The sequence below is a fragment of the Neoarius graeffei genome, chromosome 22, assembly GCF_027579695.1.
Source record: "Neoarius graeffei isolate fNeoGra1 chromosome 22, fNeoGra1.pri, whole genome shotgun sequence".
NCBI classification, from domain to species: Eukaryota; Metazoa; Chordata; class Actinopteri; order Siluriformes; family Ariidae; genus Neoarius; species Neoarius graeffei.
The window spans coordinates 53,123,999-53,196,087 of NC_083590.1; the positions used below are offsets into that span (position 1 = coordinate 53,123,999).

Below are 72,089 nucleotides of genomic sequence, written 5' to 3' on the forward strand. Positions count from 1 at the left end.
CACCTATTTGCTCATTCATCACTTTCATAATCCAAAATGAACTTGAGCTGAGCTGAAAGTTCTAACATGAGAGATGTTTGTCCTGGTTGGAACTGAAGGTGAGTAGTAAAGAGTATTTCTGTGTCTCTTCTTTAAACTGCTGTCCTAAGACAGCAAATGTGTTTGATATCTCAGTTCACCAATTTATTTAAATAGCAGGTTTACAGCAATTTAACTGAATTTAATGGATGCAAAACGGCTTGCAGGTAGAACCTGTTGCACTTGCATTTGTGTGCTTCGGGAACAACCATGTAAGTTCAATATGTTAGAGATACTTAAAAGCACAAAACCTCTTGGGAAACAGAACAATTTCAGATGGAGTCTGATGGATTTATGGACCAAAATAACATGTTTCATAATGACAAATATACATCACATCATGCTCCCTCCAGTCCTCTAACACCTAAATAAGCATTTTCAATTAAAAAGAAAAACTTGAGAGAGACTTTGGCGCACTTCTCTACATCACTCTGGATAAGAGCATCTTCCAGGTGCTGTAAATGCAATTGTAGGTTCTCTGATACTTTTGTGTGTGCATGTGAGCTATATAAATAACGTGTGTGTACGTGTACACACACACACCGATCAGCCATAACATTATGACCACTGACAGGTGAAGTGAATAACACTGTTGTTACAATGGGCAGCACAGTGGTGTAGTGGTTAGCACTGTCGCCTCACAGCAAGAAGGTTCTGGGTTCAAGCCCAGTGGCCGACGGGGGCCTTTCTGTATGGACTTTGTATGTTCTCCCCGTGTCCGCGTGGGTTTCCTCCGGGTGCTCCGGTTTCCCCCACAGTCCAAAGACATGCAGGTTAGGTTAACTGGTGACTCTAAATTGACCGTAGGTGTGAATGTGAGTGTGAATGGTTGTCTGTGTCTATGTGTCAGCCCTGTGATGACCTGGCGACTTGTCCAGGGTGTACCCCGCCTTTCGCCCGTGGTCAGCTGGGATAGGCTCCAGCTTGCCTGCGACCCTGTAGAAGGATAAAGCGGCTAGAGATAATGAGATGAGATGAGATGAGATGAGGTACGTCTCGTCAAAAGTTAATTAGCAGACAAGTTTCTTGCCTTCTTAATGCATTTGAGATCAAATAGTAAATAATAAAAATACAGTAAATAGCCCAATTCCACAACTGTAGCAATCCATATTATGTCAAGAATCACTCAACTAAGTAAAGAGAAACGACATCCATCATTACATATCCAACCCTACACTGACTGATCCACCCATACACTCTAGCCAGATCCCTATGCTCCATTATTAGTAGTTGCCTGGCCCCTCCTCCTCATCTCTGCTCCTGCCCAGCCTGCTCAAGGCTGCTGTCTGTCCTGGTTCCCCATTGGTGGAATGACCTCCCCACTGATGTTAGACTGCTGACTCACTGACCACCTTCAAGTGCAGACTGAAGACCCACCTCTTCAGGCTACACCTCTTCCCTGATTCCTTGCCCACTGTGTAATCATGCAACGGTCTTAGCGGTCCTGACCAACCCAGACTGTGTGCAGTCAAGCCTGGTCATGAAGACTTTGTGTTAGCCGATTGGGGTTTGAGTTTTCTCTGTTTAGTTGTACTTTGTCAGCTCATTTGTATGGTTGGCTTATTTTCCTTGGCTGTTTGCTGATTGTTGTTACTTCAACAGAATATTACACTGTGTTATTCTGTCACTTGTTCAGTTGGCACTCGAACTTTCTTGCCTAGGAGTTCAGCACTTTGTGTACCTGACTTTTGCACTTGTATGTCACTCTGGATAAGGCTGTCTGCTAAATACCTGTAATGTAATGTGTTTATATAAAACTCACACACAAAATAACATTTGAAACTTGTGTTTTGTTAATGCAGTCATTCTGCCTTTAGCAACTGTCTCAGCAATGACACTCCTAATCTTGTTTCCATCCAAGATGGCGCCGCAGATGGCTGCCACGGGACTTTGCTCTTTCGTACTTTCTATGTTTTTGTGTAATTGTTGTGTTAATTCTTCTCCGTGCTTCACGAAATGCTGCGCTGAGGTTTTTTTTTAATGCCTACACATTCCGGTCCTGATAGGAGCGAAATGTGTGGGTGTTTTTTCCTCTCATCTCTCATTTCTCAGCCTCTCCCTTCCTGACAAGCCTCTCTCCTGCTTTGCTTCTGCGGACTCGTCTTGTCTGAGAGACCCTTCCTGCACTGTTCTCCGAATCGAAGTTATGGATTTGATCAACTGGTCACTTCACGCAATTGACACAATCTTCTCGACTAGAAGTTTGGGTTCGGGGGAACCTGCCTGTCCTGCCGGAACGTTTGCAGCCAGATACACCATGGATGCCTGGGAGAAGTGGCATGTGGTGTGCTTGGTGACTCTTTCTGTGGAGGACATTGAGGATATTTACCTATTCGGAACCATGATCACAGGATTTTTGCTGATTGGACTTTGCATTGCCCTGGTGTATCGGGGAAATCAGTTAACGGTGGCAGCTGTTCAAAGCCCCAAAAAGCTGCCTGACATGATTGAGGCGGTGGGCAGAGCTGTTAGCACTCAGACTGTAGCTATTCAGAACTTGAGTCGCAACATTGATAACATCATGGAGAAGTTGATGGCTTTGCAAAGAGAAATGGATCATTTTGGTGGCCAGAATGGACAAGCGGCTTAAGCAAAAAAGGACACGTCTACCCATCTTAAGTCTAAACAAATTCCAATCTTATCTTGGCTCTCCTAGCCAGCACTGCCTTCAAGGCCATCACTGTAGAAACGCGATTCTCCCCCTGGAGTTCACTGCAGTGAGACTCTATGTGTGTGTGGGTTTTTTTCCCCCTATATTTTCTTTCTGTCTGTACTATGAAAGCTAAGTCGAACCGGAGTCAAATTCCTCGTGTGTGTAACATACCTGGCAATAAAGTGCTTCTGATTCTGATTCTAATCATGTTTCCAATTCTAATTCTGATTCTACACGGAGTGCAGAATTATTAGGCAAGTTGCATTTTTGAGGATTAGTTTTATTATTGAACAACAACTATGTTCTCAATCAAACAAAAAGACTCATAAATATCAAAGCTGAATATGTATGGAAGTTAGAGTGGGGTGTTTTTAGTTTTGGCCATTTTAGGAGAATATGTATGTGTTCAGGTAACTTTCACTGTGCAGAATTATTAGGCAACTTAATAAAAACCAAATATGTAGCCATTTCACTTATTTATTTTCACCAGGTACACAGATATGACAACTCCAGATTTGCAAATAAACATATCTGACATTCAAACACAAAACAAAAACAAATCAGTGACCAATATAGCCACCCTTCTTCATGAGGACACTCAAAAGCCTTCCATCCATAGATTCTGTCAATTTCTTTATCTGTTCACGACCAACATTGTGTGCAGCAGCAACCACGGCCTCCCAGACGCTGTTCAGAGAGGTGTACTGTTTTCCCTCTTTGTAGACCTCACGTTTTATAATGGACCACAGGTTCTCTATGGGGTTTAGGTCAGGTGAACAAGGGGGCCATGCCATTATTTTTTTCACCTTTCAGACCTTTACTGGCTAGCCACGCAGTGGAGTATTTGGACGCATGAGATGGAGCGTTATCCTGCATGAAAATCATGTTCTTCTTGAAAGATGCTGACTTTTTCCTATACCACTGCTTGAAGGTTTCTTCCAGGAACTGGCAGTAGGTCTGGGAGTTGAGTTTGAGTCCATCCTCAACTCGAAAAGGTCCAACAAGCTCGTCTTTGATGATACCAGCCCATAGCAGTACTCCACCTCCACCTTGCTGGCGTCTGAGTCGGAGTGGAGCTCTGTGCCCATTACTGATCCAGCCACAGGCCCATCCATCTGGCCCATCAAGAGTCACTCTCATCTCATCAGACCACAGCACCTTAGAAAAATCAGTCTTAAGATATTTCTTGGCCCAGTCTTGACGTTTTATCTTGTGTGCCTTACTCAGTGGTGGTCGTTTTTCAGCCTTCCTTACCTTGGCCATGTCCCTCAGTATTGCACACCTTGTACTCTTTGACAGTCCAGGAATGTTGCAACTCTAGAATATGGCAGAACTGGATGCTAATGGCTGCTTGTTAGCTTCACGCTTGATTTTCCGCAGATCATGTGCAGTTATTTTGCGCCTTTTTTTCCCCCACACGCTTCTTTCGACCCTGTTGACTATTTGCAATGAAACGCTTGATTGTTCGGTGATCACGTTTCAACATCTTCGCAATTTCAAGACTGCTGCATCCGTCTGCAAGACATCTCACAATTTTATACTTTTCAAAGTCTGTCAGATCTCTCTTCTGACCCATTTTGCCAGAGGAAAAGAGGTTGCCTAATAATTATGCACACCTGATATAGGGTGTTGATGTCATTAGACCACACCCCCTCTCATTACACAGATGCACAGCACCTGATATACTTAATTGGTAGTAGACTTTCAAGCCTAAACAGCTTGGAGTGGGACAACATGCATTAAAAGGATGTTGTGGTCAAAATACTCACTTGCCTAATAATTCTGCACTCAGTGTAATCATGCCATCCCTGGCATGTTCATTGTCTACAGCTCCATATTATTATGCAGTCTATAAACCTCCAATCTGAATGATCTTATCTCTTCACAATCATGACACACAAAATGATCTTCTCTTTATACATTTACTACTGAAGTGCACTGCAGTTTCTCCACTTCCTGTTTCATGAGTGTACTTAATGTCGGTTCATCCTGTGTACAACTGTGTACTAGGATTTATGCTTTCAATTATGAGATATTTTAGGCTATCTTGATGAATTATTATTCAATTATTAAATGATACTTAAGGCATATTTACAACAAATTCACATGGGAATTAGGACTTATTTTTGCATTTCTATAGCCAAAAAAAGGTTTGTTATTGTGCAGTTTAAACTCCAAGCTTGTATTTTGATGTCTGATATGTACATTATTTTACAAAACATCCCATGAACACTTTAGAAATGTTAAATGAATAGTTAAAAATAAAAATCACTTATCTAATCAAAGTGCGTTGCTTTATTACTTTATGACTTCATAGAAAGTTTAACACACACCTATAATGCAGATTATGTTCATGTTTAAATTATTTGTTTTTTGTACATCGTGTATTATTTCTTTTTTTTTATCTCTGTTATCCGAGCTTTATCTGCAGTGTTCTTTAGACAGAATATATAGAATATAAGAATATAAGAATAACAGAATATAAGAATAGACAGAATATAAGAACATTTTATGGCATGAAATTGTTCTAGCATGCAGTTTGGTTTGCAGTGCACACACACACGGTTCTTGAGAAAGGGCTTTTCTCTGTAATAAGTTAGTAAGTGCTGATCCAGCTTGTTTCATTTGAGCTGTGTGTCACTGTGAAGAAACTGCATTCCTACACAGAGTGAATTCTTGAAAACTGAAACATGGACCGAGTATTTAAGAGATGCCAGATCAGCAGTTGCCTGGTTAGAGAATGTTTTGCTGAGTTTCTTGGAGTGTACATTTTAATAGTAAGTCTGTTAATTCATTTATATATTATTTAAGTACTTTGGTTTTCCTTGTATTAATTTGTAGTCATTACTTTTTGAGTCTACTCATTTAAAATGATTTATTTTATTGTCTAACAAAGTAAAGGACACTTTCATTCTAGATGTTTCCGAGGTTCTCTGGTTCTCTTCAAAAGAAAATGAATTCCTACCTCTGATAAAGTCTGTTCTGGGATTTATTTGTAAATTGAACATATCTTCATCAAGAGACACTGGTTACGTGAGGACTTTGAGCTTTCTGGCATGGTGAGGGCAAAGAGGGAAACAGAAAAGGTTATCGACCTGTAAATCTTTAAATTATACTTCTAGTTCAATGATTTACCATCACAATGCAGCACTGTAGTCTAAAATAAATGTTAATATACTTAATATAAGCAAGCTTGATAGAACTGCTGACCAAATAATATAATTTATTAGTTACACAGTCATTCCAAATAATTTCAGTATTATAATGAAGACCCTAATTCTAAAATAAAACCTGTAATTAAAGGTAGCTGTCTTTCAGATGGTTTCTTTGGCTACTGATGAATCTTTTTTTGGGCAATTGTATGTTTTAGTGATAAGGAATTGGCAATACACTTCAAGGTTCAGTCTGGAAATACATCACCTCTCCAACTGAAAGTGGAAAGAACTTTCTTCATAACAGTTAAAACACTTGCAATAAAAAAATAATGTTTTGTTTTTTAAAGACTTTGATGAATACAGGAACAGCTTTGATGATTAAGATGAGTGTAAGTTCTGGAGCCACAAAACTGTAACATATTGTTGGGTTTAGAGCCAAACACTGCCTCTGAAAGCTGTCTTTGGAAACATGCAGACAGATGACAAATGAAAGAAAAAACCAGCACAAGGTGTGTACTAAGGTGCTGGACCAACACAAATGCCAGAAGATTCACGCCGTTTTCAGACTCGGCAAACCAATCAGCGAGCTCCAGTGTCTTGTGGAGGGGGTGGAGTCATCCTGGAAGAGACCACTCCCATCAGAACAGTTTCATCATACAATAAAGATAATCAGCCAGAAGAACTTCGTATTGAATTGCAGGACCTGAACAGTGTTGCCAGATTGGGCGGTTTCAAGTGCATTTTGGTGGGTTATGAACATAATTGGGCTGGAAAACGTCAGCAGTATCTGGCAACACTGGACCCGAACCATGCCAACAAAATTCTCTGAACAGAGCCTCTATTATTTTATTTTAATCTGTCATATTTCTCTATCTTATCATTTCCCCCAGTTTTGGGGATTATACACATTATACACATAACATGCCTCTACATGACTAGATTAGAAATAGAAGTCTAGGTTAGTGGACAGACTAAAATCAGATTTAGACGTTTATTTCATTTTGTTACTTTCTACTCTATACTTTTTAATTATTAAATTATCTCTAATAAAGCAATTTTATATTTTACTACTTCATATTTTTATACAAACCTAATTCCAAAAAAGTTGGATCGCTGTGTAAAATATGTTATGATTTGCAAATCGTAGAAACCCTATATTTAATTGAAAACAGTACAAAGACAACATATCAAAAGTTGAAACTGAGATATTTTATTGTTATTTTGTTGTTCTTTTAATATATGCTCATTTTGAATTTGATGCCAGCAACATGTTTCAAAAAAGTTAGAAGAGGGACAAGAAAAGACTGGAAAAGTTGTGTAATGTTAAAAAAAACAAAACAAAAAACATACTAATTAGGTTAAATGCTGACAGGTCAGTAACATGATTGGGTCTGAAAAGATCATCCCAGAAGTGAAGAAGGGGAGGGGTTCACCACTCGGACACCCCTTTTCCACCAACAGGCAACAGGTTCTCTTCTGATTTGTCCACCAAATTTTGAATCATTTAGAGCACTTTGACCAATATTAAATTGGTTCAGAACCTGAAAAGTTGGTTCCCAGCTGGAACCAAAATATAGCTGACTTTTCCAGCCTGAACTGTGATGACATCAGTGGGTGTGTCATTAATTTGGAGAAGAAGCAGAGCGCTGCAATGGAGAATGCAATGGAAAATGATACCTTTCTTCAGAAAAAATGGAATGAAAAGAATAAAGTAAATCTGTAGTAAAGGAGTCCGGGTGCTAAACTGGCCTGCTGCAGTCCAGACCTGTCTCCCATTTAAAACATTTTGTGCATTATGAAATGCAAAATACGACAAAGGAGACCCCGAACTGTTGAGCAACTGAAATTGTACGGTGGTGCTTGAAAGTTTGTGAACCCTTTAGAATTTTCTATGTTTCTGCATAAACATCATCAGATTTTCACACAAGTCCTAAAAGTAGATAAAGAGAACCCAGTTAAACAAATGAGACAAAAATATTATACTTGGTCATTTATTTATTGAGGAAAATGATCCAATATTACATATCTGTGAGTGGCAAAAGTATGTGAACCTTTGCTTTCAGAATCTGGTGTGACCCCCTTGTGCAGCAATAACTGCACATAAACATTTCCAGTAACTGTTGATCAGTCCTGCACACCGGCTTGGAAGAATTTTAGCCCATTCCTCCGTACAGAACAGCTTCAACTCTGGGATGTTGGTGGGTTTCCTCACATGAACTGCTCGCTTCAGGTCCTTCCACAACATTTTGATTGGATTAAGGTCAGGACTTTGACTTGGCCATTCCAAAACATTCACTTTATTCTTCTTTAACCATTCTTTGGTAGAACGACTTGTGTGCTTCGGGTCGTTGTCTTGCTGCATGACCCACCTTCTCTTGAGATTTAGTTCATGGGCAGATGTCCTGACATTTTCCTTTAGAATTTGCTGGTATAATTCAGAATTCATTGTTCCATCAATGATGGCAAGCCGTCCTGGCCCAGATGCAGCAAAACAGGCCCAAATCATGATACTACCACCACCATGTTTCACAGATGGGATAACGTTCTTATGCTGGAATGCAGTGTTTTCCTTTCTCCAAACTTAACGCTTCTCATTTAAACCAAAAAGTTCTATTTTGGTCTCATCCATCCACAAAACATTTTTCCAATAGCCTTCTGGTTTGTCCACGTGATCTTTAGCAAACTGCCGACGAGCAGCAATGTTCTTTTTGGAGAGCAGTGACTTTGTCCTTGCAACCCTGCCATGCACACCATTGTTGTTCAGTGTTCTCCTGATGGTGGACTCATGAACATTAACATTAGCCAATGTGAGAGAGGCCTTCAGTTGCTTAGAAGTTACCCTGGGGTCCTTTGTGACCTCGCCGACTATTACATGCCTTGCTCTTGGAGTGATCTTTGTTGGTCGACCACTCCTGGGGAGGGTAACAATGGTCTTGAATTTCCTCCATTTGTACACAATCTGTCTGATTGTGGATTGGTGGAGTCCAAACTCTTTAGAGATGGTTTTGTAACCTTTTCCAGCCTGATGAGCATAAACAACGCTTTTTCTGAGGTCCTCAGAAATCTCCTTTGTTCGTGCCATGCTACACTTCCACAAACATGCGTTGTGAAGATCAGACTTTGATAGATCCCTGTTCTTTAAATAAAACAGGGTGCCCACTCACACCTGATTGTCATCCCATTGATTGAAAACACCTGACTCTAATTTCATCTTCAAATTAACTGCTAATCCTAGAGGTTCACATACTTTTGTCACTCACAGATATTTAATATTGGATCATTTTCCTCAATAAATAAATGACCAAGTATAATATTTTTGTCTCATTTGTTTAACTGGGTTCTCTTTATCTACTTTTAGGACTTGTGTGAAAATCTGATGATGTTTTAGGTCATATTTATGCAGAAATATAGAAAATTCTAAAGTGTTCACAAACTTTCAAGCACTACTGTATATCAGGCAAGAATGTGACAACATTTCTCTTTCAAAACTACAGCAATTGATCTCCTCAGTTCCCAAATGTTTACAGAGTGTTAAAAGTAGAGGTGCTGCAGCACAGTGGTAAACATGTCCCTATCCCAACTTTTTTGAAACATGTTGCTGATATCAAATTTAAAATGAGCATATATTTTTCAAAAAACAATAAAATTTCTCAGTTTCACCATTTGATATGGGTGGTGTAGTGGTTAGCGCTGTCGCCTCACAGCAAGAAGGTCCTGGGTTCGAGCCCCGGGGCCGGCGAGGGCCTTTCTGTGTGGAGTTTGCATGTTCTCCCCGTGTCCGCGTGGGTTTCCTCCGGGTGCTCCGGTTTACCCCACAGTCCAAAGACATGCAGGTTAGGTTAACTGGTGACTCTAAATTGACCGTAGGTGTGAGTGTGAATGGTTGTCTGTGTCTATGTGTCAGCCCTGTGATGACCTGGTGACTTGTCCAGGGTGTACCCCGCCTTTTGCCCGTAGTCAGCTGGGATAGGCTCCAGCTTGCCTGCGACCCTGTAGAAGGATAAAGCGGCGAGAGATAATGAGATGAGACCATTTGATATGTTGTGTTTGTACTATTTTCAATGAAATATAGGCTTTCCGTGATTTGCAAATTATTTTGTTTTTAAATTTTTTTTATTACGTTTTACACAATATCCCAACTTTTTTGGAATTGGGGTTGTAATTTATAAGAAACATTGATGCAAGAACAAAGATTCATGTTCGCACTGAAAATTATTTCTGGTTTGTTCTACTTTCTCCCTAAATCACCCTGTGTCTTCTCACTGTAGCTGTTTGGCTGTGGCTCAGTCGCTCAGGTCACAACTTCGGAAAACAGCAAAGGAGAATACTTGTCAATCAATCTTGGATTTGCTTTGGGCACTACATTTGGAATCTATGTTTCCAAAGGAGTATCAGGTGAGCCACATTTTATGTAGAAGAGTAGTTGCATATGTGTTAGTACTTCATGCCCTGTAGTGCTAAGTTATGTTTGTCTAGGTGGTCTTCTCCCTATAGCCAGCAGAGGCTGTAGGGCACCACTGATGACATTTTAATAGTCCATTATTGGTGTGTCTCGGGCATTTTAAACATGGCAGAGCCCATCCCTCTTGATCAATGGACAATTTAGAGTAGCCAGTTAGCCTAACTGGATGTCTTTGGGGAAACTGGAGCACCCAGAGGAAGCCCACACAGACATGGGGACAACATGCAAAGCCCCCACAGAAAGGCCCCCATCAGCTGTGAGGCTCGAACTCAGAACCTTCTTGCTGTTAGGTGACAGTAATAACCACCACACCACTGTGCTGCCTGCCCTTTGTTAAGGTGCTTAGCAATAAATAAATAAACACCTCCCACTCATTTATACTAATCTCTCTTGAACAGTTAATCAAGCACGGATTTAAAGCTATCTTTCCTCCTTCCTTCCAAACATAAAAAAAAAAAAAAATCATAAGCAGGAAAATCAGTAGTCACCTAACCAGATTGCAGGCAGAAAGGCTGTGGAAAGTTTGGGTTTCCTCTTCATTAAAATGTGATAGCAGATGGCTGATGCTTCCTTCCTGATGAAATTGTTTTTCCCTCTTAGCTTCCTCACTGGCTCTTGGAGATTATGTAGCTCGGAAAATACATAACATTAATGCATGTGAAACTGATCACCATGTTTTAAAATACACATATTTGGCAGTAGCTGCAAATGTTTGCTAAAAAGACAACCCTAAGTAAATAAGCAGATGGACTGCCCTACTGCCCAAATGGATGTGCCATTTGGCTTGGGAGAAGAAAAAACAAATGTTCCATCACTGTTCATTTTATCCTCCATTTTGTAGTGAATATTATATTACACACATCTGTTCTGTTTATAATCATACCGACTATCCAAGTAAGACTGTCCATTAAATTAGTTTCATTCATATAAGAAGCTGTGGTGTAATTAATATATTAAAATGCTATTTTTTAAATATAAATCTCATCTCATTATCTCTAGCCACTTTATCCTTCTACAGGGTCGCAGGCAAGCTGGAGCCTATCCCAGCTGACTATGGGCGAAAGGCGGGGTACACCCTGGACAAGTCACCAGGTCATCACAGGGCTGACACATAGACACAGACAACCATTCACACTCACATTCACACCTACGGTCAATTTAGAGTCACCAGTTAACCTAACCTGCAGGTCTTTGGACTGTGGGGGAAACCGGAGCACCCGGAGGAAACCCACGCGGACACGGGTAGAACATGCAACCTCCGCACAGAAAGGCCCTCGCCGGCCCCGGGGCTCGAACCCAGGACCTTCTTGCTGTGAGGCGACAGCGCTAACCACTACACCACCGTGCCGCCCTTAAATATAAATATAGCTGTAATATTTGGCATTTGACTCGTACTTGTACATCGCATAAGCCAGAGGTTCCAAAAATGTTTACAGCCAGGACTTTATCTTAAAATACGTTTCCACAGACCCTCTCAGTACATACTATTTTATAAACTACAAATATTAGATGCTACAATAATATTGTATTTATTAGAGCATTTAATTTATAAACTTTCCACTGACAGAAAACATGAGGTCAGAGCTGACATCAAAAAGCAACCTGTTTTTCAGTTAGTGAAAGTTCGGATTAAATCAGTTTAATTCACTATGTAAGTGACTAGTCAAAAAGATGAAAAAACTATGAGAATTCAGTAATAAATATCATATCTTTAATAATGGAGTCTCCCGTCAGGCTGACAGATGAGTAGGCAATCAGGTTATTTGTTCATGTGAGTCTGCATGTGGGAGTAGAGAGTCCAATTCTTGACACACAGGATTTCCCACAGGTGTTGCAGAGGAAGATGTCTGTGGGAGGTGTGCCTTGCTTGTGCCGCTCTCATTTCTCCTTTATGGCCAGTGTTCTTTTTTGTTCAAAAGCTCTGATGCCCGTAGAGCACAACTGTCTCCAGTGCAGGCAGTCAAGAGCATGGTATTCCCAAGAGTCAACATCTATATCACAGGCTTTGAGGCTTGTCTTCAAGGTATCCTTGTCATGTTTGTATGGTCTTCCAGGATTTTGGTGTCCCTGTTTCAGCTGACCATACAACAACATCTTGGGTATCCTGGAGTCTTCCATGTGGATGATGTGTCCTGTCCAATGCAGCTGGCTCTGAACTAACAGGCTTTCTATGCAGGGCAGTCCACATCTCTCCAGTACCTCCAGGTTGGAGACCTTGTCTTGCCATCTTATGTTCATGATTTTTCGCAGGCATCTCTGATTGAGCAGCTGGATATGGCGACGATAGGTTGTCCAGGACTCTGAGCAGTACAGTAAGGTGCTCAAAATGACAGCTCTGTAGGTGGCTACTTTTGTGCTGAGCTTGATGCTTTTGTCATTCCAGAGTCTATTGTTAAGTCTACCAAAGGCCTGGCTTACTTTAGCGATGCGCAGTGCCACTTCTGCATTGAAGGATCCATTGCTGCAGATCGTACTTCCCAGGTAACAGAATCTGTCAACAGAGTTGATTTCTGTGTTGTCAATCTTAAATCACAGGAGGAGATATGACACGCATGTGTTGCACAGGTGCTGCTTGGTACATGGACTCTGTTTTGCAGGCTGATTGTGAGTCCAAATCGTTTGCAGGCAACTGCAAATCCGTCTGTTGTGCACCGTATGTCCTCATGTGTATGAGCAGCAAGGGCGCAGTCATCGGCGAAGAGAAACTCTCGTAGAAGTGCCTTGAACACTTTTGACTTGACCTGCAGCTGTCTTAAGTTAAAAGCTTTCCATCTGTGTGAAACTGGATGTAGATGCCCCTGTCACAGGCCTTGAAGGTGTCAATCAACATTGTCACAAAGTAGATTGAGAACAGGGTGCAGGCCAAGCCACAGCCCTGTTTTACACTATTTTCCACTGGGAACGGGTCCGAGATGTCGGCATTTTCCTGTACTCTGGCTTGTATGCCATCATGAAATGATGCAATGAGTTAGATGAGGCTCTCTGGGCATCCAAATTTATGGAGAGCCTTCCACAAACCCTTCCTGTTTATTGAATCAAATTCCTTAGTCAGATCAAGAAACACCATGTGAAGCTCTTTGTTTTGCTCTCAACACTTTCCCTGCATCTGGCAGACAGCAAAAACCATGTCATATGTTCCTCTGCCTGAGTGGAAACCACATGGAACTTCTGGGATAATGGTGCCCGAGATGTGGCCAATAAGTCTGTTCAGTATGATGCGGGCAAGAATCTTTCCCACTCCGCAGAAGAGCGAGATTCCTCGATGGTTGTCGCAGGATGATTTGTCACCCTTTCTCTTGTAGATGTGAACAACTGATGCTTCTTTGAAGTCTTGAGGGACTTGACCTGTCTTCCAGATCAACTGAAACAGAGTGGTCAGTCTACTTTCCAGCACCTCTCCTCCAGCTTTGTGGATGTCAGCCTGAATACCATCTGTTCCTGGTGCTTTTCCAGACACAGTCTGTTTCAGGGCCTTCTGGGTCTCGGCTTGACTAGGAAGGGTAGCTAATGAGTCGTTTACTGATAACTGTGGGAGAGCTGTGATGGCCTCATCAGAAATGGTGGACTCCCTATTGAGGAGGGCATTGAAATGTTCTGCCCAATGGGCAAGGATATCCTTTTTTGTCAGTCCAGAGGGTTGATTTGTCCACAGTTCATACTGGGATGGTGCCTGTGTTTTTGAGCCCATATACAGCTCTGAGACCATCATGGAAGGTCTTCATGTTGTGGGCATCCGCTGCGGCTTGTAGCTCTTCAGACTTCCTCTTCCACCAGGCATTCTTCATCTCACATAACCTTTTCTGCATGAGTTGCTTGGTTTGCTGGTACCAATCCTTTTTCCTTCTACAGTCTCTGTTCAAGATGTCTCTTGTGCAGTGTGTCTAGGAGCTTACTGATCTCTGTGTCATTTTCATCAAACCAGTCCTTGGGACTACGCTGTGCAAGGCCAAGGACATCAGTTGCAGCTGCATAAACAGCATCTCAGAGAGTACTCCATTCCTCTTCCACATCATTTGGTGCAGGACATTCAGGAAGGAACCCTTGGATTAATAAATATCTTTAATAATGCTGGATTAAACACTAACAAACAGTTTCTCTTTGTTTGAGTTTTATTCTGACCTGCCTCCAGCTGATTTTTAGCAGAAACATAGCCAAAGTATTTGTAGAAATACAAGTATTTTATAACCCAGTAACAGAATATATTATGATCTTGTATTTTTGGAAAAAAAATCAATCATAAAATAAAAATACAGTATATCATTAGGTGTAGAACTATGTGGAAAGTTTTGGTTAATCCATGTGAATGAATAAATTACTATTAACACCTTTTACATTGATGAAGTGGGCGGCACGGTGGTGTAGTGGTTAGCGCTGTCGCCTCACAGCAAGAAGGTCCTGGGTTCGAGCCCCGGGGCCGGCGAGGGCCTTTCTGTGTGGAGTTTGCATGTTCTCCCCGTGTCCGCGTGGGTTTCCTCCGGGTGCTCCGGTTTCCCCCACAGTCCAAAGACATGCAGGTTAGGTTAACTGGTGACTCTAAATTGAGCGTAGGTGTGAATGTGAGTGTGAATGGTTGTCTGTGTCTATGTGTCAGCCCTGTGATGACCTGGCGACTTGTCCAGGGTGTACCCCGCCTTTCGCCTGTAGTCAGCTGGGATAGGCTCCAGCTTGCCTGCGACCCTGTAGAAGGATAAAGCGGCTAGAGATAATGAGATGAGATGAGACATTGATGAAGTAGGTCACTATATAAGCCTTCATACACTCACCATCCACTTTACTAGTTACACCTCTTAACAGGTAAAATGACCAGGTAAGGTAATGTTTGTGCAATCCATAGCTTCCCAGTTTTGGTGAGCCTGTGTCCACTGTAGCCTCAAATTCTTCTTGATGGATGACAGAAGAGAAATCTGATGTGGTTTATTAATCCAAGGGAATGAGTGTTTTCTGGAATACTGAACCCAGCTTGTCTGGCACCAACAGTTATGCTGGAATTCTGCATGGAAGCAAAACTTGGCTGAACCATTTCAAATAGGAAGCTGTTTTATGCTACCAAAAATTGGTGTTAAATTCACACAGTTCATATTCCTGTATTGGAGATCAAGGATAAGGATGTTTTATTTTGTGCAAAATATTAAAGCAAGTTTCCAATTTAGTAAAAGTTGAATGATATTGATGAGAAGTGTCAAATTCCCTGTCAGTGCCCTCATCAATGTTCAGACATGAACAGATGGAATCCAAAAGATCCAGTTATGACACCCAAAACATGGTGGGCGGCACGGTGGTGTAGTGGTTAGCACTGTCGCCTCACAGCAAGAAGGTTCTGGGTTTTAAGCCCAGTGGCCGATGGGGGCCTTTCTGTGTGGAATTTGCATGTTCTCGCCATGTCTGCGTGGGTTTCCTCCGGGTGCTCCGGTTTCCTCCACAGTTCAAAGACATGGTTAAGTTAACATGGAGCAGCCTTGGGCTGAAGTGCCCTTGAGCAAGGCACCTAACCCTTAACTACTCCCTGGGCGCTGTAACATAGCTGTCCACTGCTCTGGGTATGTGTGTGTATGTGTGTGTGTGCGTGCGCGTGCGTGCATGTTCGCATGTGTGTGTTCACTGCTTCAGATGGGTTAAATGCAGAGGATGAGTGTGCATGTGACAAATAAAGGCTTCTTCTTTTTCTTCTAACGTGTACTGTCATTGGGACAGGCCTGTTATACATCACAAAAATGAAAAGAGCTGAAAGGCAACCAAAGAGGATTAATGGAGACTACAAACTCAGATGTGCAACAGCCTGGGAAAACAGCCAAAAATTACAAAAGATTGTTGAAGAAATTTGGGTTTCTCTGCCTATAATATGACTGCTTTTAAAATTTGAGGAAATTTCACCAAAACAACCTGGAAATATTTCTCTTTACATTACATTCTCTTTACATGCGTACACAGATCATGCTGGTTAAGGAGCCAATATAATCAACACAGTCTGCCTAAAACCTTGCTAGTTTAACCTGCTTGCTAGTTCGCTTTCCTTATGTAGTGACTAATTGTAAAAATAAATCAGTAAAAACCAACCAACAAACAAACCAACAAACACTGCAAGTCTTTGTCTAAGTCTAATCAATTAAATTTGTAGTCAGATACCAGCTGTTGAATTGTCTAATGTGGGTGATGCTGATAAAGAGATAATCAGTAGTTCCTGATGTAAACTTATAAACCGATAATGCATCACTAATGTCAGGTTTACAGAAATATTACAAATGTACCATTATGAATGCAGAGGTAGGGGGGCATTTGCTTTTTATACCCTGTCAGCAAAGGATGATGCTAAAATAGGTTAAAATAATTCCATCCAAGATAATATGGAGAAGACTATTTTGACCATTTTGATGATATATTTTTTAAAATACCATTTTAGCCATTTTAAAGAAAAATAAACAATATTGTTATTAAGTATGAAATGGCTGGAGGAGGGGCGGGACTCCTTACCAGATCATGTGATCAGAGAGTTCTCCAGAGCAATCTCCAGGGAGCTGTCTAGAAAGTTTTCCAGAGTTCTCCAGAGAGATTTCCAGGGAGTTCTCTAGAGAGGTTTCCAGGGAGTTCTCCAGAGCGATCTTAAGGGAGTTCTCTAGCCATCAAGCCTGAGCATTTTAAAGCTTCTCAAATATGTAGCGGATATTCTCAACACATTAACAGAAATTAATGTAGGTGTCTGGATTAAGTAATTACTGACAGACTTAATTGTAAAGATAAAAGAATACTATGGTGTGTGTATACTTCACAAATACTGTAGGTGATAATATTACTATAGATATTAGCATAAAATACTACAAACCTATGAATAACAATAATGAAACGATACAAATAGATCAGTACATCAGGCCTTGAGTGTAAGCAGCATGTATTTGGCGATAAGGTATTTTATTTATATATAATATATATGACCAGAGTTTACAGTGTCAATTTCCCACTTTATAACATTGGTATAAAAACAGCCTCAATGAGGCTGTAGCCACTGTTGTTATGTGTGAGTTTGAAATCCAATCAATCCAGTGGGAGGAGTAGTGATTTTTGTGAAATTGCATGTGTGGCCCTGTGTAGCTGCATCCATGGCAGCTGGTGCCACCTGGTGAACAATTCTTGTTGGAATATGTCTTTAGAGTCTTCTGAGTGAGTTTCAGTGAAAACATCCTAGCAGTTTACAAACAGTAGTGTTTGGTGTGACGAGTCACCCAAAATTTTCAAATGCCCATAAAATTGTAAATATGACAGGTGGTGCCACTGTCTTGACAACTTTTATGCACTCCCACCTAGGGAATATTGTATTTGAGTTTGATCGAAATCCGATCAATCCTGTAGCGATTTTTGTAAATTGTAGACAGACAACAACGACTGACTGACAACATGTGATTGCATAAGCTCATCCAGCCTGGCCTATGGCCAGATGAGCTAGAAGTTAACCTGGTTCAACTGAAAAGGAATAACAGCTATTACAGGAATAGATGGAATATTCATCCTCTCTGGTCTTCTTTTCTCTGCCTTAGGAGCTCACCTGAACCCTGCTGTGTCTCTCAGCCTATGTTTCCTGGGCAGGTTCCCCTGGACTCGGCTGCCATTCTACATCATTTCACAGGTGTTTGGTGCTTTTCTGGCTGCAGCCACTGTTGCTTTGCAGTATTTTGGTGAGAGAAAAGGGCTTACACTTGCTTTAGGGACCATCTGTTAACTCAGGTTATAAGGTGTGGTGATGGTGGTAATATGCATTGTTGTATGTGTCTGCATCTCTGCTTCTGTGTCCAGATGCCATAATCCATTACAGTGGTGGGGATCTTACAGTGAGTGGTTCCAAAGCCACAGCAGGAATTTTCTCCACTTACCCTGCAGAATACCTGAGTGTATGGGGAGGAGTAGTAGACCAGGTGACCTGAACTGAAAAATTTCTTTCAAATCACATTCCTGATTCAGTAGATCCATGTAACATAATTGTCAGTATTATCATTTATATTATTCATTCTAGCCATGTTTTTGAATTATGTCACTGCATCATAGGGTTATTTACATTGTAGTCAATATAATGAACACAACTATTAACAATTAACTAATTCCTTAAATATGCCATTGAACAATTTCATTAATAGTGTAAATTATCCATGAGCCAGTCTTTCCAGTCTCTACTTCCTATGGACCCTTTTCACGTGACGTCACGACAAACGCGGCCGCCATTTTGGACATGTCCTACCAGTAGTTTACCACAGCCAGCATTGAGGAACGGCAGCAAAGAAAGTGTTTATTTTCAGCAAGACTTCCATCATGCCACTATGTTGTTGTGCACCTGGATGTAGTAACCATCAACAAACAAGGCAAGGGTTATCATTTTATCGGATCCCGGTAGATGCTGACCGACGGAGAAGATGGATAGCGGCATAACAGCGCTTGTGTAGTGACCACTTTGTTGGAGGTAAGATGAATAAAATTAGCCAGAAAAGGCATTACATTGCTGTTAACATTCCATTCTAGTTTACTGTAATTATGATCTGGCAGCTATTTACACCGGATCCAGTGTAAATAGCCGCCGGAGCCAACGTCCGAGGTTCCGGAGCGCGCTTGCTCGCGGCCCGGCCGGAGCCGGCGGCCGCGGAGCCGGCGCGCGCTCGCTCGCGGCCCGGCCGGAGCCGGCGGCCGCGGAGCCGGCGCGCGCTCGCTCGCGGCCCGGCCGGAGCCGGCGGCCGCGGAGCCGGCGCGCGCTCGCTCGCGGCCCGGCCGGACGTTGGCTCCGGCAGCTATTTACACTGGATCCGGTGTAAATAGCTGCCAGATCATAATTACAGTAAACTAGTAAATACAGTTTTCTGCATCTCGCTCCTTTTTCTTTTATGTTTGTCGCCTTCCTCGGATTCAAACCGATTTGAGCCGAAGTCCACTACATGTCCAAAATGGCGGTCGCGTTTACGAAGGTCACGTGACTGAAAAGGGTCCATAAAACCTGAATGAAGAATTTCATATAAAATCAGAGTGATTAACACTAAGCCTGCTTCTCAGGTGATCGGCACAGCAGCCCTGATGGTGTGTGTTCTGGCTCTGGGTGACAGCCATAACTTTCCTGCCCCTCCTGGTCTAGAACCTGTGCTGGTGGGAGGAGTGGTTATGGTAATTGGTGTGTCCATGGGTTCAAATAGCGGTTATGCCATCAACCCAGCACGAGACCTTGGCCCTCGGGTCTTCACCTGTATTGCCGGCTGGGGCGATGAGGTGTTCAGGTCAGCCTGACATGCACATACATTACACCACAAGGGTTCAAGTCTTCATGTCTCCTCAGCCAACAACAATTTTGTTCTGGTCCAGATCACAAGATGCAAAAACAAACAGGGTCTTTGTTTTACTACACTTGACTATTTAAATGTACCAAACCAGTTCTGAAACCAAAGAGAACTTTGCCTGAAGGGGGCCATCTGAGCACTTTAGGAACTTTCAGCACACAGACTGGATCATGTTCAAAGAAGCTACTATTAGATGACTCTATGGGATTGGCTGTAGTTTCCTTCAAGACCATCATCACACATGTTAACCTGTTGTGGCAGACCAGCAGCTACTGGCAATGGTTAGACCTCCCTGAGGTTTTATCAAAAAACTCAGAATAACCCTACTTCAAACAGTACTATGAATTGTCACCCTAATTCAGGCCATTCAATCAAATGAACGAGGCAGAGATGCAGGCTTCCTCAAATGCATATAATTTATTGATTTCATTGTAGTCATAAAAGGTAAAAACAAGTTAAGAGAGTACAAGGACTCCAAGACGAGGGCATTAACAAATAGATCTTGGGAAGAGATAGTGCAACAATGGCTTCTACACAGTTTCCATCCCACCAGTAGAGAAAATCAACAAAACAAATTTCCCCAATCATAAACAAACTGTCTTCAAATCTTTGTGGTACCACACAAACAATCAAATTGCAACTCAAATCAAACCCAAACAGAAACACAACCAAAAGAAAACTGTAAGAACACAGAGTAAACCCCATGTATTTGCCCCATACCCCAAGCCAAAACAGAGAGTTGACAGTGCTATTAGAAGGTTAATTAAAAAATAAACTAAAATTAATAGAACATTAAACAACAAAACATGAAAAACAATCGGTAGCATGCCATTCATACACAGCCACTAGACTGACACATAGCCACATTCAACCCACACAAACATGCGACATACACCCACCAACACACGCACAACAGCAGACACCAATCACACCACAAGCACATCAGACGACGCAGAGGGAGAGTGTCCCACACAGTGGTGCAGATGTGGCATGGTGAGTGTTAGCCAAGCAATAAGGGGAGCTAGAAGCTAGAATCAAGCCGGCGGTGAAGCAACCACGGTTCCTGGTGGCGCTGGTCATTGATGAAAAGAAAATTACTAGCAGTCATCACAGTGACTAATATATTTGTCATCTTTATCGTCATCATAAGTAATCTTTTATAGAAATTATTTTCTAGAAAAGCCAGCGTGTAAACTATGAGCACATGCTTGTCACCAATAAAAATCAACAGCACAATGACCAAATCTGGCGCCAAGCTTTTGACCAATTGTTATGCATTTTAATTGGCCTGGTGTGGTGTTGTAATTATTTCTGTGTGAACTGAACAATGCTGCAGTCTAAGCTTCCGAAGTTTTTTGGGCAGGCTTCTTCAAGCACTGAAAATGATTTAAGGGCCAAAACAGCCACAGGGGAGGCTCATTCAGAGCCCTGATCGTCCCCAAGCACATCAGACAGTGTCAGTAATACAGTGGTCGGTTTAAAAAATAAAAAATAAAAATAAATAATAAAAGTGCCGTCAGCCGGCAAGCGACTGAAGGGAGCTGCGTTTCAGGGGCATGGCGTGTTGAGGTCCTTTGGCGAACGTATCATGAAAATCATGGTGTCATTCTGTGTTCTGTTTGTAAATTGATGGGAAATTCAAATTCCTTCACTGTTAGTTGGTCCAAGACTCTTCTCGACTCTGTTCAATTTTAAATAAAGTTTTGTGTTGAAGTTAGAGGCAAGGGGAGCCCCAATACCTCTTTTGAATAATTCTATGCTAAAATAACCTTAAGTAAGCTCAAACTACAGCAGGTTATTTTAGCTTGATGGTGCACAGGACGCCCAAAATCAAATCTTTCTTATTAGAGACTGGAGTGGAGTCCAAATTTTATATGGAATGGAGACACCTAGCCGTATCTGTGCCAGTTTGGTTGGTATAAACCTGTATTAAGTCCACTTTGATAAGTTGTAACCAAGAAAAAATACAGACTAAGTGAAGAAAAAAATAAGAAAAAGTGAAAAATACTTCTTCGGCTTGGTTTTTCAAGGGAAAAAAGTGGAGAATATTTTTCAGAACCCAGGGGGAGCCCTGAGCAACCCAGCAAGGTGGCCGCAACAGCCAAAAAGGCACAGCAGCAAAGCAGCAGCCAAGAAGTTTCTGAGACAATGCGTTTTTGAGCTTACAGTCAGGAAGTACTACAGCCATCCACAGCATCCACCTACACTACATCAAAGAATGGCTTAACATTAGCACATCCATTACACCCGATTCCCCCTAAATTATCTCTGAATGCACTCACCTGCCTCGCATACAAGCATGTTACAGACTGCACAAATCACCGGCCCACTTTCCATGTCTGAAGCTCTTGAGAAACTCCTTAGACAAATAAACCATATGAATTAACTCTGAGTGCACGATAAACAAGCAATGATCCATACCGGCACAATCTCAACACCTGACATGCAGAGAAAAAAAACCAGCTTGCACATCTCCTGACTCCATGAGCTGCGGACAACCAAAACAACCTCCAACAACTGTGCTCTTAAAGGAGACCGTGCTGATAAATGAACCTGTGCCACACACCCCTGTTCACCAAAATTAAGCATTATCCTACCACACAGTGAAGCTGTGAATGACTGCAGAGGTGCTGAAAACCCAGTATGCTGCCTTTAGGCAACTTTCGGCACAGCAAAAGCCAATCCATTGTGCTATCAGGGAGAAAAAGTGCAAAAATGCCTCTAATGGCAATGCCTTGCTCCCAAAAGCACTGAACAATTTCTGTGCATGGTTTGAAGCAGAGACCAGTGATCCAGTGAAAGGGACCACCCCATACAACAAGGCTGCTGGGCCTGACAAAATACCAGACTATATGCCAGGTTTTCAGGTGCTCAGGGGATGTGCTGATCAGCTGGCAGACATCTTAACATGTTCAACATCTCACTGAGCCAGACATTTGGTACTGTGTACTAAAAGATGACTACTATAAATGCTGTGCCAAAAGAATTGCCTGTGTCCTGCCTCAATGACTAGTGGCCCGTACCATCCCATTAATCATCATGAAGTTCTTGGGGTGGGTATTTCTAACCCCTGTGGACCTATTTCAGTTTGTCTATTGCCTTAGTAGGTCTACAGATAAGGCCTTTGCCTTTTACCTGTCACTGACTCATCTAGACAAAGAGGACAATTATGTGAGGATGCTGTTTATAGACATATAGAAAGGATAAGCTGGTCTCTTCAACTGGATCTGACTTTCTCACTGGAAGAACTCAGTCTCCAGCACCACCACACTAAACACTGGCACTCCCCAGGGCTGTGTGCTCAGTCCACTGCTGTACACATTACTGACTCATAACTGTGTTGCAAAGCACAGCTCAAATCACATTGCCAAGCTTGCTGATTTGGTGTGCTGCATCAGCAATAGTGAGGAGTCAGTGTATGCGGAAGAGGTGGGGCAGGTCACAGACTAGCACAGAGACAATAATCTCTTAATATTGGTAAAATGAAAGAGATAATTATTGACTTCAGGAGGACCTGAGTGATCATTTGCCAAACCTTGGGTTCTGGTGTTCATGTGGAAGTTACTTTGACACATACCACCTACCTGGACATTGTTTTGGACTAAGTTCACCCCTTCATGACAATGGTATTCCCTAATTGCAGTGGCCTCTTTCAGCGGGATAATATGCCCTGACACACTGCAAACACTGTTCACGGATGGTTTGAGGAACATGACAAACAGTTCAAGGTATTGACTTGGCCTCAATCGGACTGAGATTTGGGATATTTGTCGGCCCAGTCAACACCTTTAATTTTTTGTCATGATCCTCAAATCACTGTGTGGCAGAGTGCATCAGCACCTGTCAGTGGCTTTAATGTTATGGGTGATCAGTGTGTATACAGTATATGATATTTAAAGATAGTATTTGTTGATTGAAATGCTGCAGAGAAATTATTTTAAATAAATATTTTGGTATTTAAAATATTTTTAAAATAATCCAACAAATCAATTAAATGAAAATATAATCAGTAGATTAAATGATTATGAAAAAAAAATTGGGGGCCATGTTAACACATTTTGCACTATCATCTGAACAAAATAACTAATCATAGTAAAATAACAAATTCATAAAAATTAATAAAAATAATTAGTTAAAAATATATATATTTTTCATGTTCACTGGAAAAATGGAGCTTATACAGCTGAATTCTTACATTCAACTTAATCTTGTAAGTAAAACAGTCATCGACAGGTTAACAGGTTGCATGTGCTTGTTTAATACAACACCAACTCAGGAAAAGTTGGGACGGTGTGGAAAATGCAAATAAAAAAGAAAGCAGCGATTTCTAAATTTACTTTGACTTGTATTTCATTACAGACAGAATGAACCCAAGATATTTCCTGTTTTGTTGGTCAACTTCATTTCATTTGTGAATATACAGTTGTGGTCAGAAGTTTACATACAGTGACATGAATGTCATCTTGGATATGAATGTCATGGCATTATTTGGGCTTTCAGTAATTTCTTTGAACTGTTCTTTTTCTGTGGCAGAATGATTGTACAGCATATATCTTTAATTAAAAAAACACTAGAATTTGGTGCACATTTTAATTTTCTTTGGGTTTTCTGAAATCAACTCAGGGTCAAAATTACACATACAAGATCAAACATTTACATACACTCACTTAGATTCAGAGGTGCTGAAACTTCCAAAATGTTTCTTATCTTGCCAAGGCCAAAGTCTCTTAACTTCCTGTTAGTGATCATGATTGACTACAGCTGGCAGCTTCTCTGTGCCTTCATAAAAAGGGTTTGTTTACAGCACTCACTGAATTGACCAACACACAGTAAAATGGGAAAAGCCAAGTTGTTTAATTTCCATAATTCCATTCAAAAAGTTAAACTTTCATAGATTATAGATTCAGGGCCCACAATTTAAACGAGTTCAAGTATTTATTTGTTTATTTTTACATAATTTGGGCTTCCAGCTCATAAAACCCACAAAAACAGGAATTAAAAAAATTAGAATACTGTGAACAAATCACCATTTACTTCTCAGTTTTTGCAGAAAAAAAAGAAAGAAATTAGGATCACATCATCTCATCTCATTATCTCTAGCCGCTTTATCCTTCTACAGGGTCGCAGGCAAGCTGGAGCCTATCCCAGCTGACTACGGGCGAAAGGCGGGGTACACCCTGGACAAGTCGCCAGGTCATCACAGGGCTGACACATAGACACAGACAACCATTCACACTCACATTCACACCTACGGTCAATTTAGAGTCACCAGTTAACCTAACCTGCATGTCTTTGGACTGTGGGGGAAACCGGAGCACCCGGAGGAAACCCACGCGGACACGGGGAGAACATGCAAACTCCACACAGAAAGGCCCTCGCCAGCCCCGGGGCTCGAACCCAGGACCTTCTTGCTGTGAGGCGACAGCGCTAACCACTACACCACCGTGCCGCCCAGGATCACATCAAATAAATCAAAATATGATACTTTCAAAATGATATGTCAATCTTCAATACTTGGTTGGGAATCCCTTTGCCTTAATCACTGCCTCAATGCGACGTGGCATCGAGGCAATCAGCCTGTGGCATTGCCTGGGAGTTATGGAAGCCCAGATTTCCTTGATGCTTGCTGTCAGCCCTTCTTTGTTGTTGGGTTTAGTGCCCCTCATTTTCCTCTTGAGAATACCCCATAGATTCTCAATGGGGTTTAGGTCCGGCGAGTTGGCTGGCCAGTCAAGCACTGTGATGGCATGGGCATCAAACCAGGTTTTGGTGCTTCTGGCGGTATGGGCAGGGGCCAGGTCCTGCTGGAAGATGAAATCTGCATCTCCATACAGATCCTCAGCAGAAGGAATCATGAAGTCCTCTAAAACATTCTGTTAGACTGTTGCGGTGACCTTGGATTTAAGAAAGCAGAGTTTACCAACACCTGCACCGGACATTGCACCCCAAATCATGACTGACTGTGGATATTTCACACTGGACCTCAAGGAGCTTGGGTTCTGTTCCTCACCCGTCTTCCTCCAAACCCTTGGACCTTGATTCCCGAATGAAAGGCACACTTTACTTTCATTGGAAAAGAGGACCTTGGACCACTGGCCAACAGTCCAGTCCTTCTTCTCCTTGGCCCAGTTGAGACGCTTCCTACGTTGGCTCAGGTTCAGAAGTGGCTTGACCAGAGGAACCCGACAGTTGTAGCCCATCTCCGGGATGCGTCTGAATGTGGTGGTTTTTGAAGCTGTGACTCCCGCCTCATTCCACTCTTTCTGGATCTCTGCCAGATTCTTGAATCTTCTCTGTTTGATAATCCACTGAAGCCCACGATCATCTCTTTTGCTGGTGCATCTTCTCCTGCCACATTTTGCCTTCCACTAGACTTTCCATTGATATGCTTGGACACAGCAGTCTGTGAACAGCTAGCCTCCTTAGCCATGAACTTTTGTGGCTTACCCATCCTATGGAGGGTATCAATGATGGTCTTCTGGCCAGTTGTCAAGTCTACAGTCTTCCCCATATTGAACTGAACTGAGACAATTGAACTAAACTGAAGCAATTTAATGACACCTGGGGAAACTGTGCAGGTGCTTTGAGTTTAGTAGATGATTAGTGTGTGACACTCAGTTTAAAACATTCATGCCCTGCAAAATTTGGGCTGATTTGTTCACAGTATTCTCATCTCATTATCTCTAGCCGCTTTATCCTGTTCTACAGGGTCGCAGGCAAGCTGGAGCCTATCCCAGCTGACTACGGGCGAAAGGCGGGGTACACCCTGGACAAGTCGCCAGGTCATCACAGGGCTGACACATAGACACAGACAACCATTCACACTCACATTCACACCTACGGTCAATTTAGAGTCACCAGTTAACCTAACCTGCATGTCTTTGGACTGTGGGGGAAACCGGAGCACCCGGAGGAAACCCACGCGGACACGGGGAGAACATGCAAACTCCGCACAGAAAGGCCCTCGCCGGCCACGGGGCTCGAACCCGGACCTTCTTGCTGTGAAGCGACAGCGCTAACCACTACACCACCGTGCCGCCCTCACAGTATTCTAATTTTTTTTTATTCCTGTTTTCGTGGGTTTTATGAGCTGGAAGCCCAAATTATGTAAAAATAAACAAATAAATACTTGAAATCGTTTAAATTGTGGGCCCTGAATCTATAATTTATGAAAGTTTAACTTTTTGAATGAAATTATGGAAATTAAACAACTTTTCCATGATATTCTAATTTTTTGGAAAGGGTCTGTATATATATATATATATATATATATATATATATATATATATATATATAAGTTTTTCTTTTTTATCGGATTTTACAAGTAAGGTGAGAGAGAAACGGCATTTCAATTCTCCTATATGTCCTGGATATATAGTGGATTGACAATAAAAATCTTTGATTCTTGAATATTTCACCCTCTACAGTGCATAATATCAAACGATTCAAGGAATCTCGAGGAATTTTGGTGTGTAATATGCAAGGGCACAAGCCTAAGTGATCTCTGATCCCTCAGATGGCACTGCATCAAGAACCGTCATTCATCTATAGCTGATAGAACCACATGGGCTCAGGATTACTTTGACAAACCTTTGTCAAGCTCTACAATCTGAAGTTACATCCACAAATGCCAGTTAAAACTTTACTGTGCAAAAAGGAAGCCTTATGTAAACTGTGTCCAAAAGCGCTGTTGACTTCTCTAGGCTCGGACATATCTGGGATGGTCCATCACACAGTGGAAACATGTATTGTGGTCAGATGAATCAGTATTCCAGGTCTTTTTTTGAAGAAATGGACGCCGTGTGCTTGGGACCAAAGACGCAAAGGACCATCCAGACTGTTACCAGCAACAAGTCCAAAAGCAAATGTCGGTCATAGTATGGGGTTGTGTTAGTGCCCTTGACAAAGGTAACACACTTCTGTGATGGAGCTTTAATGCAGAAAAGTACACTGAGATTTGGAGCAACATATGCTGCCTTCAAGATGACATCTTTTCCAGGGAGATTTGAACAAGACAGTGCAAAATCACTGTGGCAGTGCCACCAGGTCGACGATTCCCTCGGCGTCGCGGTTGTCGGCCCTCAGCCACCGCCAGCAGGCGTCCCGGAGTTGCTGGCCAAACACGAACGGCCGGCCGACCTCCTCTAGGTGAAGCATGCGGAAGTGCTGCCGTTGCTGTTCTGGGGTGCGACCCACACGTTGGAGGACGGCTCTGCAGCTCCCTGCCGACAGCCGGCTAGTCTACGCGGACCTCCGCAGGGCCAGCAACTCTGGGACGCCTGCCGGCGGTGGCTGAGGGCCGACAACCGTGATGCCGAGGGAATCGTCGACCTGGTGGCGCTGCCACAACCACATTCTGCACACATTACAAAGGCGTGGCTGTGGAAGAAGAGGGTGTGTCCCCTCTGTCCCCAATAGAGAATATGTTGAGAATTTTGAAATGAAAAAATATGACAACGATGATCCCGTACTGTTGCACACCTTAAGACCTGTTTACAGGAAGAATGGGACAAAATAACACCCGAAACACTTCATCACTTGGTATCTTCAGTCCCTAAACATCTAAGTGTTGTGAGAAGGAATGGAAACATTATAAAGTGGTAATGTTCCAACTTTTTTTTTAAATGTGTTGCAAGATTCTGAATTGAAAGAAGTGTTTATTTTGAAAAATCAAACAAACAATAAAATTCATGAAGGCAAAACATCAAATAATGTGCTATTGTATTGTTTTGAGTGCAATACAGGTTAAAGATTATTTACAAATCATTGTTTTCAGTTTTAATTTCAAATTCAACATACCATCCCAATTTTTTCTGAACAGCACATGAAGCATCTCTGAATAACATAAAAACCCTTACTAAGCCTACATCCACACTAATACATTTTTGTTTTAAAACAGCATTTTAAAATGAAAATGATCTCTGTCCGCGGCACGGTGGTGTAGTGGTTAGCACTGTCGCCTCACAGCAAGAAGGTCCTGGGTTCGAGCCCCGGGGCCGGCGAGGGCCTTTCTGTGCGGAGTTTGCATGTTCTCCCCGTGTCCGCGTGGGTTTCCTCCGGGTGCTCCGGTTTCCCCCACAGTCCAAAGACATGCAGGTTAGGTTAACTGGTGACTCTAAATTGACCATAGGTGTGAATGTGAGTGTGAATGGTTGTCTGTGTCTATGTGTCAGCCCTGTGATGACCTGGCGACTTGTCCAGGGTGTACCCCGCCTTTCACCCGTAGTCAGCTGGGATAGGCTCCAGCTTGCCTGCGACCCTGTAGAAGGATAAAGCGGCTAGAGATAATGTGATGTGTGTGATGATCTCTGTCCAGATGTGCATTTTCACTCCATATCAGAAATAATCTCCATCCACTAACACGCCTGAAAATGCAGATAACATGACCATTCACGTACACTGGGCATGTGCATGCTGGTATAAACAGCTGATGCCATTTGTTTTCTATCAGAAAAGAATCACATAATACATAGGAGCGTGACAAATAGGGGAAGATACATCATGACTGATGAGACCCAGTCAGGAAGTTATGTGGGGGCCTGTGTCATATTTTCCAAAAGTCTCTGTTTTCACCCGTTTACACTAAAACACTACCCTGGAGTTTTCAAACTAAAATGTAGTCAGCAGCATTTCCAAAAGTCTCTGTTTTTTGGGCTCGAAAACTCCAGAGTCATGTGGATGCCGTGCATAAACTTAGCAAAAGTGATGCGTTTTAAGACTAAAATATATTAGTGTGGATGTAGCCTAAGTGGGGCTTTTTTCTGTGACAGAGCTGGAGCTGGAGCTGGGTGGTGGTGGATCCCTGTGGTGGCCACTTGTGTAGGTGGCATTGTCGGCTCTTTGATTTATGAGCTTCTGATTGCTGCTCATCATCCTGAACAAGATGTTACCAAGACAATCGACAACTTTCAGGACCTGGAACTGGAAGTGTCCCAGAAAGAGTCTGAAAAACCTAATCAGATCAACGTGATCCAGGAGCAAACCACATGAGGTTCCCTTCAGCCTGATATCTTGGGAAAAGCTGTTTATGTCTCTTATATAAATCCATACTTACAAGCCTATTCAGGACCTCAATAACCACCACTGAATTAACTGTCCTTTACAGACTATGAGACCTCCCAATCATTCTTCCCTGTTAATCTTCCTACTCTGGTTACAAAACTCACTTGCTTCACACCTGTTGACTCTCTTTTTGTCACTGGCTTCATCATTTAAGTCTAATCCTTCCTCCTGTCTGCTCAACCCTGCCCCATCCCGCTATTTAACACATGTTCATCTATAATCAATATTCCAATTGCAGTAATAATAAATACATGTCTCGCTTCTGGCTCTGTCCTTACTGCCCTTAAATCCGCTGCAGTTCTCAAGAAACCTGATTTGGATCCAACATCCCTTTCCAGTTATAGACCCATCTCAAATCCTCCTTTCCTAGCTAAATCAAAGTAATTGGGGGTGGTGGTGGTGATTGGGGGGGGGGGGGGGGGGTTTCACATGTTTTACTATTCCACTAAGCCTTATCTGGGGGTAACAGACAGTGGACTGGAGTTTGATTAAATGTAAATAAATATGTTTATGTGCATGTGTGTGTATGTGTTAGTCAGAAGCTTCTATATGGGTCCATCTCAGAAACTGGTCTCTCATTTGGGACATTATGCTCAAAAAATAAATTTTCTAATTTTACTATTTTTTTTGCATTTACCTAACACTCAATGTTTCTTTTGTCATGTTTAATAAGAATAAAGATAGCATCTTGCTTTATCTGGCCTCCACTGTGGAAATTTTTTTTTTATTACAATTCAGATGTTTTTGTAAAATTGATTTTCATTAAAGCCCCTCCTTCACAGATGAGTGAAAATATTGAATAAATTTCCTCTTTTTGATTGCTTGGGTTAAAAATGCCAAGTTATGATGGCTGAATTGATTATTCACTTATATGAATAATATGATACAGTTTGGGTATTTGATATGGCGAAATAGGACAATAGGACACAATGGAAAAATCAAGAACACACTGGAAAGATGAGAATAACGGCGGTGGTAACAGAACAGCGACTGCACCAGCTGAAGGTCGCGCGGGTCTCTGCTGCAGCGCACGAGCAATGGGACATCACTACCGCACTGGCCGGAGTGCGAGGCGGGGGCGGGGCAAAATGACTGACCGTAGATTCTATCAAAAGTTCGATCTAAATTGACCATGGTTGCAAAATATTGGCCAAAAATACGCAAACACTACGAAATATGAAAGTAAGATGATAAAGAAACATTCTATTGCCTTATACTGCAAGACTAAAACAAAATAAAACTGTCAAAACTCACCTTTTCAGTGATAACGTCCGAACAGATCACCCGCGTAACAGAAAGACCGCAAATGGAAGCACGATCAACTTCTAACTGTTGGAGTGGAAAATTCCATTCTACACATGCAAATTGTTAATGTGTGTCCTTCCCCGCACACAAATAACACGCTACGGTAAAAAATAGACCACAACTCATTTTATAGCTCAGAAATTCATACAAGACCAGCTACCATCGTAACATATTCTGTAAGAAACATATTCTATACCTAACTTTCAGCTTTCATTTTAAAAAACAAAATCGCAGATTTATAACTAAATTTTTATATGGCATAGTGATTTTAAGTTACTACTTTTGGTGAGGTAGTGACCTTGACCCTGAGGCTTTCCATTTAGATCAAAACACACGATCGTATTGGTTTTGGGTTTGTGGAAAATGGAGTTACAACAGTGATCAAATATTTTGCATGATGTTTTATTACGGTTATGATTATTCTGTGAGCGCACCAATCCTTAGGTCAGGGGTGCCAGGGTGAAATTGGTCAGGGGGCCAGATTGTTTTCAAGTGGGACCTCAGGGGGCCGCATTACCGGCGTGACAAGACCAAACACTAAACAAATAGACATACTATTTGATATCATTTATGAATATAAATATTATTTATAAATGTTTGTTTTTTTAAATAATAAAAAAACAACAAAATGGACAAGGACACATAAAAACACAACTAAACTGTAAATTACTTTGATCAGATTTATTGACAACTTGCACATAAAACCATGTCAATACACAGGCCTAATTAGGCCAATTAAAAAAGATGGCCCTAAGTAGCCCTAAAGAAGTCAAAAGATGTGCCAAGGTTAAGTACTCCACCAACAGGCCAAGTGACTAAATATTCACTAGAACTTAATAATAAAAAGACATAAATAACAGATGGTACATTAACTTAAACAACTCCCACAAACTCCCACTCCCACAAACATACCCTCCCAATCATTACTTCACAGCACTATGTTACATGGGCAGACAAGCCAGCTACATTTTACATGTCGAAGCCAGAAGCCTTTTATTTTTCACCAGCTTGTCCACATTGGGGGACAGGCTCTGGGCCGTGGCTATTTTCATGACATCATTGAGATGTCCATGTGTCATACGATTGCGCATTTTCGATTTATTAATATTCATAACTGAAAATGCCTGCTCACATAAATATGTTGTCCCAAACATACAGAGTATTTTACCTGCAAATGCAGTGATAGTCGGGTACTCAGGTGGCAACGATTGGTAGAATGATTCAATACCAACAGATTTGTACATGTCCTTCAACCGCGTGCAGCATTGCAAGTCTATCAGTTCCATTTGCATCGCCTCGGGGACCTCGGAAGCATCCGTGGTGAATGGAGAGCCAAAAAACGCAAAGTCCTTTTCCAGTTCAGTGAAAACCGTGAATCGATTGGCAAACTCGTGCATGAGACCGGAAAGCAAGTTTGCATACTTGTCCATGCTCTGATGACTGACAGACAGAGATTTCAAACAGGGGAAGTGGGCTGCATTGCGCTGACAGAGCTGTGCCTTCCATAACGCAAGTTTACGTTGAAACGCACGGACACCGTCGTAATACTCGGTAACGAGTTTGTTGCGACCTTGCATATTAACATTCAATAAGTTCAGGTGTTCGGTAATGTCCACTAAAAAGGCAAGGTCCCTGGTCCATTCGGTGTAGTCCAATTCCTCCACAGGCTTCCCTTTAGCCTGCATGAACTCGGCTATCTCTTTGCGCAATTTGTAGAACCGTTTGAGCACTGCGCCTCGGCTCAACCAACGCACATTGGTGTGATAGGGAAGGCCCTGGTGGATGTCATTTTCAGATAAAAATGCATCGAATTGCCGGTGGTTGAGCCCTCTCGCTCTGATAAAATTGACAGTGGCAATATAATTTAAAATTTAAACAGTCTGTGGCGCGAATTGGACCGATGCAAATGGCAGGGCCATCAGGCAAATCTCCACCTCTGACGTCAATGCGATTGGCAGTGAAAGACAGGTAATTGTTCTGTAATAATTGTTCGATGGGGTGCAGCAGACATTGATGGCTCTCTGCCGGCCAAACGATTAGAGGGCCATCAGCAAGGGGGCCGGATTAGATGTTCATTCGGGCCGGATCCGGCCCGCGGGCCGCCACCATGGCACCAGTGCCTTAGGTGTATAAAGTTACAACTTAAAATACAATTAGTGATAACTGTAGACTTTTCAGTGGACTACAACCTTTTTAAGGGAATGCGATGTAGTCAACCATTTATCATGTCCCAGATCAAGCCGCCATTTTTCCACAAATTTGCAGAATTTTTGCCAAATTCTGAATATTCACATGGCTGGTGGGGGCCTTTCTGTGTGGAGTTTGCATGTTCTCCTTGTGTCAGCATGGGTTTCCTCCGAGTGCTCCGGTTTCCCCCACAGTTGAAAGACATGCAGGTTAGGTTAATATGGGACGGCCCTGGGCTGAGGTGCCCTTGAGCAAGGCACCTAACTCCCAACTGCTCCCCGGGCGCCGTTAGCATAGCTGCCCACTGCTCTGGGTATGTGTGTGTGCTCATTGCGTGCATGTGTGTGTTCACTGCTTCAGATGGGTTAAATGCAGAGAGGAAATTTCACAAGTGTGTGATGAATAAAGTTGTGCTTTCTTTCTTTCTTTCTTTCTTTCTTTCTTTCTTTCTTTCTTTCTTTCTTTCTTTCACATCAAAGACTTAGTTTTATCTGTATTATTTCTTTCATTTTATTTCAAATTAAAACCAACATCACCATTCAAAACCGTATAGTTTATTGACTGTGAGTATATTTAGTGGGGTACCCCCACAGTACCCAGTTTCTGAGACAGACCCATATCAATAAACTTTTTTAGAAGTATCCTATAATGTCATTATTATTATTTTTTAGTGAATAAACTGAACTGAAAAAAAAATAATGCTGAACTCAATAAAAATGTTTTGCATGCACTGGTGACCAGATGACTCTGGAATGATCTTGTGGTTAAACTTGGGGTTTCTGACTGAGATAATATGCATTGCCCAATGTCGTAAATCAATCAAATGACCTTGCAATGATCCATGAAACCCACAAACCTGCAGAAGATGCTCTATTGTGTCCAGTGCACTCCATATCGTACTATTCAGACCGGACGATGGCCATCTGATCCTCAGAGCAGTTGTACATCAATAGACTCTGAATGGTGGTTCTCATTATTGTGGATGGTGAAACCCCAGGGTAGCTTGTCAGCTGAAAACAAACGCCGATCCAGCAGGAACTCAGCTAGAAAGTCCTAGCAAAATAATGACTATATAACAATGGTATTTATTGCAAATATTGCATCATACATCACTTTGTAACTTCGTTGAAAGGTGTCATCATACAGCCAGATGAGTCTCCAGGTAAGTCTCTATTACACAACTCATGAGCGTTTGAATTTGTTATTTTCCTGCTGGGTTTCTGATGCCTCCTGTTTAGTTACTGTTAAAATAATAGCAATTTTTTTCTAAGTTTAAGAAAGCTGACCAAGGCTTTTGTGTTTGCTTGTGGTTACATGACATGATTTACAATACAGTGGTGCTTGAAAGTTTGTGAACCCTTTAGAATTTTCTATATTTCTGCATAAATATGACCTAAAACATCATCAGATTTTCACACAAGTCCTAAAAGTAGATAAAGAGAACCCAGTTAAACAAATGAGGCAAAAATATTATACTTGGTCATTTATTTATTGAGGAAAATTATCCAATATTACATATCTGTGAGTGGCAAAAGTATGTGAACCTCCAGGATTAGCAGGTAATTTGAAGGTGAAATGAGAGTCAGGTGTTTTCAATCAATGGGATGACAATCAGGTGTGAGTGGGCACCCTGTTTTATTTAAAGAACAGGGATCTATCAAAGTCTGATCTTCACAACACATGTTTGTGGAAGTGTATCATGGCACGAAGAGATGAGATTTCTGAGGACCTCAGAAAAAGCGTTGTTGATGCTTATCAGGCTGGAAAAGGTTACAAAACCATCTCTAAAGAATTTGGACTCCACAAATCCACAGTCAGACAGATTGTGTACAAATGGAGGAAATTCAAGACCATTGTTACCCTCCCCAGGAGTGGTCGACCAACAAAGATCATTCCAAGAGTAAGGCGTGTAATAGTCGGCAAGGTCACAAAGGACCCCAGAGTAACTTCTAAGCAACTGAAGGCCTCTCTCACATTGGCTAATGTTAATGTTCATGAGTCCACCATCAGGAGAACACTGAACAACAATGGTGTGCATGGCAGGGTTGCAAGGAGAAAGCCACTGCTCTCCAAAAAGAACATTGCTGCTCGTCTGGAGTTTGCTAAAGATCACGTGGACAAGCCAGAAGGCTATTGGAAAACTGTTTTGTGGATGGATGAGACCAAAATAGAACTTTTTGGTTTAAATGAGAAGCGTTATGTTTGGAGAAAGGAAAACACTGCATTCCAGCATAAGAACCTTATCCCATCTGTGAAACATGGTGGTGGTGGTAGTATCATGGTTTGGGCCTGTTTTGCTGCATCTGGGCCAGGACGGCTTACCATCATTGATGGAACAATGAATTCTGAATTATACCAGTGAATTCTAAAGGAAAAGGTCAGGACATCTGTCCATGAACTGAATCTCAAGAGAAGGTGGGTCATGCAGCAAGACAACGACCCTAAGCACACAAGTCATTCTACCAAAGAATAGTTAAAGAATAATAAAGTTAATGTTTTAAAATGGCCAAGTCAAAGTCCTGACCTTAATCCAATTGAAATGTTGTGGAAGGACCTGAAGCGAGCAGTTCATGTGAGGAAACCCACCAACATCCCAGAGTTGAAGCTGTTCTATATGGAGGAATGGGCTAAAATTCCTCCAAGCCAGTGTGCAGGACTGATCAACAGTTACCGGAAATGTTTAGTTGCAGTTATTGCTGCACAAGGGGGTCACACCAGATACTGAAAGCAAAGGTTCACATACTTTTGCCACTCACAGATATGTAATATTGGATCATTTCCCTCAATAAATAAATGACCAAGTATAATTTTTTTGTCTCATTTGTTTAATTGGGTTCTCTTTATTTACTTTTAGGACTTGTGTGAAAATCTGATGATGTTTTAGGTCATATTCATGCAGAAATATAGAAAATTCTAAAGGGTTCACGAACTTTCAAGCACCACTGTACATGTGCAGTCAGTACTCGCACCTTTTAGAGGAAAATATAACTTGAATATTTGAAATGTTTTCTCCTTTTCTCCTCTCCTTTTATAGCACTGGGAAGTAGCATCATGTGGACATGTTCTACAAAGTGATGAGTGATCTTTAATCTTTTTCCACTGATTAGTACAGCTCATCATGGCTCAGCAACAAATCTAAACCCTGCTCTATCCTGGCAGATTACGGGAGTCTCTTTACCATTAGTGATGTGTTGTTCGTGAATTAATGTGTCAGCTATTTGAACAGGCTTTTGTATATGAATGCTGAGAACTGGCTTGCATATTTGGGCCTTTTTTGAAGATATAGCCCATGACATTGCATTGTAATTAATTTAATCAAAACATCCATGGAAACTTCCTGGATGTGAGCCTGGAATCCAGCCTGATCATTGCAGGGCACCATGTACTCACACATTTACACCTTGGGGAAATTCATTACAGCCAATTCAACTACCAGTAGGTTTTAGGGAGGTGGAAATTGATGATGATGACCGCCATATGTCTTGACAGACAATGGCATAGCACCACTGAAAAGTTAAAATATTAAAATGTTGTGTGCAGTGTATGAAAGAAAAAAAAACTAGGTAGAAGAACCGGTTCTCGACCTGCGAGAATCTCTTCTGTGCTGCCAATGCTCAAGACGATGCTGTTCGCAAACCTTGGCTCCCAGACTTAAGGCCTTTCTCCATTTGCCCCGATCTTCTGTGACTACTTCCCAAGATGTAGACGGGATTTGAAACTCTTTCAAGTCACACTTGCAGACATCTTTGAACCTTAGTAGGGGTCTGCCTTTGCCCCTAGCACCAGTCAACAGCTCGCCATACAAGAGATCTTTGGGTATCCTTCCATCTTCCATACGGTGAACATGTCCTAGCCAATGGAGGCGACGATGTGCAAGGATGGAATGGAGTGTCTTGCTCTTTGTTCTCTCCAGGACCCCTTGGTTGGGCATCTTATCCCTCCATGTCACTCTGAGAATTCGCCCCAAGCACCGCATGTGGAACGAGTTGAACCTGTTTTCTTGCTCTACATACATAGGCCAGCTCTCAGATCTGTATAGGAGGATACTGAGAACACAACCATTGTATACCTTCACTTTTGTGCTGGTTGTGAGCAGGCAGTTCTCCCAGACTTGTTTTGAGAGGCCAGCCAGTGTTGTTGAAGCCTTTCCAATGCGTTTGGCTATTTCTCGGTCGAGGGACAGGTTATCGGAGATGGTGGAGCCCAGGTAAGTAAATTTGCTGACTACATCAAGGATAATGCTGTCTATGGTGATACTCGGTTCTGCGTTGCATCTTGGGTTCCGCACCAATACTTGGGTCTTCTTCAGACTGATGGTAAGGCCAAATTCTTTGCATGCTTTGGAGAAAAGGTCCACCAGCCTTTGCAAGCCTTTCTCAGATTGTGCTACAAGGGCAGCATCATCGGCAAACAGAAGCTCTCTGATCAACACTCGCCGTGCTTTGGTCTTGGCTCTCAACCGTGCAATATTGAAAAGGCTGCCGTCGGATCTGGTGTGGATGTAGACACCTTCATCGGTTGAGTGGAAAGCATGTTGTAGAAGGAGTGAGAAGAAGATATCAAAGAGGGTTGGTGCAAGAACACAACCTTGCTTTACTCTGCTTTTGATGGGAAAGGGATCAGAAAGGGATCCATCATAGAAGATCCTTGCCTTCATGTCATCGTGGAACAACTTGATGATCCTCCGTAGGGTTGGAGAACAGCCAATTCTTTCAAGGAGCACAAATAACCCTTCATGGCTTACAAGGCCAAAGGCCTTGGTCAGGTCAATGACCGTGAGATAGAATGGCATGTTCTGCTCCCGGCTCTTTTCTTGTAACTGTCGGAGGGAAAAGATCATGTTGACAGTGGAATGATATGCTCCAAATCCACACTGCGACTCGGGGTACACTCTGTCTGCTAAGATTTGGAGGCATTTCAGGGCTACTCTTGCAAACACTTTACCAACGATTGACAACAGGGATATGCCTCTGTAATTGTTGCAGTTGGAACGCTCACCTTTGTTTTTGTACAGAGTGATTATTTTGGTGTCACGTAGGTCTTGTGGGATGTGAGCTTCTTGCCAGCATTGGATTAGCAGTTGGTGGAGATATTTGATCAGTGATGAGTTTTTTCCAGCTCTGATGATTTCAGGTGGTATGCCATCACTGCCTAGGGCCTTACCCATGGAGAGAGAGTCAATGGCTTTGAGCAGCTCCCTCTCTGTTGGAACTTGGTCAAGCTCAGACATAGTTGGGAAGGATTCCAGAGACTCTATGGCTTCTCTCGTCACCTGATTCTCGGTGCTATATAGTGCTTCGTAGTGCTGAACCCATTGCTCAAGCTGCTTGGTCTTGTCTGTGATGAGCTCACCAGTGAGAGACTTCAGTGGAGCAGTCTTGTTGGCAATTGGGCCAAATGCTGCCTTGATACCTTTGAACAACTCTTTTAGGTTGCCTGTGTCTGAGGATATTTATCCAAATTTATCCATATTTATCTTCTCTGCAAGGGATGACCAATAGTCATTGGCACACGTTCTGGCAATATGTTGAGCATTGTTTCTAGCCACTTTGAAGGCGTCAAGGGAGGAGGGTGATGGATGTGCTTTGTGGTGCAGAAAGGCTTTGCATTTGGCTTCCAGGAATGGAGCAAGGACTTCGTAGCTCTCTTCAAACCAATCCTCTTGTTTGCGTTTCTTCTTGCCAAAGCATTCCATTGCAGTTTTGTAAGTAGCATTTTGGATGAACTCCCACATCTTTGAGCTATCATCAGAGGGACAGTTTAGCAGGGCAGATTCCAAGGAGATCTTGAATTCCTCACAGAGCTGCTGGTTCTTCGCTCTTGCTGCATTGATTTTGGGGGTCATCTTCTGCCTTGTGTTGTGGAATGGCTTTGGGCGTAAACAGAGGATGAAGCACACTAAGCTATGGTCTGTGTTGCAGTCTGCGCTGTGGTATGAGCGGCTGTTGCGCACAGTGTTCAGCTGGGTCTTCCTGGTGATCATCAGGTCGAGCTGATGCCAATGCCCTGATCGAGGGTGGCGTCAGGACATATGTCAGCATTGTTTGTTGCAGAAGAAGGTGTTCGTCACACAAAGCTGGTGATATGTGCACATCTCAAGCAATCTCTGACTGTTGTCATTGATGGCACCGACACCAAATTTGCCTGTGGTAGGGCTCCAGGTTTCATAGTCAGCCCCTATGTGTGCATTGAAGTCACCAAGGATGAAGATTCCTTCTGATGCAGGCATGGTGGAAATTAACCTAGATAGGTCTTCATAGAAGCAATCTTTGTCATCATCCTCAGAGCCTAGGGTTGGAGCATAGGCAGAAATAAGGGTCAAGTTGCCTGTGGTACATGACAGACAGAGAGAGAGAATGCGTTCAGTGCCCTCAGTTGGTGGAATGACTGATGGCAGGAGACTGTTCTTCACAGCAAAGTGGACACCATGAATTCTAGGCTCGCTGGGGTCTTTGCCTTTCCAAAAGAGATCATTACAGGGCACCATGTACTCACACATTCACACCTTGGGGAAATTAATTACAGCCAATTCAACTACCAGTAGGTTTTAGGGAGGTGGAACCTGAAGAACCCAAAGAACAGCATGATAAACTGTATACAGTGGCGCTGAACATATTTAATCAATATCCATTATTGACAATTAACAGACTCATTAAGATTAAAATCTCTTTTCCATGAGTGACCTGGCCAAGAGGGCAGCAAAACAATATTACAATAAAAATATAACCATACAAGCAGACAAAATACACCTGGTACAACATTACAGATGACTACCGATAAAATAATATTCAGTTCAAGTGCCACAAAAGCTCAAGATTAAGAATTAAATTTAAAGCATAAATAAAATTATAAAAGCAAGTGCACAAAACAAGAGAGGTATTTTCTCTGTCTTTTAGAATGGATTTAAATTCACCCAGGGTCATCAGCTCTGACAGTTTCAAGTCCCCTTGTAAATTGTTCCAGAACAAGAGAGCAGCATATTTAAAAGCCTTTTTTTCCCTAAGTCTGTTCTCACTCCAGGGACCAACATCTGTATTGTGTTATTAGATCGCAGGTCGTATTGTTGTTTTAGATGCAAGTATAAAGAAAGATAAGGAGGTACTAGCCCAAGAAGAGATTTATGAACAAACACCAATCAGTGTGAAAGTCTGCAGACAGACAGAGATGGACAATACACTATATTGAAGGCAGAGATTTGAGAAAATTTCATCCAGGAAATTTCAGGGTCTTCTCTGGAGGTTATCAGTGGTGACTTGGTAGGCACAAGCTCCCCCCCCCCCCCCCCGGAAAAAAAAAGGTGGAGGGTTGGGGGTGAACAAATCCAGGCCAATCCAACTTTTTTTTATCTTTAGTTTAATCTTCAGCTCCGTTACATCCTTTGTAGGGCGCAAATGAAGGGAGCCATTTGGGATTTGTGGCCATAGTACCTGGGCAAGAAAGATCCAGCAAATTTAGCATGGCTACAGCATGGCTGTTTAACGTATATAACGTTTATTTTTCACATCGTAAACTATATTTTCCCCATGATTCATTTGTTATAAAGCACTTTGATGTCATTGCATTAACATCCAGTGTGTATTAGTAACTATTCCTCTATGAAGTAGTGTTCATTAAACAAGGACAATAGTTGACAAACTGTAACAATTTGCCACTTTATTCAGAAACAATAAAGTAGAACTGACGCAAACTGTATGGCAGTGAAGCAGGCAGATGCAAGTTCACCAGATGATGGGTATCCAACCTTATGTAACGGACATGTAACTAAACTTAGACACTCTCACATTCAGATGTCTCACAAGATCACACTATAACTGATGTTGCATTTTTAAGAAACATGGCATTTAACAAGCATAGACACTTTTGATAGAAAAAGACTAAAGACTACAGTTAAAGAAAAAAAATTGTATTGGTGTGTAATAAAATGTTTCGGCAATCCAATACACTCAACGGCTGCTTTTTAATTACAATAAATTCATAAAAAATACACCCAGCTCCTCAGGCATAAATGATATTTTTACATTGTGGGTATCTGAAATCAGCTAAGGGGGAAAATACAAATACGAAAGACAGAACTCATTCACGTTTTCTAAACAAAACCAGAGCATACTTTAAACACGCTCCATTTATACACGTTGTAATTACGCGGTTGTGGGCGAGATCCTGTTTATTCTGATTAACAAGTTTGAACCATTTGCACGTTATAAAGCATATATTTTACTACCTTGGGAGCTCTTTTCTCAACATATCCACAGGATCCTCAGGGTTTTGACATCAACAATCAATCAATTTTCACTTTCACAATTTGTCTTGCAAAAAGAAAAGTTAAAAGAAGACACAATCAGTACGAACAATTCATATAAATAAATATCAATAATACAATGCTGATACTATAATCATTACTACAGTTCAGTGTTTTTATACAAACAGGAAAAAGGCTTCATTAGCACCCTTATTAAACTTTTAATGCTCTGTTGGGATTTTCAGCTCCAGTTCTGGGACTGGAACAGAAAACGTGCTGCAAACAAACAAGCAAGTCCAACTGTAACAATTGATCTCCGAACAGTGAACCTCTGTGATCGCGTGTGAATGAAGTCTCGGGATTAATCATCAATAACAATAATACAGAAATGTGTGTTAGAATGAATGACGCGTGTGTTGGTTTGACAGATAAAAGGACTGGCCGATATAACCAGCATACATAATCGTGAAGAAGGGATTACAAAATGTGAATTTTTCCCCACTCACATCTCTCTCTCAGAATTATCTTACTGATTCAGTGAAGATTTTTCTGTATTTTACTGACAAACTTGATTAGACTGACTGGTTAGAGCAAATTACAAAGAATTTACTGCATTAGTGTCCTTATCACATACATTAACTGTTTATTCAGTATTTATTTTTCAGCAGTTGTTAGCGGTGTATTGAACTATAAAATATAATGTGGTAATGTGGGTGCACGAATGCTGCGAAGCTGGACATCAGTGAACCTGCCTACTCTTTTGATTGGTCAAAAGAGCTGCCCATTGGACAACAAGCTGTTCACAGTCCTTTTTCTTTTCACTGTTCTCAGTACCTCTCCTCACACAACCTTATCTGTCTTGTGTGCACTGATGAAGGCCATGCCGTGTGTTCGGAAATGTGTGTTTAGGTCCGAGGCCTTGTCAAAGCGGCGGCCGCATACTCTGCAGCTCATGTTCTCCTCGCCCTCCTCTTCACCCTTCTCTTCGTCTCCCGGTTTGGGTGTGTGCGATGCATGCTGGCTGTCCTGTTGATCCTGCCTTAATTTGTGTGTGATGAAGCGGTGACGGCTGAGCGAGGCAGCCGAGGCGAAGCAGGCGCCGCACTGCACACACTGTAGTGAAGCTGACTCACTGTCACGGTGCTTCAGAATGTGCTGCTGGAACTCGCCCTGGTCCAGCGTACTGAAGCCGCACGGCGCACAGCGAAAACCACCTTCCTCCTCTTCTGCTTCCTCTTCCTTCTCACACGAACGTGTTCGTTTAGCCAAGCTTGTCGTTTCTTCCCCTCCGGTATCTGGCACGTCGGCCCCTCCTCCAACAGAGGAGGCTCCGCCCTCGTAGTCAACCTCAGAAGAGCTTCCTGCTCCGTCACCTGGCGCTGAGCGTTTTCTTGTGTTTGAGGTATTCTGACAACACACAATATTCTAGATATTATCATGCGAGTGGCTTATTGTAAACCAAATCATATAAAAAACATGCAATTAACAAAACATCTGCGTTTCTGTAAGCTTTGTTATAGTGCTGTGGTGGTTGTGCATAATGACCACCAATTACTGCAACTTACTTAAGCTGATCAGGTGCTAATCTTAAGCTCCTAATCATACAAACACAAACCTAATCCAAATTATAACAGTTTCCATGAGATTCCCAACAGTGTCCTGAAAATGGAGGGTTTTCCCTGTTCTCACTTTAATGGAGAAGAAGCTGTGATTTAACTCCTGGACAACAGGACCAGAGCTGTAGACACTGTGCATTACATAATTATGCTTCAGAGAACCTGAAATGTTCTCCTTACCCGCTTCTCTATCGTCTGTCTCATTCGGATGCCGTGTCTGACTCGGATGTGCTTCTCCAGTATCAGGCGACTGCTGAAGGTTTGTTTGCCCTCTGAACAGTACCTGAAATGGGGAAAAAAAACAAACACCAAAATCTGACCCTTGGACCATTATGGTTCCTGTATGTGTTTGGCATGACACCATATTTGATCCACATGACCCCCCTCAGTAAATAGTAATTATGGTTTTTAATATGAACCCTTTACAATGAAAGAACTGAGTCCATTTAGGCCGAATCCCATTTCACCCCTTGGACCAACCCCTTGGCCCTTCCCCTCCATTTTGCGCGTTCACGTGAAGGGGTAGGGGTATCCCAATCCCAGTTAACGCGGAGGGGTAGGGGAAGGGGTAGGGCTTCTGTACCCCTCCAAACGGAGATTTTCCTGGAGCTGACTCCGAACGAAGGGGTTTGAGTGATTTCCCACAATGCCATGCGGATTTCAGCGAGATTTCATGCGGATTTCAGAAAGATGGCGGTTGCCGCGGCGAAAGATTGTCATAAATGTATTTTCTCCATTATTTACGTGTTTTAAGTTGTTATCCAGAGGAAACACGCCGCTTGATTCGCTTTCGAGCTGAGGATGAGCAGCGATTTCTGAAATCCAAGCTGCTGCTAAAAAGCTTTGGGAGTGAGTATTGTTTTCGGTTGCTTGACTGCGTACGTTTTGTTCTGTTATTCTCGCTTTTATTGTTTACATGAGTGTTCTGACACCTCATTCTGTCGGATGTGGTGCACGAAGCGCCAAAGATATCCCATTCAGTGGTGTTAGTTAACAAATCACACCCTGCCAGCAGAGATTTCTGGTTCTGCCTCTGACTGTAGCGGCTGGTCGCAGCCAATGACGCATTTGGTCGCGTTTTGCTAACGTAAACGCTGACGGAGGTACGCGATGACATATGCGATCGTTGAAGGGCTATCCCAATACGTAAGGGTTGAATTTCAAGCCCTATCCCTTGTAGCTCAGTTTCAAGGGGAAGGGCCAAGGGGAAGGGGGAGGGGGAGGGGTAGAAATTAGAATTGGGATTGGGCCTTAGATGCAACAACAAGTTAACATACATGTGCTTTAGTCTATTCTTCATACGGTCCCCAGTTTAGTTTGTAATTACACCATAAACATTTATCTGAAATGAAAACTAAAGAAGGTTTACTCACTGGCACTGGAAGACTCTCTTGACACCCTCGTGAATGACACGGACATGGCGGCGGAGGCTGTTGGCTGAACTAAAAGAGCGCTCACACATCCGACATGGAAATTTCTTTATCGACTACAGGACCAGAAAACCATACATTAACATTAATACATTGCATTATCTTATTCTTATCACATGTACTTAGATTTTACTTGTGACAAATACTGAATCTCTCCTAATACTTTTTTAAATCCTCCATGGAGTTGGTACTGAAGCTGCAACAATTGAATATTTTTTATTATGAAGCCTACCCTCATGGGCTGACCAGCTCCCAGCCCGCAAGCACACACAATCTAAAGTAATGAATGTATTATTATGAATAAATGAATTACTGAATAAATTAAGATAAATGTTGGGTGTGTGTTTACCCTGCCATGCTCATTCTTCATGTGGTTGATGTAATCATCTCGCTCAGTGTATCGTGTTTTGCACTCCCTGCACCTCCACTCCGTGCTGCTCCCACTGTCTGGGGAACTGGGCTGGTCTTCCTCATCATTGTCTTCTTCCTCCTCCTCTTCTTCATTTTCTCTTTCCTGTTCTTTCTCGTCTTCCTCTCCCTCACCTTGCCCGTGCTTTCTCGAAGCAGTGTTTGCACTTGAGGCTGAGACAGGAGACGAGGCACTGGGTGGAGCCTCTGCTTTGCCTGACAGGCCTCTATGTGCAGTCTGTATGGGACAGGAGTGGAGTCAGTCAGAAGTGAGAATTAGGATGTGAGCATGATTCAGACACCAACTCAAATTATTCAGTGTGTGTGCCTGGTACAGAGCTTTGCACAAGGTAACACTAGAGCTACCCAGTAAAGGCCGAACCAGGACTCTACTGTATGCCTTGATTGACACCACATTCTTTTAAAGAAAAGGCAAAGAATGGGCAACACAAAAAGGCAAGAGGACAAAAAGAGAAATTCACTTTATTGCTACCTTAAGAAGTTTTACCTAGTTTCATTGCAGGAACGTACCTTGATGTGCTCCATCATAGAACCCTTCTGAGCATATAATTTGGTGCAGTCTGGACACTTGAAAACATGCACTTTCTGCTTGGCCAGGTGAGTGTCAAAATGCATATACAGCAAAGGTTTCTGGGTAAAGACTGTGTCGCACATCACACACTTGTAAATCATCCTACATTGAAAGTACAGAATGATGACACAATCAGGGATTACACACAGATAATGAACCTGAATGAAATAAATCAGCCTTCCAGAAACAATGATCATACATACCGAACATACACATTCAACAAACATTACAGTGGTGATTGAAAGTTTGTGAACCCTTTAGAATTTTCTATATTTCTGCATAAATATGACCTAAAACATAATCAGATTTTCACACAAGTCCCAAAAGTAGATAAAGAGAACCCAGTTAAACAAATGAGACAAAAATATTATACTTGGTCATTTATTTATTGAGGAAAATGATCCAATATTACATATCTGTGAGTGGCAAAAGTATGTGAACCTTTGCTTTCAGTATCTGGTGTGACCCCCTTGTGCAGCAATAACTGCAACTAAACGTTTCCAGTAACTGTTGATCAGTCCTGCACACCGGCTTGGAGGAATTTTAACCTGTTCCTCCATACAGAACAGCTTCAACTCTGGGATGTTGGTGGGTTTCCTCACATGAACTGCTCGCTTCAGGTCCTTCCACAACATTTCCATTGGATTAAGGTCAGGACTTTGACTTGGCCATTCCAAAACATTAACTTTATTCTTCTTTAACCATTCTTTGGTAGAACGACTTGTGTGCTTAGGGTCGTTGTCTTGCTGCATGACCCACCTTCTCTTGAGATTCAGTTCATGGACAAATGTCAGGACATTTTCCTTCAGAATTCGCTGGTATAATTCAGAATTCATTGTTCCATCAATGATGGCAATCCGTCCTGGCCCAGATGCAGCAAAACAGGCCCAAATCATGATACTACCACCACCATGTTTCACAGATGGGATAAGTTCTTATGCTGGAATGCAGTGTTTTCCTTTCTCCAAACAGAACGCTTCTCATTTAGACCAAAAAGTTCTATTTTGGTCTCATCCATCCACAAAACATTTTTCCAATAGCCTTCTGGCTTGTCCACGTGATCTTTAGCAAACTGCAGACGAGCAGCAATGTTCTTTTTGGAGAGCAGTGGCTTTCTCCTTGCAACCCTGCCACGCACACCATTGTTGTTCAGTGTTCTCCTGATGGTGGACTCATGAACCATCAATGTGAGACAGGCCAATGTGAGACAGGCCTTCAGTTGCTTAGAAGTTACCCTGGGGTCCTTTGTGACCTCGCAGACTATTACACGCCTTGCTCTTGGAGTGATCTTTGTTGGTCGACCACTCCTGGGGAGGGTAACAATGGTCTTGAATTTCCTCCATTTGTATACAATCTGTCTGACTGTGGATTGGTGGAGTCCAAACTCTTTAGAGATGGTTTTGTAACCTTTTCCAGCCTGATAAGCATCAACAATTTTTTTGAGGTCCTCAGAAATCTCCTTTGTTCGTAGCATGATACACTTCCACAAACGTGTTGTGAAGATCAGACTTTGATAGATCACTGTCCTTTAAATAAAACAGGGTGCCCACTCACACCTGATTGCCATCCCATTGACTGAAAACACCTGACTCTAATTTCACCTTCAAATTAACTGCTAATCCTAGAGGTTCACATACTTTTGCCACTCACAGATATGTAATACTGGATAATTTTCCTCAATAAATAAATGACCAAGTATAATATTTTTGTCTTATTTGTTTAACTGGGTTCTCTTTATCTACTTTTAGGACTTGTGTGAAAATCTGATGATGTTTTAGGTCATATTTATGCAGAAATATAGAAAATTCTAAAGGGTTCACAAACTTTCAAGTACCACTATATATCTAAATAAATAATCCGGAAAAATCCCAGCTAGCCCAAATTACACCGGCAACAAACAACGTCTTTCCAAAAAGAACAATAAATATATGCAGGAACAAAAACCGTTGCTTTAAAAGATCAGTGCTGGGTTTTATTGATTATACAGTGTCTTGCAAAGTATTCATCCCCCTTGGTGTTTGAGTTGTTTTGTCGCATTACAAGCTAGAATTAAAATGGATTTTTAGAGGGTTAGCACCATTTGATTTACACAACATGCCTACCACCTTAAAAGGTGCAAATTGTTGTTTTATTGTGACAAACAATAATTAAGATGAAAAAACAGAACTCTGCAGTGTGCATAGGTATTCATCCCCCAAAATCAATACTTTGTAGAGTCACCTTTTGCTGTAATTACAGCTGCAAGTCTCTTGGGGTATGTCTCTATTAGCTTAGCACATCTAGCCACTGGGATTTTTGCTCATTCCTCAAGGCAAAACTGCTTCAACTCCAAGTTAGATGAGTTGTGTTGGTATCCAGCAATCTTCAAGTTATGTCACAGATTCTCAATTGGATTAAAGGGCTGAGCTTTGATTAGGCCATTCCAAGACATTTAAATGTTTTCTTTAAACCACTCCAGTGTAGCTTTAGCAGTATGTTTAGGGTCATTGTTCTGCTGAAATGTGAACCTCCGTCCCAATCTCAAACCTCTGGCTGAGTCAAACAGGTTTTCCTCCAGAAGTGCCATGTATTTAGTGCCATCCATCTTTCCTTCAGTCCTGACTAGCTTTCCTGTCCCTGCAGATGAAAAACATCCCCACAGCATGATGCTGCCACCACCATGCTTCACTGTAGGAATGGTGTTACTAGGGTGATGGGAAGTGTTGATTTGTGCCACACATGGCATTTCCCATGATGGCCAAAAAGTTAAATTTTAGTCTCATCTAACCAGACAATCTTCCATGTGTTTGGGGAGTCTGCCACATGCTGTTGGGCAAACTCCACACGTTTTCTTAAGCAATTACTTTTTTCTGTCCACTCTTCCATAAAGCCCCGCTCTGTGGAGTGTATGGCTTAAAGTGGTCCTATGGACAGATAGGCCGAATCCCATTTCACCCCTTGGACCAACCCCTTGGCCCTTCCCCTCCATTTTGCGCGTTCACGTGAAGGGGTAGGGGTATCCCAATCCCAGTTAACGCGGAGGGGTAGGGGAAGGGGTAGGGCTTCTGTACCTCTCCAAACGGAGATTTTCCTGGAGCTGACTCCGAACGAAGGGGTTTGAGTGATTTCCCACAATGCCATGCGGATTTCAGCGAGATTTCATGCGGATTTCAGAAAGATGGCGGTTCCCGCGGCGAAAGATTGTCATAAATGTATTTTCTCCATTATTTATGTGTTTTAAGTTGTTATCCAGAGGAAACACGCCGCTTGATTCGCTTTCGAGCTGAGAATGAGCAGCGATTTCTGAAATCCAAGCTGCTGCTAAAAAGCTTTGGGAGTGAGTATTGTTTTCGGTTGCTTGACTGCGTACGTTTTGTTCTGTTATTCTCGCTTTTATTGTTTATATGAGTGTTCTGACACCTCATTCTGTCGGATGTGGTGCACGAAGCGTCAAAGATATCCCATTCAGTGGTGTTAGTTAACAAATCACACCCTGCCAGCAGAGATTTCTGGTTCTGCCTCTGGCTCTGACTGTAGCGGCTGGTCGCAGCCAATGACGCATTTGGTCACGTTTTGCTAACGTAAACGCTGACGGAGGTACGCGATGACGTATGCGATCGTTGAAGGGCTATCACAATACGTAAGGGTTGAATTTCAAGCCCTATCCCTTGTAGCTCAGTTTCAAGGGGAAGGGCCAAGGGGAAGGGGGAGGGGTAGGGGTAGAAATTAGAATTGGGATTGGGCCATACTCCCATCTCCGCTGTGGATCTTTGCAGCTCCTTCAATCTTTGGTGTCTTTGTTGCATCTCTGATTAATGTCCTCCTTGTCTGGTCTGAGAGTTTTGGTGGGTGGCCTTCTCTTGTCAGGTTTATAGTGGTGACATATTCTTTCCATTTTGCTCAAATGGATTTAATGGAGCTCCATGGGATATTCAAAGTTTGGGATATTATTTTATAACCCAACCCTGATCTATACTTCTCCACAACTTTGTCTCTGACCTGTTTGGAGGCTCCTTGGTTTTCATGTTGCTTGCTTAGTAGTGCTGCAGAGTCAGGGTCCTTCCAGAACAGGGTGATTTATACAGACATCATGTGACAGATCATATGACACTTTGATTGCACACAGATGGATCTTAATCAACTAATTTTGTGACTTATGAATTTAATTGGTTGGACCAGCTCTTATTTAGGGGTTTCATACCTATGCACACTCTAGATTTCTGGTTTTTCATCTTAATTATTGTTTGTGTCACAATAAAAAAATAAAATAAATAAAATTGCACCTTTAAAGTGGTAAGCATGTTGTGTCAATCAAATAGTGCTTAAACCCCCCCTTAAATAAATAAATAAATTAAAATCCATTTTAATTCCAGCTTGTAATGCGACAAAACAGGGCAAACACCAAGGAGGATCAATACTTTTGCAAGACACTGTACTGTATATCACACAAGCATACACATTAATAGGTGATACTTTTTTAGCTGTAGTACCGTACTGTGTTGTAATTCTGTATTCAGATATAGACATACTTGGCTTGAGCAGCACTGAGGGTGGGGTGTTGGGTGCTGATATGGCCCTGGGCACTGGGGGCTGATTTGAAGGCCATTGGGCAATGGGGGCACTTGTGGAACACTTCGCAGTGAGCAGTCTGAATGTGAGATTTGATGGAGTTCAGGCCACCGAACACTACCTGACAGCTGGAGCATCTATAGAAATGAATAGAAACAAATCCCTTGAGCTTAAGTGAAGATGCATTTCCCAAATTGTAAAATCTGACCAACTCCTACTGCACCCCTGTAACATACCATGTCTGTTAAGCACTGACATGACAACCACGTGTTTAAAATCATATTTTTTTAAAAACCCATAAACATTTTAGACCTGTAGCCGATGCGTCTGGCAAAGTGAAGACACGCCTCCTCTAGATGAGTCTTAAAACTAGCCTGACGGGCAACGCCACCACACTCTGGACACACATGGGGAGCACGGTGCTTATGGATCCGCTGGTGAGCGGACACACTGCACCCGTTAGGCAGCATCATTGGTGGAGAGCAAAGCATACAGGTCTGAGGGAAGGAAAAAAAAAATCATTAAAATCTGTATAGCAGTATATTCTGTAACAACAAAATTACTCGTTTCAACTGGCATGCACAACAATTCACAGCACCATGCTTTCTATGCATCAGTTAAATTCTTATTTAAAAAAAAGGGGCTACTCACTGAATTAGGGGTAGCTCGGATTTGCTGGAAGTGGGCAACGAGTTCAGCCTTGCCTGCAAACTGAGTCTGACATTCAGGACATTTGAAATTGTTGTACTGAAGAACCTCACCCTTCTTGCAGGGAAGAGGCATTAGGACATGAGGACTCTGAGGCCCACGGCGAGCTGGACTGGTCTGGGAAGCAACCGGGCCTTGTGAGGGTGACTCCTTGAGTGGACTTGGTGTGGAAGGGATCAAGGGTGTTCCTGACTGGTTCGAGGAAGTTGACACAGGTGGAGAAGAAAGTGGAGGCGAGAGCATACCTAGAAGTACAACATGGGGCATTCTTGAAATGAAGGTTTTCAAATTACTAACTGTAAAAAGTGAGTTGTTTTGTTCCATAGGGTGAAAATAACAGATTACATACCAATTGGTGTAGTGTCCTGCTGGCCAATCATTTGCTCCACAGTGACTGGTCTCATGACCAGGTGTGAGCACTGCATTACCAGTCCTCTTTCTTTATGCTCCCGAGCATGCAGCAGCAGACTGCACTTATTAAAGAAGGCCAGACGCTTTGCGCAGTGGTTACATGTCACCTCGATTCTTAGGGAACGCCTATCGTAGTGGCGTGCCAGACTGCGCTCCAGAGCAAAGGCGTCCCCACACTCGAGGCAGCGGTAGCCTGTCGCAGGCATGGGGAGACCCCACTCGGGGGGTGGTGGAGTAGAGAGATCGGGACGGTAGCTAGGCAGCAGGTTCTTGCTGTTCAGGATCTTGTTGAAGGCTTCGACAAGGCTTGACTGGCTCCGGGAAATAACAGCACCTGTGCTGTTGACAATAGATGCTGGCTTGCAAGGAATGTGAACATTTGGCGTACCTCCATTAGTTGCCCTCCCAGATGTGGCACGCACATTAATACCACTAACTGTAGGTGTCACTGGCAGGTTTGCAGCTTTGGTAATGCTGACGGCTGTAGCAGAGACCTTGGTCTTGTCAGATGACACAGAGTTTTTGTTTTGAGCTTTGCTTGCTGCAGCTAGCATGGCGCTGCTTGCGTCTAAAGTGGACATAGCTAGGGTAGAACCTTTTACCATTCGACCAGTGGGTTCAGCTCTTTGGGCTTTGTTAGCACTGACTGACTGACCTTCTGGTTGCACTTTTGCAGTATCTGTGCCTTTACCTGCAGCTCCTTTCCCTGCCACACGCGTAACTGTTCGAGTGATGCTTCCTGTGGAGGTTTTAATTGTCTTTATTCTGACTTTAAGAGGCCTGGAGGAGACACTACCATCAACTGCAGAGCCTCCGCTGCTATTAGGGATTGCGAGACACTGGGTAGAAATACTCCCATCATCCACCTCCATTTTTTCTTCCTCTTTTTGTCCATTGTCCTGACCTAAACTAGTTGTATCCCCATTCTCCTCACTGACTGGTTTGGCCACCTCCATCTCCTCTTCTTCCTCTTTAGGTTCTCGGAGGCCTGTAGGTGGGGAAGAAGCAATCAGTGCTGGGCTGGAAGACTTTTTGGAAGCTGCAGGCATTGTTACTGAACCTTTGGGGATCTCAGGCTCTGGACTTTCTGGTGAGTCACGTTCCTCAATGACATGCTCTGGATTTCGTTCTTCTGGGGGTGGGCTCTTAACATTCCCTGTCTGAACAGGTGAAGAGAGCCAGTTCTGCACCTGAGGGGATGCAGGTGAGGCCAAGGGGATGTCCCCTGGTTTGGGGTAAGCAGCTGAAGACATGGGTGCTGAGCGGGGAAGTGACGGGGAGTCTGAATTCTCTGCAGGAGACTTAAGTCTGCGTGAACGTTTTGGGGAGGTGGGAGAGCCTGGGCTTTCTTGAATGACCAGTGACCCCCCAGAATCCGGATCCGAATCTTCCTCCTCTGAATCCATATGCCTAAATTCTGTTGAACTGTGGCATGGAGTGCCATTAAATGGTTCTGTCAAACTTGTAGCAAGTGGAGATGAGGCAACAGCCCCTGACACACGGGACCCAACCGAAGGAGAGGCTGATGAGGGTGATGAAGAAGGAACAGTGGAAGAATTTGGGAGGTATGGTTTGGGAGGAGGGAAGAAAGGAGAAGCCACTCCGCTCGTGTCCCCAGGACCAGTAGCAGCACTCTTTGTCTTGTCAGCTCCCTCTAATCCGGTTTCCTGCTGTGCATGCTGCTGTTGCTGCAGCACCTGCATCCTTCTGGCCCGACCAACAGGGTCTCCAGACCCCTGTGCCATCAGAGGCTTTAGTTTGTTGAAGATGTTGCTAGTCTGTTTGGAGGTGTTAGCACATCCAAGCACTGACCCTGCGGTGTCCGGAGTCACTTTGGAGCCACACAGAGGCCACTGCTCCCCGTTTGGCTGGTTTCGGGACTGAGACAGATGACCTGCCCCACCTGAGGACACAAATCCATTATGGTTGAGTGGTTCCGACACTGGTACATCACCACCTTCAAAGGCTTCACTACGCACCCGATTCTTTACAATAACACTAACAATAGAGGGGTCGCTCTGTGAATCAGTGGCCGGGCTGGGGGCCCTGAGGGTGGAACTTCCGCCAACTCCGCTCTCGCCCGATTTCGTGATGGACCCACTGTTTGATCCCTGGTGCCCCTCCACCTCTTCTGGTGCTGACTGAATGGCTTCTTTGGCATCGATATCAGGAATATCAAATGCTGCCAACAAGTCATCAAAATCGGGGGTCTTCATGTCCCCCATGCCAGGACAGTGGACTCTACTCTAAAGAGCATTGACACACAAACACAACAGGTTGCGTTACGGCAAATCAAATCAGCACTGGGCTCTCAGTACCACTCATGCACTTTAAATGGAGAATATACAGTTCATGTTTAAATAATAACAATTACACTACTATATATAGAGTGATTCCACGCTTATGGGTACTGAAATGGGGACATGAACTTATTTTTAAAAATTCACCTAAAACCATTTCTTTTTTTACCATCAGGTCACAAAACATGTAATCTTTAATGAATGATATGTTAAAAGATAACTTTAATTTTCTGAGATGTAATAAAAACATATTTATATGCCAAAGTCAGAACGTAACAGAAGTGTTGCGGACATATATATTCTCAATTTTAACAATGTAGAATTACTTTTTGAAACATAGGAAGGTGATGTTTTAGCAAATATAATTAAGAAACATGTGTAGTAGAATAAACATACACATTCTTTCAATAAGATTAACATGGTATAGAGCTAGATTGTAATTCATTTGTAACAGACATCATTTTGGAACTCATAGGCTTGACTTTGGCATATAAATATGTTTTTATTACATCTCAGAAAATTAAAGTTATATCTTTTAACATATTCATTAAAGATTACATGTTTTGTGACCTGATGGTAAAAAAAAAGAAATGGTTTTAGGTGAATAAGTTCATGTCTCCATTTCAGTACCCATAAGCGTGGGATCACTCATATATATATATATATATATATATATATATATATGATTTGTCAGTGATATTAAGTGACTAGCTCTCGTTAGCAAACTAAATTATCAAGCTCAGAAAATGTTAAAGTTCTCCAACCTGAGGCGAGTGAAGTACAGAGCGCAGTGTGTGTGTGTGTGTATACAGAGAGCTAGCTAACTCTAGTGCAACACAAAGCAGCTCGCCAGAGAAAGACAATCTGACTGTTTATACTGGTATTCTTGGGATGCTGTCCACACGCTATTAACATTCCTAGTGAATGAAATTATAAATATATACAGTGAAAGGGTCTGATGATGAAGAAGAATCTGTACAAACCGCACTTGGAATTGTGTCAGGGAAGAGCACTTGCTAGCACATCAGGCTAGCGGGTTCTTATGCTAACTGCGGAATTTCAAAACGCGGTTCTTTATTCAGCACGAACACGGCTTGTATTTAAACCGTCAATAAAGAGTATCCTTACATCAAGTATTTCAGCTAGTCAAATATTAATCATTTGAAGCATGCCTAATACTGGCCTAGTGCTGCGTAGCTAAGTTATGCTAAGCTAAGCTAAGCTAGCTTGGTGGTGCTACAGTTTATTTTCAGCTCGCGCTCCTCCATGACGGCTCGTGAAGCTCGACTGGGCAGCGCACGAGCGGCCGAAGGGTCATTTTTAAGCAGGCCGGCGCGTGCCACAAGGGGCACTTTTCCGCCGGGTGAGTTTCAGACCCGCAGCGCGGCGGCCGGGGCTCAGACCCGCCGCGTTCTGGAAGAAAAACAAGCTGCTCGTGGTGCGTTTTACTGCCAACAAGCGAGTATTTGTTTACCTGATGATCTGAGATTCCCGACTCTCCTCATCCACATGAAGCCTGAACTTCCCCGTCATCAGTGGGACACGGACAGGTCCAGGCAGCTCACTGCGCCTGCGCCTGAAAACAAAACAACAATCAACTCATTAATATCACTCACTGGATTATAGTTCACATCTGGAGTTATAAAACTCTCACAGTGCAATAATTCAGCCGTAGTAACAGATTACACTTCCAGGTGATGGATTCGTGATTTTTACTCCCTTCCAGGACCCCCTCCTGCTCTGTGTGTGCTGGAGCAGGCAGGTGGGCTCACATCACACATCTTTAACCGGAGGTGGTTAGTTCAATTTTTAAACATCTCCCATATCAAGAACAAAGAACATTCATTCATTCATTATCTCTAGCCGCTTTATCCTTCTACAGGGTCGCAGGCAAGCTGGATCCTATCCCAGCTGACTACGGGCGAAAGGCGGGGTACACCCTGGACAAGTCGCCAGGTCATCACAGGGCTGACACATAGACACAGACAACCATTCACACTCACATTCACACCTACGCTCAATTTAGAGTCACCAGTTAACCTAACCTGCATGTCTTTGGACTGTGGGGGAAACCGGAGCACCCGGAGGAAACCCACGCGGACACGGGGAGAACATGCAAACTCCACACAGAAAGGCCCTCGCCAGCCACGGGGCTCGAACCCAGGACCTTCTTGCTGTGAGGCGACAGCGCTAACCACTACACCACCGTGCCGCCCCTCATTATCTCTAGCCGCTTTATCCTGTTCTACAGGGTCGCAGGCAAGCTGGAGCCTATCCCAGCTGACTACGGGCGAAAGGCGGGGTACACCCTGGACAAGTCGCCAGGTCATCACAGGGCTGACACATAGACACAGACAACCATTCACATTCACGCTCAATTTAGAGTCACCAGTTAACCTAACCTGCATGTCTTTGGACTGTGGGGGAAACCGGAGCACCCGGAGGAAACCCACGCGGACAACATGCAAACTCCGCACAGAAAGGCCCTCGCCGGCCACGGGGCTCGAACCCAGGACCTTCTTGCTGTGAGGCGACAGCGCTAACCACTACACCACCGTGCCGCCCCTCATTATCTCTAGCCGCTTTATCCTGTTCTACAGGGTCGCAGGCAAGCTGGAGCCTATCCCAGCTGACTACGGGCGAAAGGCGGGGTACACCCTGGACAAGTCGCCAGGTCATCACAGGGCTGACACATAGACACAGACAACCATTCACACTCACATTCACACCTACGGTCAATTTAGAGTCACCAGTTAACCTAACCTGCATGTCTTTGGACTGTGGGGGAAACCGGAGCACCCGGAGGAAACCCACGCGGACACGGGGAGAACATGCAAACTCCACACAGAAAGGCCCTCGCCAGCCACGGGGCTCGAACCCAGGACCTTCTTGCTGTGAGGCGACAGCGCTAACCACTACACCACCGTGCCGCCCCTCATTATCTCTAGCCGCTTTATCCTGTTCTACAGGGTCGCAGGCAAGCTGGAGCCTATCCCAGCTGACTACGGGCGAAAGGCGGGGTACACCCTGGACAAGTCGCCAGGTCATCACAGGGCTGACACATAGACACAGACAACCATTCACATTCACGCTCAATTTAGAGTCACCAGTTAACCTAACCTGCATGTCTTTGGACTGTGGGGGAAACCGGAGCACCCGGAGGAAACCCACGCGGACAACATGCAAACTCCGCACAGAAAGGCCCTCGCCGGCCACGGGGCTCGAACCCAGGACCTTCTTGCTGTGAGGCGACAGCGCTAACCACTACACCACCGTGCCGCCCATCACACAGACATGTCAAGCAAAATACATCCTTATTCCATAGCATTAAAGGCAGGGTAAGTAACACTACATTCAGACTGCAACCTGAAACAACCCATATCCGAGTTGTTGTGAAATCCGATTTTTTTTTGTTAGGCCGTTCACATTACCAATTATATGAGACTTGTATGCGATCTCCAGTATGAACAGAAAACGACCCAGAAGTGTCCCGCATGCGCAAATTGACACATAATAAGCACATCTACGTAATACGTAAACAAAAAAAAAGCGCACTCTTCAAGTTTGCAAGTAAAGCATGGAGATGAGGCGAGACCTGGCGATGTGGTTTTTGTGGCAGCGGCGGAACTCACACAATAACCTGGTATTGTAGAGGTATTGTCCGCCACTGTTGTTGTTTTCCACCAAAGAGGCGGGATTAGGTAACGCAGAATAGTGATGTTTGTCTCTTGTTGATGACGTGTAGGTCGCACGAATGTGACCTGTCCGGTCAGACTGCAGTCGCATGTGAAAATAACGGATATGCATCGGAATTAGGACCACATGTCCAAGCGGCCTGGGTCGCATGTGAAAAAATCGGATCTGTGTCGTTCAGATTGTCAATAACAAATCGGATACAGGTCGCATATGGGCAAAAAAATCGGATATGGGTCGTTTCAGGGTGCAGTCTGAACGTAGTCTAATTTTGGAAAAGAGTTTGAACGTATCCAGTAAGGATGGATGGATGGATTGATCCCAAAGCTCCATACTTCCAATTCTGATGGCTCAGTTTTAAGACTCGATCGTCATACTAAAAAAAAATCGATAATAGATACAGATTTTATTAACGCCATTTTATTGTTATTGAAATTGTTATTATGGGTTGTTTTACAATCAGGGTACGCAAGCTAAAAATGACATTTAACACTTATTATCTTCAATATCAAAAGGCTTGACTAAATAAACTTGGTTGTTTATTGTAGCCCTGTGATAGTGTAACCGCTGTCTGCGTTGTGTTGTGTTTCTGTGACAAAGGCCGACACTTTCTCAGTGTTTGAATGCACTTTTATTGCCTGTAGGACAGCAAGGAAACCCACTGGTTGGTCACGTTCATATACAGCAGTCTCTCGGCACAGCATGGGCTCAATCCTCACGTACTGGCCAGATTATCCATAAATAATAATTAATAAACATAAACCCAAACATAAACATATGTACCTGTAGGACAGCAAGGAAACCCACTGGTTGGTCACGTTCATATACAGCAGTCTCTCGGCACAGCTTCATGGGAAGAAGTTAGCAAATATTAGCTTAGCTTTTGAGCTAAGGTAGCTAACTATTGTATCAATATGTAACAACAATACACAACCAATTTGACTCATTCTGTTAAGTGCAGTGTGTTCGCCACCTTCTTAAGTATAATATAATTTTAGCTGTGTTATTGCATTTACGTTATTTTCACAGTTTCAATACAGTGCTGTGCTTTGAGTAACCTACCATGGGCTCAATCCTCACGTACTGGTACTGAGGTAACGTCACAGCCAGTATTTATGTGCCGAGGGGAGCCATGGCAACCAGTGAGTGTCCATGATACATATTGTATGTAACAGCAAATCTGATTGCTTGTCACTGTGTCAAGTGGAATCAACAGCTAAAATCTGTTACAATAGCTCTTTTACCATGCAAAAAAAAAAAATTGGTGATAACGTTATTTTTGGTGAATGTATGGCAATATATGTCATATTTAGCAAAATTACTCATGTCATTTCGAAAAAGTGCTTTTTTGACCACAGGTAGCTCCAAAAGGGATGCACTTAAATCATTCTTTATACCATAAAACAAATATTTGGTTCCATATCATTTGAAACATAGTTAAGTTTTAATGTTGAATGCCAGTAAGTTTTCAGACTATTTTGATCAAATTAGTATGTAATTGTGTCAAAAAAAATGTCCTCTCCGAGACAGCTAATTTTTCAATATAAAATAACGTATCTAAAATGATTATTTTCATCCTAAAATGTGGTCAAGATATTGGGACATAAATATTAGAGACAACTAACACAAAGCTTACAGCCTTATATTTAAAAGCACTGTGGAAGTAGTGGATTCTGAATTGTCAAAAAAAAAAAAGTCCTCTCCGAGAATCACTTCATTTTTTACAAGGAGTCTTTGATAACATTTTTGCTACTTTTCTTTATCTTGTAGCAGATTACACAAAACTACCATACACATATTATGTCAAAAAATTACCTGAAATCTGTTCTTTAACTTGTCCTTCACTTAAAAACTGGTACAAGAACCAGTTTGAATCAATTTGAATTTCGGACCCCTGTGACACAAACTTTGTACCCTGATTGTAAAACAACCCTTATTTAATAGAGGAACTAGTTTTCTTTCCACCTTCTTGCTCAGTTAACCAAAGCTTATAGAAAGACAGCAGTAAGGCATGGAGAGAAACAGATTCTGCCAGTGAGTAAGTTGCAGAATGGCAGAAACGACACAAAGCATTGTTCATGAAAATTCCTGAACCTGTTTATGTGAAGAATAATGCCTGAAAAGGGTACTAATGCAAATAAACATTTGTTGGACATTCTTGAACCTGATTGAACCTGTGTTTTATAATCGTTGTTATTAAAAAGTAACACAAAATACAGAAGTCTGATCTTTTATAGTTTTTCATACTAGTGTCAAAGTGTCCAAGTACAACTTTTGATGTCCGCAGTTACCAATTTTCCCAATAAAAATCACAAATAATTTCTATTTTTGGGTAGAACACTGTATGCAAGATGACATTTTAAAGTATCACTATCAATATTGGTATCTGGATACTAGCCTTAGTATTACTTGGTATTGAATCGAAAAGAAAATCGGTGGTATCACCCATCCCTAATTTGTTGGACATTCTTGAACCTGATTGAACCTGGCTTTTATAATCGTTGTTATTAAAAAGTAACACAAAATACAGAAGTCTGATCTTTTATAGTTTTTCATACTAGTGTCAAAGTGTCCAAGTACAACTTTTGATGTCCGCAGTTACCAATTTTCCCAATAAAAATCACAAATAATTTCTATTTTTGGGTAGAACACTGTATGCAAGATGACATTTTAAAGTATCACTATCAATATTGGTATCTGGATACTAGCCTTAGTATTACTTGGTATTGAATCGAAAAGAAAATCGGTGGTATCACCCATCCCTAATTTCCAACTGACAAATTTCAGCCCTTCCACCAAAGCCACCCCCAAAACACATGAATGTGCCCTGCTTGATTACTGCTGGAGGACGAGTCCATGAGAGAAAGTGTTGGGGAAAGGATTGATGACACATCATTGTCATATCGAACTACCTCATGTCTCATTCACATGTAAGAAAACACCTAACATTATCATAATAATGTAAACAACAAACATGGATATTGTTAGTACTCAGTACTTGTTAGTACTTTAGCAAAATATCTGTAATAGCCTTGTGGAAGACTCTGGCCATGTGCAATGAGTGTATGGGCAGAGTGTGCACAGGTAGACAAGCAGGTAGGCCATCCAATCATTTCATTCAGACTGAATAAATGGTCAGACTTTTTACAGCCCTGTGACTGCCACAGATGACAGATTTTTTTGTCTTTTTATTGTCAAAGCATTTGATTCATTCATTGCTGTTGGGATGTACTGTAAAGAGAATTTCAAGAAATATAACAAAAATGCTTCAAAAATAAAATTACCTACAGTTCAGTTCAGTTTTTTGGTCATATGTATGTTAACTATCAGGTTCAAGGTAGGCGGCGGTATGTGCAGAAGTATATATTTATTTACAGTGATGGAGATTATATACAAATGTGAAAACACACATAGGCAAAACAGTCCAAATCAGCAGGCTAAAGCCACTACATTAATCAGGCAAAGGGTCAAGGGAGGCACAAACAGAATAGGCAGAGTGAAAAACAAGAACGAGGAACAGGCACAGGAATCAGGAAACAGGAAATCAGAAACAGGAAACAAGACTCTGTAATGTGTACTGATGTAGCATAATACTTCACAGTGATACTGCATCTGAACAGTCCTTAAATAGGTGCACATCTAGCTCCTTAATTAAGTTCAGGTGCGCGTTGTTAACAGCGTGCATACTGGAGTCCACTCGACACACCCGCAGCCTGGGGCGTGCCTTCAGGTGCACACGCCACAGTGCGCAGGACTGACAGAACTCTCCCCCCAAAGTGCTCCCTCCGGGAGCAAAAATCCACCCTACTTGGCTCTGGTGGGGGCTCGGGTTCAGGCTCAGGACAAAACTTGGACTCCTGACTTGCACTGGTTTTGGGCTCTGGAGATGGCTCAGGCTCTGGACTGGACCCAGGCTCGAGCTCCAGGCTGGATTCAAGCTCTGGAGATGACTTGAGCTTTAGGCTGGAGTCTGGCTCAAGCTCTGGACTGGACTCTTGCTCCATCTCAGGAGATGACTCAGGCTTGAGTTCTGAAATTGACTTGGACTCAGGGCTGGAAGTGTGCTTGAGCTCTGGACTTGACTTGGGCTTTGGACTGGACTTGAGCTCTGGGGATGACTTGGGCTCAAGGCAGGAAGCGAGCTTTAACTCAGGCTCCAGGCTGTATTCGGGCTCAGTAGAGGACTTGAGCTCTGGAGATGATTCGGACCCTGGATTTGACATGGACTGTGGACTTGACTTGGACTCAGAACTGGACTCAGGCAAAGACTCGAGCTCTGTCAGTGCATTGCTTTGGTCCTGGTTAGGACCTGGTGGCAGGACTACAATGATGTCTTCATAGCCGTGCGGTGGCAGGATGATGATGTCTTCATACCCGGGCAGCAGCAGAATGACAATGCCTTCATAGCCAGCTGAGGCAGAGGTTGTTCCGTTGTCCTCTAACACAGGTTCTGGAACAGACTCAGGTTCTGGCACTGGCCTTGACTCTGGCATAGGCACTGGAGCTGGCGCAGGCACTGACTCCAGCATAGGTTCTGATGCTCTAGCTGACATGGGCACTGGCTCTGGAGTAGACACTGATGCAGGCTCTGATGCTGGGTCTGGCACTGGAGCTGACTTCGACACTGGTGCTGGTACAGGTTCTGGAGTAGACACTGGCGCAGGCTCTGACACTGGCTCTGGCATTGGAGCTGACTCCGGCACTGGTGCTGGCATGGGTTCTGGAGTAGACAATGGCGCAAGCTCTGACACTGGCTCTGGCACTGGCGCTGACTCTGACTCTGGTTCTGGAACTGGCTCTGATGCTGGCTCTGGCACTGGCACTGGAACAGATGCTGGCTCTGGCACTGGAACAGACGCTGGTGCTGGCATTGGCTCTGGCACTGGAACAGACTCTGGCTCTGGCACTGGAACAGACACTGGCGCTGGTACAGGCTGTGGAACTGGCTGGTTCAGATGCTGGCTCTGGAACTGACTGTAGAACAGGCTGTGGGATTGGTTCTGGACTGATGGCCTTTAGGAGGCACTCTAGAGCAATGGCCTCCTTTGCTGCCTCTGCGTCGGCCTCAGGCGTGATAACCCCCTCCCAAAAATTTTTATGGGAGTTCTTCTCTAAGGACTCATAAATAAACCAGAGCATTACCTGAAAATGCTGTGAGCTCTGAAGGTATGGGTGCTCTCATCTCATGAGGCACTCAGCCCATTGGTGTGCTCGTCCAGTCAGCCAGGAAATCATGAATGTAACCCAGATGGGTTCTGGAGACTTGGGTTCCTCAGGGTCTGCATAAAATATGCCACACTGGATGCTGAATCCACACAGGTGATACTCTCCATTGTAGGGTATAGGAGTGTAAACACCAGTACGCTGCTGGAAAAATGAGGCTAGAGGTTGAGATAGAAAATTCTGGAAGTGGCGTGGTATGGTGTACTGGAACCCTTCTGCTCCATCCATTGTTTGACCAAGTATTCTGTCAGGTTTGAGGTAGGCAGATGTATGTGCAGAAATATATATTTATTTACAGTGATGAGATTATATACACACATGAAAACATACACAGGCAAACAATCCAAATCAGCAGGCTAAATCCAAAACGTTAATCAGGTAAAGGGTCGGGCTAGGCAAAAACAGAATATCAAAGGCAGGGCAAAAAGCGAGACTGAGGAACAGGCACAGGAATTAGGAAACAGGAAATCAGAAACAGGAAACAAGGCTCAGTAATGCATACTGACATAGTGTAATACTTTGCAGTGATACTGCATCTGAACAGTCCTTAAATAGGTGCACATCTAACTCTTTAATTAAGTTCAGGTGCGCATTGTTAACAGTGCATGTGCTGAAGTCCGCTCGACGTGCACGCAGCCTGGGGGGCGCTTTCAGGTGCACGTACCACAGTGTGCAGGACTGACATTAACACAGGGTCAACTTACAATGAAATGCGTTCGACAAGATAAGAACCAGAAACAAGTCTCTCAGCATTGGAGCCCTACAGGAGTTTAACAGTATAGCAATAAAAAAGATTCAAAGTCCTAAATATAAAAATGGAAGTAAAATTTATGTGAAAATAGAAGTAATTAAGAGATGTGCATGCATTGTCTCAGGGGGGTAGTGTGGGGAGGGGATGTAGCACAAGTGCCAATATTGCATATAGGAAAAAAGTGATGCGTGCAAGTACCAATAATTGCACATTGTTGAAGACAGATTAAGTGCTGACCATGTAAACAGAGTTTTGTGATGCATTGGTAAATGTGTAAACAGTAAATATGTAAATGTGTTGATGATTTATAAATGGAGTCTTGTGATATGTTGGTAAATGTGATGTGATATGGTAAATGGTAAAAGTGAAAAAGTGCAGGCGATCCAGTGCAGTATGGAATATACAGTGCTGTGTGGAATGATTAAGTGTTAGAGTTAAGAATTCTGATGGCCTGAAAATAAAAACTGTTCCTGAGTCTGGTAGTCCGTGCAGTCATGCTTCTGTATCGCCTTCCAGATGGTAACAGGAAAAACAGCTGTCATGCTGGGTGACTTATTAAGATATCATTTTTGCAGTGTGCCAATGATGGGCTGTGCTGCCTCCACTACTCTCTGTAGTGATTTCCGGCGGTAGACAGAGGAGCCCCCAGTCCTTAATGATGCTGTGTGCCTTCTGCAGGCACCGTTGGAGGTAGATGTCTGAATGGCAGGGACACTCTTGCACTGCAAAAAACTGAAAACTGAATTTGAGGAGAACATTTCTTAATACTAGTGAAATTATCTTGCTGCATGGACAGATAATTTTACTTGACAAGACATCTTGGAATAAGTTGGTCTAGAATTAGTTTTAATAATCTGAGTTGGTATTTTGCATTCTTCTAATAGGAAATGCTAGTGTCATGTTCTGCCCCGGACATTCACTCCGGAGATTACGGATCTCTCACGCCAGCGCCGATCTGGATCCGGGACAGGAATTCCTTCTCCCCTGAACTCACTTCCTGGTTTTCACTGCTGCTTATTTAAAGGCCATTCTCAGACTCTGTTTTTGCCAGAACGTTTCGTTTGCTACTCTAGCCGTTTCTGTGCCGCTCTTGCTTCTCACGGTTTTTCTCTCTAGTAACTTTTCTTGTTCATGGTTTTTGCACTAAGCGTTTTTTCTGGTTCATGGTTTTTGCACTAAGGTTTTTTTTCTGGTTCATGTTTTTTTGCACTAATGTTTTTTTTTCTTGTTCATGGTTTTTCACACTAGCGTTTTTGTCTTTGCCTGTCTTGTGTTTTTGTCAAGTTGTTTGTCTCTTTTTGCCTGGACTATTTTTGCCATTTGTTTTTTTTTGTCCTGTTTGTTTACCTTTTTGCCACGCCCTTTCTTCCCTGAATCAAATCATATTTATTGGATTATTGTCTGTGTTTGGCTCTTGGATCCTAACTTCACCACACCTCCATCAATCCTAACAGTACGTTCTGGCCAACATGGATCCAACGGAACTCACCCATCTGAGAGCGGCCATCCAGCAGCAAGGGACTCTCCTCGGGACCCACCAACAAGACTGTGTCAGCGGGGGCGTGGTCAAGCGCTGGTCTGTGACAGGAGGGCGGAGTCAGGGAAGGTAAGTGGCAGAATCACTACACCTGACGTCAATTAACCTGTGTTTGTGTGTGTCTTCCCAGTGACCACGCCCTATTTAAAGAGGGAGAGCAGAGAGCAGAGGAGCTTCCCCAGAACCAGATGCCGGTTGTGTGTGTGGCTGTCTGTGTTTTCGAACTAAGTTACGACTGAAAAGTGTGACAATAAAACGGTTTATCAACCTGAGCTCTGTCCTGCCGTCTTCTGTGCTCTGCCCATACACAAGAACTGCCACAGTGGTGCTGAAACCCGGGACTGGAGCACCAACGCCGAACCGCCCCATGGAGTCTTCCCCGTTTGCTGACCTGGTCCACTCCCTCGCCACGGCCCAGCAAAGCCAGCACCAGGCGCTAGTCACACTCCGTAAGGAGCAGGAGCAGCGCTTCGAGGCCCTGGTGTTGGCCCAGCAAGAGGACCGACAGGCGTTCCGGCACCTCCTCGCGTCGGCGGGGACAACCGACGCTTCCACTGCAGGCCTGTCCCCCCTCACCCTGACAAAGATGGGCCCGCAGGATGACCCCGAGGCTTTCATCACGCTCTTTGAGCAAGTCGCGGAGACCTCGGGGTGGCCAATGGATCAGCGCGTGGTGCGCCTCCTCCCCCTGCTAACGGGAGAGGCGCAGCTGGCTGCACTACAGCTCCCCGCCGACCGCCGGCTGGCCTACGCGGACCTTTGCTGGGCCATCCTCCAGTGTGTGGGGCGCACCCCCGAACAGCAGCGCCAGCGCTTCCGCGCTCTGCGCTTGGAGGAAGTCGGCCAGCCGTTCGCGTTTGGCCAGCAACTCCGGGACACCTACTGGCAGTGGCTGAGGGCCAACAGATCGTCGATCAGGAGGAGATCGTCGATCAGGTGGTGCTGGAGCAGTTCATCGCGCGCTTGCCCACAGGAACCGCGGAGTGGGTCCAGTGCCACCGCCCGGCGTCGCTGGATCAGGCCATCGAGCTGGCGGAGGACCATTTGGCGGCTGTTCCGGCGGCAGGACAGCAGACAGCCTCTTCTCTTCTCTCCTCTCTCTCTCTCTCCCCCCCTCCTCCTGTGTCCCGTCCTCGCCCCGTTCCCCCACCGCCGAGGCGGGGGCCAGCACCCCCCCAGCCAGCCTGCTGCACCCGCGGTGCCCTCCCGTTTCTCCCTTCTGTGTCTGTCTCTCCCCCCCCTCTGGTCAGTGAGCCCCAGAACACCGGTGCAGAGAGGAAGCCCGGGCCGGTTTGCTGGCGCTGCGGGGAACCGGGCCACCTCCAGCAGCAGTGCACAGCAATGGAGGTGGGCGCGGTGGTTCGGATCCCCGACGCACCAGAAGCCGCCCTTGATCGGGCCGGAGCGTATCGCATACCGGTGAGTATTCAAAGGGATACATATCAGGCGTTGGTGGATTCTGGTTGTAATCAGACTTCAATTCACCAAAGCCTGGTGCAAAACGAGGCATTGGGGGGAGCACAGGGGGTGAAGGTGTTGTGTGTGTGCACGGGGACGTTCACAGCTACCCTTTGGTGTCGGTCCACATTTTTTTCCGAGGGGAAAAAGTTATAGTGAAGGCGGCGGTTAATCCTCGCCTTACCCACTCTTGAATTTTGGGGACTGATTGGCCGGGATTCCGGGATTCAATGACACACTTAGTAAAGAGTGGGTCCTGCCATTTAACAGGGGGAGGTCCCAGTGTCACTTTGGCAGGAGCAGCTTTCGCAGAGCCGTCTACGTCATCTCCGCGGCAGAGTGAGGAGCCGCCGGCCCCTCCTCTCTCTGTTGGGGAATCCCTCGCAGATTTCCCATTAGAGCAGTCGCAAGCTGAGACTCTGCGGCATGCTTTTGACCAAGTGAGAGTAATCGATGGTCAAACGCTCCAGCCGAACGCCACCCCGTCCTTCCCCTACTTCGCGATTATGAAGGATAGGTTATACTGAGTGATGCAGGACACTCAAACTAAAGAGCGAGTCATGCAACTTTTAATTCCAAAGAGCCACCGGGAATTGGTATTCCAGGCGGCTCACTTTAATCCCATGGCTGGACACTTGGGGCAGGATAAGACACTAGCCCGAATAATGGCCCGATTCTATTGGCCGGGGATTCACGGCGATGTTCGTAGGTGGTGTACGGCGTGCCACGAATGCCAGTTAGTAAATCCAGTGCCCATTCCAAAAGTGCCTTTGTGCCCTCTACCATTAATCGAGACCCCGTTCGAAAGGATTGGGATGGATCTCGTTGGGCCATTAGATCGGTCAGCACGAGGATACCGCTTTATATTAGTTCTGGTGGACTATGCAAAGCGATACCCGGAAGCAGTGCCTCTGCGCAATATCTCAGCACGCAGTATTGCGGAGGCGCTCTTCCACATTATCTCCCGAGTTGGAATCCCGAAAGAGATTCTGACTGATCAAGGCACCACATTTATGTCACGGACACTGCGCGAACTGTATGGGTTATTGGGGATTAAGCCGATCCGCGTGTATCACCCACAGACGGATGGTTTAGTGGAACGGTTCAATCGCACCCTCAAGAATATCATTAAAAAATTGGTAAGTGAGGACGCACGTAATTGGGATAGGTGGCTCGAGCCCTTGTTGTTTTCAGTGCAAGAGGTCCCCCAAGCCTCCACGGGGTTCTCCCCATTTGAATTATTATATGGGCATAAGCCGCGCGGCATTCTAGACGTGCTGCGGGAAAATTGGGAGGAGGGACCTTCACAAAGTAAGAACGAAATTCAATACGTTATGGACCTGCGCGCAAAACTCCACATGCTCACCCACCTAACCCAGGAGAATTTGCGGCAGGCCCAAGAACGGCAAGCCTGCCTGTACAACAAGGGTACGCGCCTTAGGGAGTTCACACCGGGAGATAAGGTACTCGTACTGTTGCCCACATCGAGCTCCAAATTGATCGCCAAGTGGGAAGGACCCTTTGAGGTCACACTGCAAGTCGGGGACATCGACTACGAGGTGAGGCAAGTGGACAGGGGTGGGGCGCTACAGATTTACCACCTCAATCTGCTTAAACTCTGGAATGAGGAGGTCCCCGTGGCATTGGTGTCAGTGGTTCCGGAGAAGGCGGAGCTGGGGCCGGAGGTTCAAAAAGGGGCATTGGCATCACGTACCTCTCCAGTCCCCTGTGGAGACCACCTCTCCCCGACCCAACTCACGGAGGTCGCCCAGTTGCAGACCGAGTTTTCGGATGTGTTCTCGCCCCTGCCCGGTCACACTAGCCTCATAGAGCACCACATAGAGACGCCCCCGGGGGTGGTAGTGCGTAGCCGCCCTTACAGGCTACCCGAACACAAAAAAAAGGTGGTTCGAGGAAGAACTTGAGACCATGCTCGAAATGGGCATCGTCGAGGAGTCCCACAGAGACTGGAGCAGCCCGGTGGTCTTGGTACCCAAGGCCGACAGGTCGGTCCGGTTCTGTGTGGACTATAGAAAGGTCAACGCGGTGTCTAAATTCGCCGCGTACCCAATGCCTCGTATTGATGAGTTGCTCGATCAACTCGGCACTGCTCACTTTTATTCGACACTGGATTTGATGGATTTGATGAAGGGATATTGGCAGATCCCCTTGACTCCACTATCCCGAGAAAAAACAGCCTTTTCCACACCGTTTGGTTTACACCAATTCGTCACACTTCCGTTTGGGCTGTTTGGGGCGCCTGCTACGTTTCAGCGGCTGATGGACAGGGTTCTCTGCCCCCACGCCATCTATGCGGCCGCCTATCTCGACGACATCATCTTCTATAGTAATGACTGGCCGAGGCACCTCGAACATCTAAGGGCCGTACTTAGGTCGCTGAGGCGAGCGGGTCTCACAGCCAATCCGAAGAAGTGTGCGATTGGTTGGGTGGAAGTACGGTATCTGGGCTTCCACTTGGGCAATGGGCAGGTGCGTCCCCAAATTAACAAGACTGCAGCAATTGCGGCCTGCCCGAGGCCCAAGACCAAAAAGGGGGTGAGACAGTTCCTGGGGCTGGCTGGCTATTATCGTAGGTTTATACCTAATTATTCGGACGTCACCAGCCCGCTGACTGATCTCACTAAAAAGGGGGCACCAGATCTGGTCCAGTGGACGGAGCAATGCCAGCGGGCTTTTTCTGAGGTGAAGGCTGCACTGTGTGGGGGGCCACTTTTACACTCCCCTGACTTTTCTCTCCCCTTTATGTTGCAGACCGATGCATTGGACAGAGGGCTGGGGGCGGTTTTGTCCCAGGAGGTGGAGGGGGAGGACCGCCCCGTCCTGTACATCAGCAGTAAGCTGTCGGTGCGTGAGGGGTGCTACAGCACCATAGAGAAGGAGTGTCTGGCCATCAAGTGGGTGGTCCTTGCCTTCCGGTACTACCTGCTGGGGCACCCTTTCACCCTCTGTTCGGACCACGTGCCCCTCCAGTGGCTCCACCGCATGAAGGATGCCAATGTGCGGATCACCCGTTGGTATCTGGCACTCCAACCCTTTAATTTTAAGGTGGTCCACAGGCCGGGGGCGCAGATGGTCGTGGCGGACTTCCTCTCCCGTCAAGGGGGGGGGAGTCGGCGGCAGGCCAGACGGCCACCTGGCCTGAGTCGGGCGGTGGGGGTATGTGGCAGCGGGGGCGTGGTCAAGCGCCGGTCTGTGACAGGAGGGTGGAGTCAGGGAAGGTAAGTGGCAGAATCACTACACCTGACGTCAATTAACCTGTGTTTGTGTGTGTCTTCCCAGTGACCGCACCCTATTTAAAGAGGGAGAGCAGAGAGCCAAAACCCTTATGGAGAAACAACCAAGGACCGTGACGTCGCCCGGTATGGCGCAGCCGGGGCCCCACCCTGGAGCCAAGCCCGGGGTTGGGGCTCGCATGTGAGCACTTGGTGGCCGGGCCTTTGCCCATGGGGCTCGGCCGGGCTCAGCCCGAAGAGGTGACGTGGGCCCAACCTCCTGTGGGTTCACCACCCACAGAGGTAGCAGTAGGGGGCTGGTGCAGTATGGATTGGGTGGCAGTCGAAGGCAGAGACCTCGACGACCTGATCCCCGGACACAGCAGCTAGCTGTTGGGACATGGACTGTCACTTTGCTGGGGAGGACAGAGCCTGAGCTTGTGCAGGATGTTGAGAGGTACCGGCTAGAGATAGTCGGGCTCACCTCCACGCACAGCTTGGGCTCTGGAACCCAGCTCCTTGAGAGGGGCTGGACTCTCCACTTCTCTGGAGTCGCCCATGGTGAGCAGTGGCGGGCTGGTGTGGGCTTGCTTATAGCGCCCCAGCTCAGCCGCCATGTGTTGGAGTTTACCCCAGTGAACGAGAGGGTCGCCTCTCTGCGCCTTCGGATTGGGGAGAGGGCTCTTGCTGTTGTTTGTGCCTACGGGCCGAATAGCAGTGTAGAGTATCCGGCCTTCTTGGAGTCCCTGGGAGAGGTACTGAGGGGTGCTCAGACTGGGGACTCCATTGTGCTACTGGGGGACTTCAATGCTTACGTGGGCGACGACAGTGACACCTGGAGGGGCGTGGTTGGGAGGAACGGCCTCCCCGATCTGAACCCGAGTGAGCATAGGGGTGTCCGTAAGTGCACGTGGCACCAGGACACCTTAGGTCGGAGGTCGATGATGGACTTTGTTGTCGTTTCATCTGATCTCCGGCCCTATGTCTTGGACACTCGGGTGAAGAGAGGGGCTGAGCTATCAACTGATCACCACCTGGTGGTGAGTTGGATCTGCTGGTGGAGGAGGAAGCTGGACAGACCTGGCAGGCCCAAACATATGGTGAGGGTCTGCTGGGAACGTCTGGCCGAGCACTCTGTCGGGGAGGTCTTTAACTCCCACCTCCGGGAGAGCTTTTCCCAGCTTCCGATGGAGATGGGGGACATTGAGTCTGAGTGGACCATGTTCTCTACCTCCATTGTGGACGCAGCTGTTCGGAGCTGTGGCCGCAAGGTCTCCGGTGCTTGTCGTGGCGGCAATCCCCGAACCTGGTGGTGGACACCAGAAGTAAGGGATGCCGTCAAGCTGAAGAAGGAGTCCTATCGGGCCATGTTGACCTCCAGGACTCCTGAGGCAGCTGACAGGTATCGGCAGGCCAGGCGTGCTGCAGCTCGGGCAGTTGCAGAGGCAAAAACTCGGAACTGGGAGGAGTTCGGGGAGGCCATGGAGAAGGACTATCGGTCAGCCTCGAAGAAATTCTGGCAAACCATCCGGCGCCTCAGGAGGGGGAAGCAGTACTCTGCCAACACTGTTTACAGTGCGGGTGGGGAGCTGTTGACCTCAACTGGGGACATTGTCGGGGGGTGGAAGGAATACTTTGAGGATCTCATCAATCCCACCATCATGTCTTCTATTGAGGAGACTGAGGCTGATGACTCAGAGGTGGACTCGTCCATTACCCAAGCCGAAGTCACTGAGGTGGTTTGCAAGCTCCTCGGTGGCAAGGCACCGGGGGTGGATGAGATCTGCCCTGAGTATCTCAAGTCTCTGGATGTTGTGGGGCTGTCTTGGTTGACACGCCTCTGCAACATCGCATGGCAGTCGGGGACAGTGCCTCTGGAGTGGCAGACTGGGGTGGTGGTCCCTCTTTTTAAGAAAGGGGACCGGAGAGTGTGCTCCAATTATAGGGGAATCACACTTCTCAGCCTCCCAGGGAAGGTTTACTCCAGGGTACTGGAGAGGAGAATTCGACCAATAGTCGAACCTCGGATCCAGGAGGAACCATGCGGTTTTCGTCCTGGTCGCGGAACACTGGACCAGCTCTATACCCTTCATAGGGTGCTCGAGGGTTCATGGGAGTTTGCCCAACCAGTCTACATGTGCTTTGTGGATCTGGAGAAGGCATTCGACCGTGTCCCCTGTGGTATTCTGTGGGGGGTGCTTCGGGAGTATGGGGTTCGGGGCTCTTTGCTAAGGGCTGTCCGGTCCCTGTATGAATGGAGCAAGTCGAGTGTGAAGCGGCTGGGATGAGAATCAGCACCTCCAAGTCCGAGGCCATGGTTCTCGACCGGAAAAGGGTGGCTTGCCCTCTCCAGGTTGGTGGAGAAGTCCTGCCTCAAGTGGAGGAGTTTAAGTATCTCGGGATCTTGTTCACGAGTGAGGGAAGGATGGAGCGCGAGATCAACAGGCGGATTGGTGCAGCCTCCACAGTGATGCGGTCGCTTTACCAGTCCATCGTGGTGAAGAAGCAGCTGAGCCAAAAGGCAAAGCTCTCAATTTACTGGTCGATCTATGTTCCGACTCTCACCTATGGTCATGAGCTTTGGGTAATGAACGAAAGAACAAGATCGCGGATACAAGCGGCCGAAATGAGTTTCCTTCGCAGGGTGGCTGGGCGCTCCCTTAGAGATAGGGTGAGAAGCACAGTCACTCGGGAGGAGCTCAGAGTAGAGCCGCTGCTCCTCCACATCGAGAGGAATCAGC

The 72,089-nt window shown here is 44.3% G+C and overlaps 2 protein-coding genes and 1 non-coding gene across 8 annotated transcripts; 1 reads left to right on the forward strand and 2 right to left on the reverse strand.

Annotated features, from left to right (window-relative positions):
* The first annotated feature begins 5,421 nt into the window (after nucleotides 1-5,421).
* Nucleotides 5,422-29,637, forward strand: aqp10b (aquaporin 10b). Its single transcript, XM_060904961.1, has 6 exons — nucleotides 5,422-5,508; nucleotides 10,155-10,281; nucleotides 17,875-18,012; nucleotides 18,131-18,249; nucleotides 19,370-19,587; nucleotides 29,418-29,637. Exons 1-6 carry the CDS (start codon nucleotides 5,422-5,424, stop codon nucleotides 29,635-29,637), a joined length of 909 nt encoding a protein of 302 aa, XP_060760944.1.
* Nucleotides 29,638-40,839: 11,202 nt separating this feature from the next.
* znf687b (zinc finger protein 687b) lies at nucleotides 40,840-55,201 on the reverse strand. 6 transcript variants are annotated; one of them, XM_060904944.1, is made up of 11 exons: nucleotides 55,108-55,201; nucleotides 54,928-55,029; nucleotides 51,092-53,394; nucleotides 50,686-50,987; nucleotides 50,347-50,531; nucleotides 49,995-50,171; nucleotides 45,426-45,588; nucleotides 44,836-45,132; nucleotides 44,430-44,542; nucleotides 43,237-43,339; nucleotides 40,840-42,847 (listed from the first exon to the last, which is right to left on the reverse strand). In XM_060904944.1, exons 2-11 carry the CDS (start codon nucleotides 54,984-54,986, stop codon nucleotides 42,281-42,283), a joined length of 4,269 nt encoding a protein of 1,422 aa, XP_060760927.1. In that variant the 5' UTR covers nucleotides 54,987-55,029; nucleotides 55,108-55,201; the 3' UTR covers nucleotides 40,840-42,280. The 6 variants fall into 6 exon arrangements, with proteins under 6 accessions (XP_060760927.1, XP_060760930.1, XP_060760928.1 ...); XM_060904947.1 differs by having other exon boundaries at nucleotides 51,092-53,056; nucleotides 55,108-55,200; XM_060904945.1 differs by having other exon boundaries at nucleotides 51,092-53,399; nucleotides 54,928-55,186.
* On the reverse strand, nucleotides 45,215-45,353 carry LOC132871069 (small nucleolar RNA SNORA13). Its single transcript, XR_009651257.1, has one exon. It is a non-coding gene; the product is annotated as a small nucleolar RNA SNORA13 (small nucleolar RNA).
* Nucleotides 55,202-72,089: the final 16,888 nt, after the last annotated feature.

Bases quoted from the DNA above. Each gene is read 5' to 3' on its own strand.
- aqp10b (XM_060904961.1), top strand. From the start codon at position 5,422: ATGGACCGAGTATTTAAGAGATGCCAGATCAGCAGTTGCCTGGTTAGA. The intron at 10,282-17,874 runs GTGAGCCACATT...TCTCTGCCTTAG, and splicing joins TGTTTCCAAAGGAGTATCAG to GAGCTCACCTGAACCCTGCT. The intron at 18,250-19,369 runs GTGACCTGAACT...CCTGCTTCTCAG, and splicing joins GGGGAGGAGTAGTAGACCAG to GTGATCGGCACAGCAGCCCT.
- znf687b (XM_060904944.1), bottom strand. From the start codon at position 54,986: ATGACGGGGAAGTTCAGGCTTCATGTGGATGAGGAGAGTCGGGAATCT. The intron at 50,532-50,685 runs GTGAGTAGCCCC...TCCTTCCCTCAG, and splicing joins TCCGAGCTACCCCTAATTCA to ACCTGTATGCTTTGCTCTCC. The intron at 44,543-44,835 runs GTAAACACACAC...CTGGTCCTGTAG, and splicing joins TGAAGAATGAGCATGGCAGG to TCGATAAAGAAATTTCCATG.